The following is a 72,089-nucleotide window of genomic DNA, read 5'->3' as shown; positions in this document are numbered from 1 at the left end:
TTCTACTGCTTGTCTTCGTCCTTGCCAAATCCTACCTCGGCCAGTAAGATCGCCCGACTGAGCACGTTTGGAGCATTATGGGCAGGGTCCTCCAACCGTCTCGCGAATATGACAATTTAACATGCCCGTTGGACAGAATTTAGCACGATATCCCTCAGGAGGACACCCAACAACAGTATCAGTCAACGCCAAACTGAATAACAACATGTACGAGGTGCATTCAAGTTCTAAGGCCTCTGATTTTTTTTTCTAATTAACTACTCACCCGAAATCGATGAAACTGGCGTTACTTCTCGACGTAATCGCCCTGCAGACGTACTCATTTTTCACAACGCTGACGCCATGATTGCATGGCAGCGGCGAAGGCTTCTTTAGGAGTCTGTTTTGACCACTGGAAAATCGCTGAGGCAATAGCAGCACGGCTGGTGAATGTGTGGCCACGGAGAGTGTCTTTCATTGTTGGAAAAAGCCAAAAGTCACTAGGAGCCACGTCAGGTGAGTAGGGAGCATGAGGAATCGCTTCAAAGTTGTTATCACGAAGAAACTGTTGCGTAACGTTAGCTCGATGTGCGGATGCGTTGTCTTGATGAAACAGCACACGCGCAGCCCTTCCCGGACGTTTTTGTTGCAGTGCAGGAAGGAATTTGTTCTTCAAAACATTTTCGTATGATGCACCTGTTACCGTAGTGCCCTTTGGAACGCAATGGGTAAGGATTACGCCCTCGCTGTTACAGAACAGGGACACCATCATTTTTTCAGCACTGGCGGTTACCCGAAATTTTTTTGGTGGCGGTGAATCTGTGTGCTTCCATTGAGCTGACTGGCGCTTTGTTTCTGGATTGAAAAATGGCATCCACGTCTCATCCATTGTCACAACCAACGAAAAGAAAGTTGTGCGTCAATATTGCTTGGCAACATGCCACACGAGCAGCCATGTGGTCGTCCCTCAGCATTCGTGGCACCCACCTGGATGACACTTTTCGCATTTTCAGGTCGTCATGCAGGATTGTGTGCACAGGACCCACAGAAATGCCAACTCTGGAGGCGATCTGTTCAACAGTCATTAGGCGATCCCCCAAAACAATTCTCTCCACTTTCTCGATCATGTCGTCAGACCGGCTTGTGCGAGCCCGAGGTTGTTTCGGTTTGTTGTCACACGATGTTCTGCCTTCATTAAACTGTCGCACCCACAAATGCACTTTCGACACATCCATAACTCCATCACCACATGTCTCCTTCAACTGTCGATGAATTTCGATTGGTTTCACACAACGCAAATTCAGAAAACGAATGATTGCACGCTGTTCAAGTAAGGAAAACGTCGCCATTTTAAGTATTTAAAACAGTTCTCATTCTCGCCGCTGGCGGTAAAATTCCATCTGCCGTACGGTGCTGCCATCTCTGGGACGTATTGACAGTGAACGCGGCCTCATTTTAAAACAATGCGCATGTTTCTATCTCTTTCCATTCCGGAGAAAAAAAATCGGAGGCCTTAGAACTTGAATGCACCTCGTATAAGGCCCAAAGGTGGACCAACGCGATACTGAGTTGCCCAATTTGCGAAGCTCTTTCTCTTAAGTATTTCATCCAATCTCTCTGAAATCGTAATAATTTGTATGTTGTCTGTACATATCTACGACTTTCCGACCATGCGAATAATTCCTTCATGGTGCGGTTTTACTTCTTCTTTTTCTTTTTTTTTCTATAGAGTGTAATTATAGTATGTGACGTACCCATGATGTTCACCACTAAATTTGTAATCTGATCTATCGGGTTATTTCTTTTGCTATAGCCATTATTTTACATTTATTCTCATTTACAGGGTTACCATTCATTACACCAAGCACAACTTCTACCCCTTCTACCAATTCGTTATGGTCGTCCAAAGACGACACTTTTCTGTAAGTAAATCATCATCAGCGAATAATCTTAAAGTGCAGTTGATCGTATCTCATAAGCCGTTTGTGTGTACAGAAAACATTAAAAGTCTTATTACGCCTCCTTGGAGCCCACCCAATTTTGTCTATGTCTCTGTTGAACGTTCGCAGTTCAGTACAATGTATTGCGTTCGAATAGTCAAGTACTCCTCGTATCCCAATTACCTTGTACATGTTATTCCAAGTAATTCAAATTGGAGAATTTAAGCGTCTCTCTGCATATTACCACAAAAAATAGTGGCCAAGACCACAACCTATATTCCATAAACTGAACGTTACGAAGAAACCACAGAGAGAGGCTGGCGTTAGGGAAAAGCTGTTGCATCACTCGACGTGCCAGCTGCAAAGTACTAGCACAATGTTAGTGAATCGCTTATTTTCGATGCGTTAAAGTGCAGTGCTGTAGAAGTATATAGAAAATTAGGCGGAATGAGAAGAATTGCTGGAGTTCTCCGCAGAATCGTCGAGGAGACGAACGTCTGGAAAACACTTACAAGAATAAGATACATGATAATATGGCATGTTTTAAGGCATGAAGGATGACTTTCATAGTACCTGAGAGATATGAAGATGGTAAAAACCGTAGGAGAAGACGGAGATGGTAAGGTACAAGTTGTTGTTTTGAGAAATTGCAGAGTCAAGTTTCAATAAAATCACATAAATATTTCAAGTACAGCCATCTTGTGATTTTTTTTTTTTTTTTCTCAGCTAAGTCATCATCTTAAAATATTTCTAGAGGAACGACATATTTTTAATATCGTACATCCTATCCAAAATTTTATTCTTGGGAATACGTTAGTTTATTTATTTGCAAACTGACTGCACTGATCAGTTATCATTGACTTTTCACTGTTCACTTGCAGAGCGAGTTAACAAAACGTTACTGTGAAACCTCTCAAAAAATACAAACTTAAAAGGCCCGAATTGTTTCTGTTTACGATACTAATATTTCAATTATTTAGTTTTGAATTAATGAGGTATAACAATCTCAAAATGTAATCCATTACTGCCATTACAATGTCAAATTCACGTAAACAGTGGTAAGGTTCACAACGTTCTCTACTTTCTTTATCCGAGCACAATTATTCCCCGCATCCTCGTATTTCTACAAATCATCCCCGGAAGACATTTTCTGATACGAACACTGCAAACGTTACTTCTGCTGGCAGCCATGTTTTTGACACTTACTACTGTTCACAACCATACATCTAGCCAAAGTTGTCATTAGTGAGAGTTTGAAATTAGAGGTAGAGCTGTCATTTGTCTGTTTATCGTGGAACTGTCAACTAACATCAATAAAGTGGATCACGTTCCGTATTCTACGTGCAGTAATTCCGTTTCTCGTCGTACTGTTATAGGAAGAGGCTGCCACAGGCATGGGGTTAAGATACCAAGGAATATCGTCCTTGGTACTTTAGGAGGCGTAGATTGTAAAAAAATGGTCTGAGCACTATGGGACTTAACTTCTGAGGTCATCAGTCCCCTAGAACTTAGAACTACTTCAACCTAACTAACCTAAGGACATCACACACACCCATGCCCGAGGCAGGATTCGAACCTGCGACTGTAGCGGTCACGCGGTTCCAGACTGTAGCGCCTAGAACCGCTCTTCCACCCCGGCCGGCGCGAAGATGGTAAAAAGTGCAAGGAAAAACAGAGACTAGACTATATCTAACAATTAACTGACGACTTTAAGTGAAAATGCTGCTGTGGGCTAAAGAGTTTAGTACGGGAGAGAATTTAGTGAAGGGCCGCGTCCAACCAGTCAGAGGACTATGTGTAAACGACGAACCCTTCTGTCGTCTGACATCTGTCGCGACTATCTCTTCTCAGGATACATTTCACAAGTTTGGTCGTCTCGGTTGCTCTGTAGCACCCGAAAAGCGAAAAGAAACGTGTTTGGCTGGTGTAAGTCCGGCTGCACTACTGGTGCGCTGCTCCGGAATGGCAAAGCTCGCCTGAGGTGATTACCGCGGCCGCCGCGCCGGTACTCCTGTGTATTTCCCGCAGGCAGACCGCACTTGGGCTTCATGTTGCTCGGTCGCTCGACAGTAAGAATACTTAAATCAAGTACAGCTTTGTTAGTTCTCTCAGAGCTGGGGAACTTGATTAAAATACTTGGCTGTTCGCTCAGTAAAATATCGGCCTCTCCACTCCAATGAAGTGCGCTGGCGTTGTTCGCCACTCGAGCCGGTATCGGCGACTGCGCTCAAGTGAAATGCTACTTGCCGAGGTGTTCTCCGCGTTCGACCTCTCCGAGCGATATTGCCTGCAGGCGGGCCGCAAAGGCGGAAACCCATCTCTGGTACGACCCGCTGTGTGCCGCTGCTAATATTCTGCCCAAGAAGCGAAGTTGTGTGCGCCCGGAGGGAAAGTTAGGTTTAATCTCCATTACGTAGCGAAGGATATACGGCTTGCAGATTTTTTTCATTGTTTGTTCTATTTTTCTTTTTAGGATAGAGAAAATCCTCCACAGGCCCGACGACCTATGTTCTGATTTCAAAGGGGGAAGAATATTAACCCCATAAATTGCAGAGAATTCGTCATGGCAAATCGGGAAAACGGAATTTTTACATGGTATTAATAGATTGGCCCCAAGCCTTCCCCCGTCCCTCCCCCTCCCCCCACTCCCTCGATTTCAACAATGGATCTTCCTGACGTACGGTGTATTCCGAGCCTCAATGATGCAGATAACCGTACTGTGTGTTGTTACTGATATGTTTTTATGTTGTTGTTGTAAACTAAATTGGTTTCCTATTCTTAAACTTTCATGTGTGTCTGTATTGAATATGATCCTGAACAATGTAACTGATGTGAGTACTTAAACGATTTATAATAAAAAGAGTCGCCAAACGTCTGAAATTGCATAGCTGTATATCAATTAACTTTTAGCAAAAATAATTAGAAAACGTAAAACTGTACCCTATAAAAGCTGTCCTGTGAAATTCTGCATTTCGCACTGCAGTGAACAGTGCTACTATTCGTGATATCATATTGCGTGAGTTGCAGTTCAAAAACACAAAACTAATAGAATAAAAAGTCTACACAAAATTAAAAATAGAATTTTGAAAGAATATCTGCCCAAAATGCTTCTTCTATAAAATACCCTGTAAATTAATTAATGCAAATTGATTAAATAAAATTACAAACGTTAAATGACCCACGCTAGAATGTAATACTGCACTCTGAGTATACATAAGAAACGAGATCCGAATTAAATTTTACCTAACCTAGCAACGAAAACACTGTGCTGCTCGAAAGTGGGGAAAATAAAAATGTAGCGCAGCAGCAAACCAGCTAAAGAAAAGAAACCTTGCCCCAGTGCAATACAAGGAAAATACGCTTTACTTTGGATGACCGTGTTCCGTTCACTGCAATGTGGCGACACCCAGTTACAAAACAAAACTGGCATGAGCAGACGGTGGTAGAAACTGTACTTACTAAATGACTGAAGAGAAACTAGCATTCAAAAACTGTGTAGCGAATACTAACGATTACAGCCATCATTACAAAAAAATACTTCTTATAAAAAAATATTACTCTGTCATATAATACGTTACTCAAATGGTAAAGCAACGGTGGAACTATAACACTGAGTGCAAACCATGTGAGCAGATAATTTCGTTTAGTCGCGTCTGGACAATCAAAATAACTAACCCGAACCAACAACGCAAAAATTGTTAAGCATTTGTCTTTCTCAAACTCATGATAAATTACGTCCGAGCAAGCAATTCAGCGACAACATTACGTGAAAATCTTTACACTTTTCAAATTCGTCTTTACCAAATCATATTTACAAGAAGTAGCATCCTCTGCGTTCGCATGTCTGTGTTCTGCTGGTTATTTCCAGACCGCACAGCAGGGTAAGCCACGCCCGGCAACGAAAATGCTACTGACAACCAAAGATCTCATTACTTGTTCTTAGAACCTCTATGGCGTAACGTATTGACTATTCTAAGATTTCTGTTTGAAAAAATATCCCGTGTACAAATGTGAAGTATACACATCGAATAACAAGTGAGTTCATATCAGATTCACTGAATACCAAACACATAAGTTAGTAACCTTACAACGACTGGTTCTGTGGAGATCCCGGACTAACCTGCGGCTACTCAGTAGGTCACCAGAGTTTCCAGTAGTTGCAGGAGCAGCAGTCTGGGTAATTGACTGATCAAATGGTTCAAATGGCTCTGAGAACTATGGGACTTAACTTCTGAGGTCATCAGTCCCCTAGAACTTAGAACTACTTAAACCTAACTAACCTAAGGACATCAAACACATCCATGCCCGAGGCAGGATTCGAACCTGCGACCGTAGCGCCTAGAACCGCTCGGCCACCCCGGCCGGCTTGACTGATCTGGCCCTGTTACATCAGGTGGCGTGGCCTTGTTGTGCTGGTACCATGCTCGTACTACGAGCGGCTGAAAGAAAGGGGAAACTGAAGCCCTTATCCCCCCTCCCCCCGAATGCATACAGCTCTACTGATGGGTTAATGTCGATGGAATACTCTTGCGTAAAATACTTCGGAGGTGAAATAGTTCCCCATTCTGTTTACCACGCTGGGACTACTCAGCAGGATGTTGTCATCAGGAATAACGAAACTGGCATTCTGTGGATCGGAGCGCCGATCGTTAGATCCCTTACTCGGGTAGATCAAACAATTTAAAAATAGAGATGGAAAGGTTGAATTAGATGTACTGGGAATCAGTGGAGTGCGGTGCAGACAGGACAGGACTTCTAGGCAGATCAGTAGACGGTTATCAACACAGAATCAAATAGGGGTAACGGAGGAGTAGGTCTAAGGAAGAATCGTGGTAAGCTGCTATGAACAGCATACTAAACGCATTATAGACACAAAGCCGACACGTACCACAGTAATAGGAATTTATATGCCAATTAGCTCCACAGATAATGAAGATATTAAAACAATGTACTGTGAGGTAAAATCAAGGGAGAAGAAAATTTAATTATAATGGGGGATAAAATTCTATAGTAGGAAAAGCTGGAGAAGGAAAAATAGTAGCAGAACATGGCCAGGGAAACGGAATGACAGAGAAAGCCGACTCGTAGAATTTCGTAGAAAGTATACTTTAATCACAGATAACAATTGATTTAAGAATCATGGAAGAAGGTTGTCTACGTCGAAGAGACCTGGAGACACTGGAAGGTTTCAGATTGTTTAGTATAAAGGTGAGACAGAGATTCCTAAAGCAGATTTTACACTGGAAGACGTTTCCAGGGACAGATGTGGACTCTGATCGTAATTTTTTTCATTACGAACTGCATATTAAAACTAAATAACTTGGAAAAAAAGTAGACATTTAAGGAGATGGGCTGTGGATAAGCTAAAAGACCTAATCGTTTTTGAGAGTTTCATTGGGAGCATTAGGCAACGGTGGACTGCAACAGGAGAAAGAACTACAGTGGAGGACGAATGGGTAGCTCGGAGAGACGAAACAGTGAACGAGAATACAGATGTCTACAAATGAGATTAACAGGAAATGCAAAATGGCTAAGCAGGAATGGTTACAGTACAAATGCAAGGCTGTAGAAACTTGCTTGACTAGGGGAAAAGTAGATGCGACCTATAGAAAGTGTAGAAGTGTATCTGAACAGATAGTGAGTGCATCGAGCACTCTTAACGGTGGGCCTCCGCAGCCGACGACCCATGCAAGTGCCACTACATCTGAATTGCGACTGAAACGGGCACCTGGCCATCGGACTGGAGGCTGGTACAGTGACAGAGCGTTGCATGGTATGATAAACCCCGATACTTTATTCATCATGCTGATGGGAGGACGCTATTCCGTCGTCTTTCAGGTCTTGACACCTGCATTTCTGGACGGAGACAAACTGGCGGCTTCTCCATTATACTCTGGGGGACATTTACGTGGGCATCAAAGGTTCCAGTGGAGCTCTTGCAAGCCACCATGACGGCCAAGGAGTATCGTACACTGGTTGTAGACCACGTACACATCTTCATGACGATCATGTTTTTCGACGGCAGTGGCATTTTTCAGCAAGATAAATGCGCCATGTCACAAGCCCATGAGTGTGATGGAGTTGTTAGAGGAAGACAGTGGCGAGTTCCAGTTGATCTGCTGGCCCCCCAGCTCGCCAGATATGAACCCGACCGAACACATCTGGGATCTGATTGAACGCGGCTTCAGAGCTCATCACCCCCACGCTCGAACTTAACGGGAATTGGGTGACTCATGTGCGCACAAATGGTGCCAACTCCCTCCAACGACCCAGCAAGGACTCACTGCTTGCACGCCACGACGCGTCGCCGCTGTTATACGGGCCAAAGATGGACAGACCGGACTTTAGGTAGGTGGTCATTATGTTCCGTCTGCTCAGTGTACAAGACAGGCAAGATACCTTCAGACTTCACGAAGAATGTAATAATTCCAATTCCAAAAACGCCAGGTGCAGACAGATGTTAATGGCTGCAAAGTACTGACACGAATTATTCACAGAGGAGTAAAAAACACTGGTAGAAACCGAACACAGGCAAGTTCGGTTCGGCCTCCGGAGAAATGTAGAAACACGTCTTATTTTACACTATAACTATTGCTTCAAGACGTTATTTCGCCCATTTTCGGCTACTGTTTTGCATCCATCCGTAATGGCTACGAGGTCATGACCGTTAAATTCAATGTTGAAATGTAGGCTCAAGCACCTGTGCCAAATCACAAGCTTTAGAATTGACGCATATCAAAGGAGCACTCTTTCATCATCAGAATTATTGTAAATTGTAAATTTGTGGTAAGTTCTTATGGGACCAAACTGCTTAGGTCATCGGTCCCTAACCTTACACACTACTTAATCTAACTTAAATTAACTTACGCTAAGGACAACACACACACCCGTGCCCGAGGGAGGACTCGACCTCTGACGGGTGGAGCCGCTCAGAATCACTCTAAAAAGCCTTACACTTTCCTTATATCCATATCTTCCTAAAATATGCTTTATTATCATTCACCTCGTCAGTAAAATAAAATTAGTCGGCTTCTTCTGTACGTGAACGTAGATAATGAAACAGCAACAGATTGTCGCGTGTACGGAATACACTCGGAAACAAACACGCTTGTAGCGCGGCTGAGTACTTCGTTTGCATAATCAAGGAATCAAAGGTGCACTGGATGTGAATAGTATCACTGTAAAATATCTACTCACAGACTGTGACATTATAACACATCTACAAAAGTCTTAAACCAAGCTAGTTGGAATTATGGTGGAGGAGAATTTGCACTGGCTGTATTTAGCCGGCATGTGGAGGTGAGGTGGTGGCGTAAGATTTATGATCACCACATTTTGTGCCAATTTCCTGTATTAAATTCCAAACCTCTCAGCAGTGTCTCATGAAGTGAGGGCATGAGACAATTGATGGCAATCGGACCGCCGGATGATGATGTTAAGCTTGGCGGGCGGTCCCCTTGATGCAAAGAGTAGGCTATGCGAGGGTACCAGGCTTCACCCTCTTCCTTCCCTGCACCCTCTCCCTTCCCTACATCGTACACGCACTCATCACATCATTTACATTACACAGATACGCACTTGCACTTCGTAACAGGTCGAAGGAAGACACCGGTAAACCACTTCCAGTAGGACCTTGCCTGGACCGTCGAAGTTGGGTTCCTGCATATGCTCCCTTACGCTCATTCCCAGAGTATGGGACTACTTTTCACAAAAGATGTAAAAATGTTGTTTACCTCCTCTTCAATCTGTTTTTTCCGCTATTTATCGCATCCTCTAACTGTCCCGGTAGATCTAATTCCCAAACCCTATCCTCCGTAACCACCTAATCGGAAAATTACCCTGAACAATTAATCTAGGTATTGACTCATGAGAGTAACAACTTAGACCTGCTGATGTCAAAGAAGCTCACACTGCTCGACTCAGCGTGAGCAAGGAATCAGTGAGCATACTGTCGTTGAGTGTCATTGAATACTGCTGTAAATGGGGAAAGGTAGGAAGATATTTCCGTTTAACAAGAGCGACGAGAAACAGATTTAAGATTGTCTGACAGATCAACATAAAAATTTCGTCTCCAGCACTGACAATGTTGAGCGTCAATGGACAAAGTTCAAGAGCATTGAACAATACGCTTTAGACAGTTATATGGCAGCAATGTTGCGAGGGATGGAAAAGACGTGCTGCGGTTCGACAACCGTGTTAGAACGCTGCTTCGAACGCAAAAGAGGACTTCACTGCACATTTAAATGTAGCCAAAGCGTCATAGACAAGCAAAAACCAAACGAAGCTAAAATTGGCACAAGAAGAGCCATGCATGACCATTCAATGAATTAGACAACAAAGTTCTATCTACCGACGTAACAGGAAATCTTAAGAAGTTTCGGTCTTACGTTAAATCAGTAAACGGATCGATGACACTTGTCCACACAGTCTGTTATTGTAATGTCTTTGAAACTGAGGATGACACAGAAAAGGCCGAAATACTACACCTGTTTTTACCAAACTGTCTCACAGAAAAAGATACCTCTGTAATTCTTCCTTCATATTGTGAACGACAAAATCACAGATGTCGAAATAAGTGACCATAGGATGGAAAAGCAAATGAAATCGCTCAACAGAAGAAAGGCCAATGGAGCTGATGGGATACTAGTCCGCTTCATGGTAGAGTATGCAAAAGAACTTGCCCCTATTTTAGCAGCAATGTATCATAGGTCGCCGTAAGAGTGAAGGGTTTCTAATGACTGGAAAAAGCACAGGTCATCCCTCATTTAAGAAGGGTCGCCGAACAGACGCACATAACTATAGGCTTGTATGTCTGATGTCGGTTTTTTGCAGAATTTTGAAACATGTTTTGTGCTCGCGTATTATGATATCCCTGTAAACCAAAGATCGCATCAGAATATAACAATCGTGTGAAATTCAACTCGCTTTGTTCGCCCACGAGACCCCGAAAGCCTTAGACAACAGGCGCCCAGGTAGATGCTGTGTTCATTGACTTCCCGAAGGCGTTCGCTACAGTTCCCCAATGCAATCTAAGAAACAAAATACGAGCGTACGAAACACCAGACCAACTGTGTGATCGGACTGAAGAGTTTCTAGCGAACAGAACACAGCATGTCATTCTTAACGGAGAGAAGTCTTCGGACATAAAAGTAATTTCGGGAGTACTCCAGAGGGAGTGTTATAGAACCATTGCTTTTCAGTATATACTGTATAGAAATGACGTATTAGATAACATCGGAAGTTATATGAGGTTTTCCACGGATGATTCTGACGTATACAGAGAATCAGAGAATTCGCGACGCTAGAGAACTGTAGTGAAATGCAGGAAGACCCGAAGAAGATCGACGCTCCAACCACGCAGTGGCAACTGAACCTCAACATATACAAAGGTAATGATTGCGTATACATATACAGAAAGACCCTTTACTGTATAATTACAGAATTGCAGAACAGTCACTGGAAGCAGTTACTTCAATAAAACATCTAGGAGTACGCGTCCGGAGCGATTTGATGTGGAACGACCACATAAAATTAATTGCGAGTGACATTCACTGGAAGAATCTTCAGGTAATTTAGTACATCAACAAAGGAGGTAACTTAGAAAATAGCCGTTCGACTAATACTTGAATATTGTTCGTTAGTCTATCATCCGCAGTAGATAGGATTGATAGAGAAAACACAGAGGATCCACAAAAGAGCAGCAAGTTCCGTTACTGGTATATTATTTAGCAAGTGCGAAAGCATCACGGAGATGATCAATCAACTCCAGTGGAAGAGGTTGCTAGGGACGCGTTCTACTTCAAGGTGTGGTCTACTGTTTACGTTCTGGGCCCATACATTCCTAGAAGTCACCTAATGTATTGATTTCTCCTACGTACATATCACGAAAAGACCATGAAGATAGGAGAGATTTGAGTCCACACAGATGTTTATCGACAATTGTTCTTGCCGCGAAGCATTCGCGACCGGAACAGGAGAATGTGGAAGTGACACTGAGATGTAAAGTACGTTCCACCACGCGCCGTGAGTAAGGTGGCCTGCAGTACAGATGTAGATGTACCAGTGTGCGCAAAATTTTGTCTTCCTCAGTTCCCAACAAATAAAGCCAGTTTGATGAATGTGCGTGGGTACGGAAGACTTTTCGAAATTGTTAAGCCAAAAAGCATCTACTCACACTGCCTACACTATGTGATCAAAAGTATCCGGACATCCCCAAAAACGTACGTTTTTCATATTAGGTGCATTGTGCTGCCACCTACTGCGACGTACTCCACATCAGCGACCTCAGTAGTCATTATACATAGTGAGAGAGCAGAATGGGGCGCTCCGCAGAACTCAGAACGTGGTTAGGTGACTGGATGTCACTTGTGTCATACGCTGTACGCGAGATTTCCACACTCCTAAACATCCCTAGGTCCACTGTTTCCGACGTGATAGTGAAGTGGAAACGTGAAGGGGCACACAGCACAAATGCGTATAGGCCGACCTCGTCTGTTGACTCACAGAGACCGCCTACAGTTGAAGAGGGTCGTAATGTGTAATAGGTAGACACCTATCCAGACCATCATACAGGAATGCCAAAATGCATCAGGATCCACTGCAAGTGCTATGACAATTAGACGGGAAATGAGAAAACTTGGATTTCATGGTCGAGCGGCTGCTCATAAGTCAAACATCACGCCGGTAAATGCCAAACGACGCCTCGCTTGGTGTAATGACCGTAAACATTGGGCGATTGAACAGTGGAAAGATGTTTTATGGAGTGACTAATCACGGTACACAGTGTTGTGATCCGATAGCAGGGTGTGGGTATGCTGAATGCCCGGTGAACGTCATATGCCAGGGTGTGTAGTGCCAACAGTAAAATTCGGAGACGGTGGTGTTATGGTGTGATCGTGTTTTTCATGGAGGGAGCTTGCACCCCTTGTTGGTTTGCGTGGCACTATCACAGCACAGGCCTACATTGATGTTTTAAGCACCTTCTTGCTTCCCACTGTTGAAGAGCAATTCGGGGATGGCGGTTGCATCTTTCAACACGATCGAGCACCTATTCATAATGCACGGCCTGTGGCGGAGTTGTTACACGACAATAACATCCCGGTAATGGACTGGCCTGTACAGAGTCCTGAACTGAATCCTATAGAACATCTTTGGGATGTTTTGGAACGCCGTCTTCGTGCGAGGCCTCACCGACCGACATCGATACCTCTCCTCAGTGCAGCACTCCGTGAAGAATGGGTTGTCATTCCCCAAGAAACCTTCCAGCACCTGATTGAACGTATGCCTGCGAGAGTGGAAGCTGTCATCAAGGCTAAGGGTGGGCGAACTACGTACTGAATTCCAGCATTACCGATAGAGGGCGCCAGGAACTTGTAAGTCATTTTCAGCCAGGTTGTCGTACACTTTTGATCACACAGTGTAAGCTGACGGACCACATACGCCGACTTATTTTATTTTTAAGACTGGATGAATGATGTTGAAGCAGGTTTTAGGAAGACTTGATTACAAGGGAAATCACTAAGAATTTTTAATGTTTTCTTTATTTTTCTATTTTTATTACGTCTGTAAGATTCTTTCTGATGACGAAGGCTTTGCAACTCGTCAGTTCTAGTGTTACTGATATGAGAAAGTTGTTGGAGCTATATATGGTGATTCCGTGATGATGTTACAAACTTTCAGGGATAATGGAGAAGGGTAAATATATCAGTTCGAGTTACGGAATCCTAGTCCGGAAAGACCGAATGTAAAGGTGTAATCTAAAATCTAGCTAAGTTCCTCCTTGGGCCTCGCAGCGCTCGTAGTAAGTATCCCAACTTCCGAACCCTGATCATGTCTTACAAGGTTCCCGCTAAATACTCCTCAATACCCTGAGATAGTTTCCCTGTTGATGGACCAGTAACGGCGCACTTAACTTGATGTCAGAGACACCAAAACTCATAAATCTATGGTACAGTAATAATGAATCCCATTTACGCCACAAGTTTCGTAAACTGTACATTTATAGCAGTTGTTGAAAATGGCGTTCCCTAGCGTCAGTGCGGGCAGGGCACCGTCGCACAAAGCTCTGTTGTGCTCATTCTAATATCCGCAGCGTCGTTCGAACACTGTCGCAGACAGTGAGAACTCTTTCTGACAGATCCTCTTCAGTCTCGATAGGCGTCTCGTATGCAAGACTTTTCATATGGCCCCACAAAAAGAAATCAAGTGGGGTGAGATCATATGAACGTATGGGCCACGAAACAGGACTTCCTCTACCTATAGGCTTCTCAGTGAATATCTGATCCAGGTGTTCACGAACCCTCAGTCTAAAGTGAGGTACAGCTCCATCATGTTGGAACCACATCCGTTGACGACTACCACAAGTTGAATACGTCCAAGAACATGGATAGTATGTCTGTCATAAACACTGTGTACACTGGTCCACTGTCGGAGGCATCAGAACAGTTTTCTCTTATAACTTTGACTCAGTTATTTCTGAACCATGGACTCGTAGTTCAAATTGATACATTCACCCTTCTCCATCGTCCCTGAAAGCTTGTAACATCAACAAGGAATCACTCGGTATTTTGCCATTGACTCCACTAGTGTGTTGTACGCTCATGCGTCACGACGGTGCAATTTCGCGGCGCAGCGACTATTACGGGGGCGGCGCGTCGTCCTGGGACGGACGGCGAGCGACGGCCGCGCGCCGTGGCTCGGTCGCTGGCCCGGCCGGCTCTGTATGCACACGGGACAATATCTGCCGGGCCGGCGCGCCGGATGTGTCCACACGGCGCAATATTGCTACACTGACATACATAAATATTGGCGGGCGCAAATATTGACGGCGCAGCGCGCTGTTTGAGCAGCAATATCATTCCGCCATTAGCGCCGCTGCCGCCGCCGCCGCCGCCGCCGCCGCCGCCAACCCTTGCCCGCCCGCTGCCGGTCTGCGGGCCTCGCCATAATCCCCGCCCCAAAGCCGCTTCCGAGCCCGTGACGCAGACGCGGACGCACCCCTGCTTCCGGCCTGCCTGCGCCGCATTAAGTGCGTCCCGCATCAGCGCAGGCCGTGAAAGCCGCTCCTCTCGCGCTCTGCACTCGTCCTACCTACATCTGCGACTCACTGACTCAGCTCGCTACCAAAAGCTACCGTACTCTCTCGTTAATGATGTCAAAAAATGGCGTTTATTGCGCAGTACAGCGAAATACGAGTATAACAGTTCGAGCACTATTCTGCTACTGTGACATCACCATTTTCCAAAATACGCCCACTGGACGTCACGAGAGACGCGGATCCGTCAGTATACAAGGAGGCAGGAAATGGCTCAAAAGGTTCAAATGGCTCTGAGCACTATGGATCTTAATATCTGAGGTCATCAGGCCCCTAGAACTTAGAACTACTTAAACCTAACTAACCTAACGACATGACACACATCCATGCCTGTGGCAGGATTCGAACCTGCGACCGTAGCAGCAGCGCGGTTCCAGACTGAAGGGCCTAGAACCTCTCGGCCACACCGGCCGGCGACAGGAAATACTATGTGATCAGTAGAGGAGCAGTAACAGCAGAATGGGTCATTCAGGAAAGCTCATGACTTCGAACGCGGAGCAGTCATTACATGTCACCGGAATAACAAATTTATCAGCGACGTTTCAACCCTTCTAAAGCTGCACAAGTGGAATAATGGGGATATGATTGGGCAGCGGAAACGCGAAGGAACAACGACGGCTAAACCAAGATCAAGCAGATGTATTGTAATGACAAACAGGAACCGTCGGGCGCTTCAGTCTGGAACCGCGCGACCGCTACGGTCGCAGGTTCGAATCCTGCCTCGGACATGGATGTGTGTGATGTTCTTAGGTTAGTTAGGTTTAAGTAGTTCTAAGTCCTAGGGGACTGATGACCTCAGATGTTAAGTCCCATAGTGCTCAGAGCAATTTGAACCGTCGGGCAATGCGGAGGATAGTTAAAAAAAAATCGCCTGAAATCAGTAGAAGGAATCACCCGTGATTTGCAGTCTTGACTCCTGCTGGCACAATGACTGTGCCTTGGGAGCTAAAACGAATTGGATCCAATGAACGAGCAGCTCCTCATAAGCCATTCATTTCTGTAGTCAACACTAAAACACTAAGTGTATAGAGTGATGACACTGGACAATAAATTACTGGAAACGAGGAATTTGGGGTGACGAATTACTCTATACCCTGGCCGGCCGCTGTGGTCGAGTGGTTCTAGGCGCTTCAGTCAGGAATCACGCGGCTGCTATGGTCGCAGGTTCGAATCCTGCCTCGGGCATGGAAGTGTGTGATGTCCTTAAGTTAGTTAGGTTTAAGTATTTCTAAGTATAGGGGACTGATGACCACAGATGTTAAGTCCCATAGTGCTTAGCGTCATTTGAACCACCTATACCCTGTGTAACAGATGGAACGATTGAGTTTGGTGAGCGCCTGAAGAACCTTACCTGTCTTCGGGTGTATTCGTACAATAAAGGGTCTTTCTGTCTATGTGTACACAGTACCTAAGATTTGTTTATGCTGAGGGCCAATTCCCCCTCTCTAGTTCAAGCTTCGATTCTCTGCAGGTCTTCCTGAATTTCGCTACAATTTTCTAGCATTGCCACATCTCTGTATACAACAGCGTCATTCACAAAAAGTCTCGTGGAACTTTCGACGACATGTACTGAAACTGAAAATTAATGGTCCTGTATCACTCTCTTGGGGCACGCTCGCGTTTGTTTTTATGTCTGAACACTCTTTTCCGTTACGAATGACGTGCTGTGTTCTGTTTGCTAGAAACTCTTCAGTCCAGCCACACAGCTGATCTCACGTTCCGTACCCTCGTATCTAAGCCAGTGCGAAACTGTATCAAACGCCTTCAGAAAGTCAAGGAACGTGGCGTCTATAATATAATGCCTACGAATAGATCGAGTTGCATTTTACATGGTCGTTCTATGTAGAGCCGATTTCGATCTCCATAATCCGAGAGCATAAAACATGTTCCAAAATTCTACGATAAATCAACGTGAGATATTAGCCTATGGTTCTGCACGCCTGTTCGGTGACCCTTTTCGAACACGGAAATAACCGGTGCTTTTTTTCCAATTATTAGGAGCGCTTCACTCCTCCAGAGACTCACAGCACACTGCCACCAGAAGAGGGGTAAGTTCTTTCGCGTACTTTATCTTGAATCGAACTGCTATTCCGTCAGGTACACACGCCTTTCCTCTTTTGAGCAATTTATGTCGCTTTTCTATCCTATGGTTACTTATTTCGATATCTGTCATTCTGTCGTTCGTGCGACGATTTGAAGTAGGAATAACAGACGATCTTCTTCTGTGAAACACTTTTGGGAGAACACGTTTGGAACGTCGCCCTATTTTATTTCATCTTCCAGTTCAAAGACTTTATGGTAACATAATGTCTGGACAGATGTCTTCGATCCGTTTACTGATTTAAAATAAGACCAAAACTTCTTGCTAGGCTATTTTCTGTCACGTCGGTAGACAGAATTTCACTATCTAATTCACTGAACGATTGATTGATGCTTGGCCATGCTAATTTAGCCTTTCGTTTAGTTTTTATTTGTCTGTGAGACTTTGGCTACATTTGAATCTCCAGTGAAGTTTTCTTTTACTTTAGTTGGAGCTTTCTAATATGGTTGTCGAACCACAGTGGGTCTTTTCCATACGTCACATATTTACTGCTACATACCTCTCTAAAGCGCACTGTGCTTGAACTTTGTCCACTGACGCTCAACATTGTCAGTGTTGCAGATGAAATTTTTATGTTGAACTGTCAAGTAATCTTAAATCTGTTTCTTGACACTATTGCTAAACAGAAAAATCTTTCTACCTTCCTTTTCACTCCAATTTACAGCATCTTCAACAATGAAGTATGGAGAAATTGGTGCTACGGTATTAAGGTGTATTTCGTGGTTGGGCTGTGGTCCCCTTATTACGCTTACGAAACCGCTAAATCCGGAATGATATTAACACATTCTACAGGCTTGTGTATTGCGTACAGCACGGAAACAGTTCGGAGGCTATGTTTAGTTGAACCAGCACTACAAAAAATGGTTCAAATGGCTCTGAGCACTATGGGACTTAACATCTTAGGTCATCAGTCCCCTAGAACTTAAAACTACTTAAACCTAACCAACCTAAGGACATCACACACATCCATACCCGAGGCAGGAGTCGAACCTGCGACAGTAGCAGTCCCGCGGTTCCTGACTGCAGCGCCTAGAACCGCACAGCCACCGCGGCCAGCAACCAGCACTACAAAGCAGCACCTGTGAGGTAATGTCTTGTGGACAATAACATTCCTGAAACAGAGTAGACTGCCAATAGCCCCGACCTAAACCCGCTGGAACACCTTTAGAATGAGTTAGAACGTCGACACGTCTCCAAACCCAAGTGTCCAACACCACTACCTTCTCTGGTTTCGGCTGTTGAGGAAGAATGCCAGCCCTCCACAGACATTCATACACCTTACTGAAAGCGTAAGTTCTTCCTCGGTAGCTGAGTAGTCAGCGCGACAGAATGTCAATCCTAAGGGCCTGGGTTCGATTCCCGGCTGGATCGGAGATTATCTCCGCTCAGGGACTGGGTGTTGTGTTGTCCTAATCATCATCATTTCATCCCCATCGACGTGCAAGTCGCCTAAGTGGCGTCAAATCGAAAGACTTGCACCCGGCGAACGGTCTAACCGACGGGAGGCCCTAGGCACACGACATTACATTGAAAGTGTAAATGTAGGCTTCCGCGACCGTTGTTTCTGTCAATAAAAATTTTCTGTACTATTGACCGCATTTTATATTGGCAATGCGGCCAGCAGGACAGAAAATGTTATTCACACCTCGTTGAAAGTGTTCCCAGCAGAGTTCAAGCCAAGCAGGGGGTGAACACAGCCTTATTGATTTCTGCTTATAAACATCTGGATACTTTGGATCAGATAGTGTACTTTGGAGTTTCTCTAAATCGCTCTCTTTCATTCAAGAACGCCTGACCAATATTCAGGGAAAACTCAAAAAAAAAAAAAATGGTTCAAATGGCTTTGAGCACTATGGGACTTAACATCTGTGGTCATCAGTCCCCTAGAACTTAAAACTACTTAAACCTAACTAACCTAAGGACATCACACACATCCATGCCCGAGGCAGGATTCGAACCTGCGACCGTAGCAGTCACGCGGCTCCGGACTGAGCGCCTAGAAGCGCGAGACCACCGCGGCCGGCAGGGAAAACTCAGATCTACAAAAATTACAGTGTGAATCTGAATACCACCGACAAAACGTCAGAACTGGTTCTGGGACATTTTCTGAGTACTTTGATAAAAAGGGCACGTTGTCTTTGATGCCTCCTTATTTTGTAATTGTATAACTACGATTTATTCGAAATGTAAGGTGGCTATAATTTCGTACCTTATAAGGTCTCATCTACATACTTTTCCGTGATTTAAAACCGAAATTAGGCATCATTTGATAAGTTGTACATTTTATCTTGTCCACCCAAAATATCTCTGGAACAATAACAGCTATTGGAAAACGACTTTCACCGGTATCAATGTAGGGCTGGGGCCCATGAATGTGACTGCGTCACTGCAATTCACTTTGGAGGTGTGGCGGTGGGACTTGTAGTCCCGTACCACCCTCTCACGGTGATAGTACTACATGAGTCAGGCAGAAAAATTTTGCCTAACATGGGCAGGTGAAGGTGTGGCGGTGGGACTTACATATTTGGAAACATTCTAAAACGAAAGCATATGTGTTTTTTAACACAAACTTATGTTTTTTTTTTAAATGGACCTCCTGTATTTTTTCTTCAGCAATCCATAGCATGACAAAGCACATGCACAATGGCGTTGATTGCATCGCAATATTCCCATTACATCCCGAGATATTAAGACGCGAAGTTGACGCTTGAAACACCCGACATGCGCTGCTAGCGCACGTCCTGAGGCTCAGGCGTGAACCCCATGCTGCCCGTAATCGCGATGTGATTGACATGTGTAATCACACCTCCACACTTATCAAGAGGACCGAAACGAATAATACGGTCTGCTGTCATCAACTCTCATAAGCACATAATGGTTTCCTTCTTGCACGTTTTACGTATCTACGTACACAATATGAACCAGTACCGATCGGTGTACACCCGTCAGGTTGTCTTATTTATCCTGCACACCCAAAATAAGGTTTATCTAATGCATTGTATGACCCATTGTGTCTGTCACGCAGGGCCTGGCTCTAGCTAGTCAAGTGTCCAACGTAGTTCCCACTACTGCCACAGTTACCACTTCGCCTTGTTTATGATTTGCAACCCATGCAAACTCCTGTACTCCACCACCCTCCGAGCATCCCATTTGTTGTTGCTTTGGCGTGCAGTACACCGCTTTCCAGTGTAGTCGTGCATCAGAGTAATCTAATGACGGCACGGAGGTAGTACACATTGTGAAGAAACGTTGTGTTGTGGGACTTATACTGTACAATATAATGTACACACATGAAGATATGGTAGAAATGCTGCTGATCTATGGAGAATGTACGTTGACGGGAAATACGTTATGAGATTGCTTGTTTGTTGATATTACTGTTAGCGAACATTATGATTATTAAGTTAATATGTCTGTTTTCTACCCTACTCTACATACCTGTACTGTACCCTGTTGTAGGTGGACGAAATGCTGTTCAGGCAGAACGACTGTACAGAAGACGATTCCCTGACAAGCCATCGCCTTCGTGCCGGATGTTTGGTCGTCTCACATCTCGTCTACGTGAAACGGGAAGCTTAAATCCAAGACCTCGACATCGTCCTAGAACACGCACAGATGAACGTGCTGAAGTTGCTGTGCTCGCTACCATAGCTGTGAATCCTCAAATCAGCACACGTCAAATTGAACGTCAAGTTGGTGTGTCGAAATCAAGTGCACAGCGTATTCTTAAACGTCATAAACGTCATAAGTTTCATCCTTACCATGTTCTTTTGCACCAGGATCTTCATGGAAATGACTTCCGCAATAGGGTAACATTTTGTCGGTGGGCTCAGCAAAAACTTCTGACTAATCCAAATTTTTTTGCAGATGTTCTCTTTACCGACGAGGCATCATTCTCCAACAAAGGAATTGTCAATATGAGTAATATGCATTATTGGTCCGCAGACAATCCAAAATGGCTCCGTCAGGTAGAGCATCAATGTCCGTAGAAGGTTAATGTTTGGTGTGGGATTATTGGAGATACCATTATCGGACCTTTCTTTATAAATGGCATTCAAAATGGCAGACAATACTTCAGATTTATACGACACAATCTTCCTGTTCTCTTGGACACCGTACCTCTGAACCGGAGAATGGTCATGTGGTATCAGCATGACGGATGCCCTGCATATAACGCGTTACGAGCACGACGTCTTCTGAACGGTAAGTTCCCTGATAGGTGGATTGGACGAGGTGGCACAGTTAGGTGGCCTGCCCGATCTTCGGACCTTACACCGCTGGATTATTTTCTTTGGGGAGCAGTGAAGGATGCTGTTTACCAACATGTACCAACAACACCAGAGGACATGAAGCAACGCATTATTGATGCTTGTACAGCCATCAAAGAGGAAACAGTAGCACGAAGTAGGGCATCCTTCATCCGCAGAGTGACCCTATGTATGCAAGCCAATGGGCATCACTTTCAGCATGAGATGTGAACGCTATGTTTAGTATGTAGTGCTGGTATCACAGTGGAAGTTTTTACAAAGGGCCATTTTACCCAGTGATGTTAAGAAACATTTGTTTGCAACAACTTGTCATTTAACGCATTAGATAAACATAACATTGATAATTATGGGATAATAAAACTAATTGGTTAAACATGTTTACATTCATCTTCTATGTCCTACCTGAACTTCCCAAATTAAAACATTTTTACCTAAACAACGGTAAAACTTTTAGTCCACTTGCTCGTTTCATTAAAACCATCAACATGAATTTTATTATTACGAGTGAATGATTAACTGTCACTTGCGCTAGATCTACAGTAAAGTAAAGTTTTAATGTTAAACGGCATTACCTTTTTAGTAACGGATTAACGATAAGCGAAGTTAACTTTGTGACTAACGTTGCGGTACACAGATATGTTACAGAACCGCATCACCCCTAGCCTATGCCGAAGAAAAAATATAGGAGGTCCATTTAAAAAAACATAAGTTTGTGTTAAAAAACACATATGCTTTCGTTTTAGAATGTTTCCAAATATGTACATTCATGGGCCCCAGCTCTACATTGATAACGGTGAAACTCGTTTTCCAATAGCTGTTATTGTTCCAGAGATATTTTGGGTAGACAAGATAGCTAGGACACCCTATATATATATATAGGCATTGTCACGTGCACCTTGTAAATAGCTGTTAATGCTTACTGCATGAAAGGTGATGGATTGTCTTTATTATCAAAATGGCGTAATGAATGATTGCCTATACTAGCAGAGGTTGGGACGCCAGTGGAAATGAAACGGCAGGCGTAACTCAGGCCCTGGGTGGAAAAGCCTGCACAGGTGTGTTCGTCTGCTTGACACAGGAAGTATCCCAAGACGGACAGTCGGCGCACCTGAATTCTGAAGCACAATACAGTGGCGGCCGGCCGGTTTGTAGCGGGGCCAGAAGGATAACCGAACAAACTTCGGAAATTCTGAAAATCTTGGCACCACAGAGAGGGACAATGAACCGTTACCTCGGAAATCACGCAGGATGGATTATTTCCGAGGATTTTTACTCTGAGAAACGTACCATTGTATGAATTCCTAATTAACGGGTATAGGTATTTCCTCGCAAACTTTCGGCGCTGGACGACAAAACTCCAAAATATGGTTGGTCGGCGTTCGGAATAATCTGTAGAGAGGGAGAATATTCCGTGGTTTCGAGAATACGATTCGCCTTCCGCAATTACGAGGGAGTGGAGCTGAGCTTTGCTGGGAAGCCAGCGGTGGAGAAAAAGAGGTCTTCCGTTTTGAGCACAGTGTTTGACAGTCGCTCAGTATCAGCTTTTGTTGGTACGCACGGACTTGCTGTCTTTACTCTCAGGAGAGTTTGTAGTTAGAACGGATAGGCACTGCACTGCTGCGAACTTATACGATTCTGGACGTCGCTTCCGGGTAGGGAGTCGTCGTTGAATACGCAGCGTTCAGTGATCGAGATCACTTCTTCTGTCTATACTCACGTTGAGACATTATCCGAATTTCGTCTTCTTGGCTGGGAGTTCGCGTTTCCTTTCTGTAGAACACAGAGAGGGAAATGGTTCAAATGGCTCTGAGCACTATGGGACTTAACTTCTGAGGTCATTAGTCCCCTAAAACTTAGAACTACTTAAACCTAACTAACCTAAGGACATCACACACATCCATGCCCGAGGCAGGATTCGAACCTGCGACCGCAGCGGTGGCGCGGTTCCAGACTGTAGCGCCTAGAACCGCTCGGCCACTCCGGCCGGCCACAGAGAGGAGAAGGCAGCTTTAGATTATACTAGTCAGAGGACCACCTTTTGCCGTCCTAGTGTTTGAAGGAGTTTTTATTTTGTGGCTAGAGTTCTTCCATCGTCGCAGACGTGTACGAGAACCATCACTCCGACGCACCTGACACAGTACATACGGTGATATAGCTAATTGCTTCGGCTTATTAGGCCCATAAAGCTAATCAGCTGTGATCACGTAAGTTTTATCTCCACTGAGGGTGCACACCGCTGTAGAGCATCTTTGAAAGTAGTGTCTTCTAGTGCTTGGGCAGTTGATCAGTAATATTAGTGTCCATTGGGTATTGATATAGAAACATTTGTAATATATAAAAGGGGTTTTAATCTTCAATAAATGTATAAGCAGCAACAACATTTATCATTTAGTAGTTACTAGTTCCCTTAATCATTCATTTATGTTTATGTTGCAGTTTATATGTGAAAGGGCAAGGAGGAGGAAATAATATCACCATTAAGAGATCCTAAGATGTGCTTCAGGGGGTAGTCAGACAAGGCCAAATCTTCATTTTTTGCGATCAGTATTTTCCGTTGCGCACATTCATTTTTACACCCGCTTGGATTAGCATCTTGGAATGTTATCCCCATTATCTACCTTTCGGTGTAAATATTTTCGGAACAGTAAAAAGAACTGTAGTATGGAATCACCAAAACGCTCGAGAGGAACACAAAAGTACTGTGATCTGGTTGTTGTCGCTGCGGGAACAACTCGGCAAAGTATCGATGTGCCGCTTTTTTATTGTTCAGTGAACTCACACACGAGGTGCACATCGGCCAACTCTTCGTCAGCGGACTTACCCATACCGTTCTGTACCACTGTTAATGTACAACGAACACTGCCGGAAATGTGCGGTACTTAATGCAAACCTAAGCGCATGTGAAAACAAGTATCATGTAAGAACAGACGAAGCTTATTTTCAGACGAGAAACACGTTGCACACCGTCGACGTTAGCACCGCTGCACAGATATTTTCAGTAAAATACATACACAAACATAAGGAACCAGAGATCACCCATCCGTTGTACCAAAATACTCGCGAAATACCCGTGAACAACACCCGAAACGCAGTAGGGCCTAGTGCAATTCGGGTTCACTCGGTTTAGAAACTGTGCGACTTGATCGGTATCCACTGCCCGCAATCTGAGAATCTGCTTGCTCGCCCTTGTCTGTTACTATGCTGAGTACTGTACTTCCTAGTAGTTAATTCCCATCCAGCTTAACGAGACAATGAGGGTTACCGGAACGTTCAAATCTGCTACGAGTTAGGTCGTTTCCCACACCTTGGGGCATCGTGTCTTATCATCTCCCTGACCACCTCCTCCCCCCCCCCCCCCCCAAAAAAAATGCCGAAATGCCAAGTGCCCTATGGGAGTGTAAAGTATTACTGAAGTAACTTTAACTTTCATATATCAATCTTTTATTATTCCTTCTTGTGTTTGAAATAACTTTCAGGTGATTTACCCAACTACTAACATTTATTAGGCTACACGAGCTTCTACGAATAAGTAGTATGCGTGTATATCTCAATAAGACTCAATATTCAGACAAACTAGCAGCTTTTCTGCACATTTCATTCCTACAAATTATTGATGAATTTCAATTTTACGTTCTCCGAGGTCCTCCTTCAGCATTCGTACGATGATGAAAGCGCCTTGACGTACCCGTTGTGACATAAAGGCGCCTGCTGGAGATCTCACCCCCACGCCGCCCAAGGAGTATCTCAAGCAGAATAACAACAAATCACAAATATATGTATCAATTCATATATATTAATGTATATGTAATATCTGTGCTAATACATAATTCCATATGCTTGTGGACCTATGCGCTATCACAGGATTAATAAACTGCACTATTATTCAATTATATTAGACTACAAGGGTACGGAATACTTCGCATTTCTGACTTAAAGTGAGAAAATTCCCGAATTTAATCAAGCAATTTTCAAGAGAATGCATAAAATAGCATTGGAATCAGTTGACGAAACTGATGAACTAAACACCATTAAAGATACTGCTTACAATAACGGCTAAGTTCATAATTAATAGTTGAGCTAAATAGAAAAACAAATTCCCACATAACCAACCCCAACCACAAAGACAAACCAACACTAAATAACGCCACATCACACCTAACACAAAAATTTATGAGCATGCCATATTTAGCAAATCCGTCATATAAAGTGGCAAACATTCTCCGAGGCACAAATGTCAGAATCAGTTCTTACACAAATAAAACGAAAGACAGGGAGAGTAGATTAGTTTTTAACATTCTGTTGACAATGAGGTCAGCCGGCCGCGGTGGTCGAGCGGTTCTAGGCGCTTCAGTGCGGAACCGCGCGACTGCTACGGTCGCAGGTTCGAATCCTGCCTCGGCCTTGGATGTGTGTGATGTCCTTAGGTTAGTTAGGTTTAAGTAGTTCTAAGTTCTAGGGGACTGATGACCTCAGATGTTAAGTCCCATAGTGCTCAGAGCCATTTGAACCATTTTGAACAAAGAGGTCATTAGAGGCACAGCTCGGATTAGGAAAGGATGGGGAAGGAAATCGGCTGTGCCCTTTGCCAGATGAACCATTCTGGCATTTGCTCAAAGCGATCTAGGGAAATCACGATGGCTGGACCGGGGTTTGAACCGTCGTCCTCCCGAACGCGAGTCCAGTGTGCTAACCACTGCGCCAGCCCGCTTGATAAAATAAAGGGGAAAGCCATGCATACTATTAAAAACAACAGCAAGCGATACAATCGTTCAGGAACATGCAGTTTTAATTGTAATTCATGTTCGAAGTTTTACATTGGCCAAGGAGAAGAAATTTGAACATACGTTTCCGGGAACACATGGACGCTCTTCCTTTGAAAAACTTCAGCAATTTCACATTTGTCCACCATGCTGTTGAAGACGAACATCAAGTGACAGACATAGCACACGAACTACAAATACTTCAGCTGACCAAGAAAGGAAAAAGAATGAAGTTACCTAAAGAAACTGAAATTTATTTCTCACAACTGTTACCCCCAAATGACACAGTTAACCAATAAAATGTATTCTCCGTAAATATCATTCCAGTTATGAGTAAATTATGATTCGTTGATTTGGGGGAGGGGACCAAACAGCGAGATCATCCGTCCCGTCGATTTAACGAAGGACGGGGAAGGAAGTCGGCCGAGCCCTTTCAACCTATCAAAGGAACCATCCCGGAATTTGCCTGGAGCGATTTAGGGAAATCACGAGTAAATTATATAATATTAATTCTTTTACATAAAATGTACTATATTACTTTTGTAATATTCTATGTAGTTTGCTTAACGAGTCGCTACTGCACTCAGTACACTCATGCTAAGCCATTCCAATTTTTTGGTCACACAGACTCTTAAAAGAGAAATAGTTAAATTATACACCCACGACTTCAGCAGTAATTTCAGAAACTGTAACCAAAATGTAGCTATGAGCATATACGTAATTTTCTAACGTATATAAGGTGCAAGTAGGCTGTTCATGTGTTTGTACGTTGGCAGCGCTCTGCATTAATATCACTGACAGCGCTATGCGCCTTCTGTAAGAGACTCTCTGTGGCTGGTCGGACTCGCAGTTGGGAGTGAATAGCCAGCAGTGATGGAAGTTGGAAGTTTATGGTTAGCAGTGATGGAGGTTAGATATTTGAAGTGTTAGCGCGAGCGGACGGTCTGGACGTGTCCATGTGGTTCAAATGGCTCTGTGCACTATGGGACTTAACATCTAACGTCATCAGTTCCCTAGGACTTAGAACTACTTAAACCTAACTAACCTAAGAACATCACACACTTCCACGCCCGAGGCAGGATTCGACTTGTGACCGTAGCGGTCGCGCGGTTCCGGAATGAAGCGCCTAGAACCGCTCGGTCACAGCGGCAGGCTGGACGTGTCCGTCATGGAAATTTAATATTATTGACAATTATATAATTTTTTTGGAACTGGTTGTCACGGATGACTACATTATTAAAGTAAAATTTGTTAAATACATTGTTTGCTCTGCAACAAAACCTTTGCTCTGTTAACCACATGCCTATTAGTAGTTAAAGCCTACAGTAGTTAGAATCTTTTTATTTAGTTGGCTGTATTGGTACTTGTTGTATTGCTGTAGTTCGTGTAATGAAGATTTTCTGTGAGATAAGTGACTTATGAAATGTATGGCTTATTGTTAGGATTTCTTCTAATTCAGGGCCATTCTTTTGAGTTAATTTTAAAGCAGTCACATCGCGTTATCCTCGAAAATTGTGGGTAATTAATGATTAGAAGTTTGAGTTGTGTTTGTCAGGACAAATTCTATAGGTCAGTGTTGAAATGTTAATATTAATAACAAGTAGAGAGACAATTCTTCAGTTTCACTCTGCAGTTTTAGATGGTTCAGTTGCATTAAGCAATTTCACTCTGCAGTTACAGAAGGGTCAGTTGCGCTCAGGAGTTTAAGTAAAAAGTTAGAAGTGTCAAGGGATGGATTCTAGGCGCTACAGTCTGGAACCGCGCCACCGCTACGGTCGCAGGTTCGAATCCTGACTCGGGCATGGGTGTGTGTGATGTCCTTAGGTTAGTTAGGTTAAAGTAGTTCTACGTTCTAGGGGACTGATGACCTCAGAAGTTAAGTCCCATTGTGCTCAGAGCCATTTGAACCTTTTTTTTTTTTTTTTTTTTTCCAAGGGATGTCAGTCTGCAACATGGCGGATAGTGCGCTGTTTTAGATCAAGATACAAATGAAAAAGTGTTTATGCCACAATTATAAATGCGAAAACCGGAACAACAGCAAGCATAGTAGAATGTCAGTACATCTAAAGAATAATATATCGTAAATATACAACTAGCAAATGTAGTAGTTAAACAAAATCGTTATTTGCACAGACCAACTGCAACATTCAAATTGGAGTTGCTCTTTTTAACGATGTACTAACTGAAGACTATCTATTAAGCGAAATGAAGATGGGTGAAAACCCGAATCGCATACTGGCATAAATAAAAATCTATAAAAAATTGGCTACTTGTTGTATTTCTTAAAATAACATAATCCACAGCTATGGAGTCTAACTAACTGTAAAATAGGTAAACTTCCGATGCATCAAGCCCGAATACCAAAAAATAGAGACAGATTTAAAGCTAGACAGCCACCTATCAGGGAAGCAGAAAAAAATCTTTCTATATAAGGACGACTCGTCAGAACGATGTCGCAACCGGAGGAATATGCCTGCAGAACATGATCTAGAAGGTTTATTTATAGAAGAAACTACCGCGCAACGTCTAGGTTGTACCGCCTGAGTTGGCGCAGTGGTTGGCACACTAGACTCACATTCGGGAGAAAGACGGTTCAAACCTGCGTCCGGCCATCCTGATTTAGGTTTCCCGTGATTTCCCTAAATCGCTTCAGGCAAATGCCAGGATGGTTCCTTTGAAGGGCACGACCGACTTCTTTTCCCATACTTCCCTAATCCGATGGGACCGATGACCTCGCTGTTTGGTACCGCCCCCGCCTCTCGCCCCCCCCTTCACCCCCCCCCCCCCCCACACACACACACGCAAAAAAAAACAATCAACCAACCTCTAGGTCGTATTAAACAAAATTCAAACTTATTACGGAAGATTCGCCGTTTTTCACAAATGGGGCTTTGTTCAAACCCTTTCATCTGCGGCATACGCCAACAAAATGTGAATCACATAGCGAGGGAGAGCCACTTAGGGCGTAGCCAGGGGAATGGGATGACTCATTACAATGCGCTACTGGTGGCGAGTCCAGTTTAAAAACTAGACATAAACTTATGAATATCTAAACTCTTCGTCATTTGTTTACAGTACTTTATGCGTTTACACGTTATTGTTTCATTTTGCATCGGCCATGTCTAAATATTAATTTCATATTTACACAGTTGTATTGCCACTTTGTCAAGTGTGTCGTACGACAAATAAGTAATGTGTTGTTCTTGAACTAACCTGAAGCATTTGCTGCACGAGTGAAGCCTCATTCACATACGTTGCTCTAAACGTTGTAGATAGTGTAACGCCCACAAGACCCAAAGATTATCAACGTCTCTATAATAGTGTGTTGGTACATCTTTGGAATGTAGTAAAGCAGTGATTCTGCATGACAATGATTCTACAAGTCATTGATAGATGGTTGCACAGAAACCACGTAATTCCCGTAATCACAGTACAGGAGTTTTCAGTACCGACTAGGCGCCCGATAGCGTTCTATATTTTTCCATTGGTTTGGAATCAGACGATTTTGTTGGCCATGAAGTCAATTTGTGCTCATTACCATGCTCTTCAAGCCACTGTAGCCCGATTCTAGCTGTTCGAAAGAGACATTTATCCTGCTGAAAGATGCCACTGGCGCTGGCGAAGGCATTAACCCTGAAGGGATGCAGTTGGTCCGCAAAAACCTTCACGTTGTCCACAGCTGCCATGGTGCCTTCGGTTACTGCCATAGGTCTCTCGGAAGCCCTAGCTAATTTCTCCTATACCGCCGCACTGGTCTCCGTCCGTGCATCTTTCGAGCAGCTGTTCGCCTAGCTCAACCTCGTACCAGAACACGACGAACAAGAAACGTGATTCATCCGACCCGGAGAGGCGTTTCCAAGGGTTTACGGCCCAACCCAATGATCCCGCGAGCACTTTAATCGTAACTGTCAATGTGGGAACACGTAGGAATAGTTCGTTGCGGAGCGGCGTTTTCAACAACGTGTGCTCCGAAACACTTCTGCCTGCACCAGTATTGTACTTGCCGTCAGATCTGCCACAAATCGCCGCCTTCAGTCTGATTAAAATTACTGGAGAGTGGATACCTCACACGTTGGAGCTGCTTTCTCCCAATTAGAGTGCTCAAAGTCACGCTCGGATGTTCACCGTTGCCAAACTGCCATAGCAATTGGTCAGAACACTTCCGATTCCTTGTCCGGCATTCTTTTTGCTGTGCCTGGATCCGCAATCATAGGTCTGGCACCATAATTTTGTATTTCATAATACATGCTAATCACACTACAAGCAACACAGACATAACGATACTAATGAAATACACACTTTTCATACTCAGTGCTAACTAAACACTACTGGATACTTCCATACAAGACACGCTTCAGCATCACATAAGCAGTTATCATAATCACAGAGATCAGCTTACGTTAGATAAGCTTCGCACGACATCACTTGAAACCGAGTTTTTGAAGGCTGCAGTTCATCTTTGCGAATGGGTAATTTTAGTCAAACATACAACTACTTCACTTGGAGTTCTCGTTTAGCGCGATAAAAAAAAAAAAAAACTCCTCCCGAACAGGCCATGAAGGCCCAACGGTATTGACCGGCCGCCGTGTCATCGTCAGCTCATAGGCGTCACTGGATGCGGATTTGGAGGGGCATGTGGTCAGCACACCACTCTCCCGGCCGTATGTCAGTTTTCGAGATCGGAAGTTTATCGCAATCGTTACCATATTAACTTGGTAAGCCGAAAGGCACAGGTTCGAATCTCGGCAACTAATTCGAAATTCTTTTATCTCTAAATCTAATCAAAAGAGTTTGATTATCATTTTAATTCAGTTAATTGGTTTAAATATAATTTTTTATTTCTAATTCTTTGCCATGTCATTTTCATCATCGTATTGAATTTTTATTTGCTCTTTTATTTCTTCCTATCATTCTTTTTTCGTCTGAAACCTGCCTTTGTCGTCTATAATCTGCAACCAACTGCCAACGAGGACTGCTTGTCTGTTGTGGTAATTCGGCAGCTCGTTTAGCTCAGTAGAAGATAATTTCAGGTAATGAGAATAGTTTACTTTTAGCGCTGAAACTGAACTTTTTCCGTCTTGAGTTTGCTCATGGAGGTTAGCTTTAATAGCCTGAACAGAAAGATCGTGATTTTAGTTCTGTCGCAGACTGTTGACACCGTTTCTCGGCTAAATTTCACATCACGAGATTGTGGTTAGCCTAGGATATGAGTGTAAATCCATGGCTACAGAAGGATCTCCTGGCGCCGTTCTGTCATTGGTCACTTAAAATCAGCTGTCAACGAGCATTTCTCATTTGCGACATACCGTCCGGCAGCCACTTCTAATATTACTCCGCGTTACACATTTACAGCACTTGTGAAGTGGCTTGCCGTGTTTATGTTTTACCTACAACCGAGCGGTAACCAGCGGCCGATGGGGCAACATGGTAACGGCAAGTACCAGAGTTCAACTATCAAGTAATTTTAAAAGGACTATAGTTAGCTTTATAGAGCGAGCAGGCATCCGACCTCTACTTTCTGTGGTGAGGCTTGGACGTCCAACATCTTGTGGGCTATTTGTGATTTCACCATCCTTCAATTACTTTCCGTAGATGCTCACGACAGCACCTCGCGAACACCCACCAACCGTCGCCGTTCCCGGTAGTTCGTTCTCAGGCGCTGGCCCTAACAATTTGCCGTTTGTTAAAGTCGCTTATGTCACTGAATTTCCCCATTTGTGATCCTAATCGGTCGTAGAGTCGCGTGCCTGCAGTGCCACAAGACAGATTCAATCTTGAGATAGGCAGTGGTCATAATGTTTTGGTTCATCAGAGTATAACGACAGCGCTGTGCAATTATCCACGATATATGACTCTACCAAAATGTCCTCTCCAACCATGTGATGCATAATACAGGTATAATGGCCTGTGGACCTATTTTGATACTGTTCTTTAAATTTCAATAATGCCGAATCAATTAATGTGAAGTGTTCATGTATCCTGATAGTATCCAGGATTAGTAACACAACCCGTACTCGCGTATTATGTAAACCGCTCAGCCTATGGAGAACCGTTATGTTGTATACAAGTACCTTTATGGGGTATTTTGGAAGGTCGGCGCCCTTATGTCTAAGCCATAGTTCGCTAATTATTGAATAACATAACAGTTACGTTGTAACTGCATGTGATCACAAACACAGAGGCCTTGAACAACAATTTCAATGGGAATGCACGCTTTCTTGACGAATTTCATTGATGAAATCATCTCTACTTACCAACTGAGAGGTGGCGTCGTCTTGTCGCAAAGTTTCGATCAGTTTCCTATATTTATCTTCAGGCAAAGTGTTGGTTTCAAGTCCAGTTCGTTTCTTCATAGTCGGTGGACGGCAGGCCCCTCTGTGTCAATGGGCCTACAGGTGGACCAATCGCGAGCCTCTGGAAGAGACTTCTCCACCATCGGTTAGAAGCAAGAGGGAGGGGCTTTAGTTCGGCTTTAGAAGTCTTTAATAACTGAAAATGCTATATTCTCTTTTCAATGTGAGGTACTGGGTGGGTTAAGCAAAAGGTTTCGAACGCTAGGCACTTTTTTTTTATTTAAATAGCTGATTGTATTGATCACAAAGTATTGCTCCAGAAGTTGGACCATTACGGAATATGAGGAGTAGCTCACAATTGGTTAACCTCCTACTTTGACAACAGACAGCAAAAGATATTTATTCAAAGTGTTGAGAATGGCTGTGATATGGGGTCTGAGTGGGGTCCGATCAACTGGGGGCGCCTCTGGAATAAGTGTTGGGGCCACTCTTGTTCCTTATTTATATAAATTATATGCCCTATAGTATTATGAGTAATTCTAAAATATTTCTGTTTGCTGATGACGCTAGCTCGGTAGTAAAGGATATGTGTGCAACACTGAATCGGTTTCAAATAGTGCAGTTCATGACGTAAGTTCATGACCTGTAGAAAATAAACTAAAGCTAAGTCGTAGTAAGACGCAGTTTTTACAGTTTCTAACACACAATTCAAAAAAACCCGACGTTTTAATTTAACAGAATAGGCATATGATTAGTGAAACTGAACAGTTCAAATTTCTAGGTGTTCAGATAGATAGTAAACTGTCATGGAAAGCCCACGTTCAGGATCGTGTTCAAAGACTTAATGACACATATATATATATATATATATATATATATATATATATATATATATATATATATTACTGTCGTTTCTTGTTAACAATATCAGCTTACTCCTAAGTATTAGCAGCTTTAACTCAGTTAATGCTCGGCAGAAATCCAATTTGCATTTGGATCGCACTTCCTTAACTCTTATGCAGAAAGGTGTGCAGTATACTGCTGCATCCATTTTCAGTAAGCAACCACGAGAATTCAAAAATCTTAGCAGTAATCCACGCACTTTCAAATCGAAACTGAGGAGTGTCCTCATGGGTCACTCCTTCTATTCTATTGAGGAGTTCCTTGAAAAATTAGCCTGATTCGTATGTTATATTGTTGACGGCATTTACTTAAACTTATGGCATGACTTTTTTGGGTTCATAAACATTTTATTTTATGCGTTTTTACTTTTATGTTGTAATTTCATGTATTGACACGTTCCTTGACCTTGGAGATTCGCTCCTCAATTTGGTCATACGGGACCAGACGTGTTAATAAATAAGTAAATAAACCACCTGCTCTTCAAATGGCTCTGAGCACTATGGGACTTAACATCTGTGGTCATCAGTCCCCTAGAACTTAGAACTAATTAAACCTAACTAACCTAAGGACATCACACACATCCATGCCCGTGGCAGGATTCGAACCTGCGACCGTAGGGGTCGCGCGGTTCCGGACTGAGTGCCTAGAAAACCACCTGCTCTCTCAGCCGCTTTCACATCAGAGCGTTTCTGATTTATTCTTGCTAATGCCGCACCCTAGTTGGGAAGATCATCGTGCTCTCTTATTTCGACTGCCTCACTGATGACCGAATCCCAGAATGTGTTGGTGCGATAGCACATTTGTCTATTCGAAAGCGATCATATACTCTTCGTCAAAGCTGTACTCTGCCACTGTAGACTTGTCGCTTTGGATTAAGCGAAATCTCCTCACGTGCTCCAACAGTGATGCGAGATGAATCGCTGCATTTGATCAATGTGCTGCCTGTCACACTCGGAACTGATGCTGCAGTGCCACATGACCGTAGCCCTAGCTGATCTTTGAGCGACCCTAGCATGTTCTTGATTTTAATCGTTGAGAGGAAAATGGTTTTTGTGCTATGCTTCTCCATCATACTGGCAATCTTTGCTAAGGGTGGCCCTGAGTACGGGGGGGAACGTCAAGCACTTGTTTTCTTCTTCTGGATCGTTTTCGTTCTTCTTCTTGCTCGGCTGGAAATTACGTCGTGTTTGTGTCTCCGAACAGCAGTTCTTGCGACAGGCTTCGCGCAGAAACTGTTAACTCGTTAGGCAGACTTTCCTTGTCGCATATAGTTCGCATCCTGTGTACCAGGATGGTGAGCACAGATTTGCGTTGCGCTGGATGGTGACAGCTGAACACAAATAGGAATAACCGAGACACCTTGTAAGACGTGCTCTCCAGCTGAGCAAAGAAAAGGGAGAAAACAATCCAAAAGAGTATACCGAGTGCCTAGCGTTCTTTCCGTACTCCGGACCGCCCACAGCCAACACTGCGGGTTACAGAAGCACAGCATAAAAACCATTTCCCGCTCAACTGTTAAGATTGAGAACGTCTTAGGGTCAATGAAAGACTAAGTAGGGCTACATGCAGCGATGCAGCCCACAATGCTGTTCAGAACATGTGAGGAGCATTCGCTTCGGCCAGATTGATAAGTCTGTAGCGACACAGTACAGCTTCGATGAAGGACACATCTTTTTTTTTTTTTTTTTTTTTTTGGATCCGGCATAGGTGTTGTGCCTCGACAACGCACACTGGGATTGAATCATTAAAGAGGCAGTGGAAATAAGAGTACACGACCATCTCCTCACCCAGGACGGCAGTTTCCAACTGAGTTCCTCATGGCATGTGGTGTTAGCAAAAATACTTCACGAACGCTCAAACGTGAAAGTGTCGGAGGCAGCGGATGGAATAGGCAGTCAGCACCAGGAATCAATGACGAACCTCCTCCCCTCCCCTTCTCTCGCCCCCCCCCCCCCCCTCCGAAGCGTGCCACCCGATCCCACTCCCACTGACGACGTCTCTTCTGGAGACGCGCGCAGCTGGCCCACCCATGGCCCTTCGACGTAGGGGTATACTGTCCAGTGGCTATAAATAAACGAACTGCACGTGAACCTCATAATTCGTCTTAAGACGTTAAGTAGGAAATTCGTCGAATCGTTCTGACAAGACGATGCAACCTCTCGACAAATGTTGAGATTCTGAAATCACTGTATTCACTCAAAGTCACTATTTGGGCTGCGGTAAGCAGAAGTCACTACTAGTGTGCGGTAAGCAGCACAGGCATTATTAGCCCTTTTTTAATGCAAAAAGCTATCACTAGTGAACGTTACGTTGCAAATATGGTACAGTCTGTCGCCACACAGCTAGCGTTGGAGGATCGACCAGGCACCGAATAGTTCATGCAAGATGGGGCCATGCCACATAGCACCGACAAGATGTTTCGCTTTTTTTTAGGAATGCTTCGGGCAAAGAGCCACACCGTTGGATTATTGCTAATTTATCGGCGCAGGGATGCATTGGCCTCCATATTCACCCGCCTTGATTCCTTGTGACTATTTTTTGTGGGGCACATTGACGGACACTGTCCACCAGAACCATCGCCCCTACGCTGAACGAGCTAAAATCTATGATCTGTGTCGCATCTGAGTCCATTCCTGTTGTGACATTACAGAATGAGATGGCAATTTTCAATGTACTGCGAGTGATGGATGTTTCGAAAAGATTGTGATATGATTGCAAAGACTGCTTACAGAGGACGAGTTTAATTATATAAGCTGATTCTGTACGACTGCACAGTGTACAGCGCTATTTGTTAGCTGCATTTCCAACCCACTGTATAACTTCCGTATAAAATTCTTATAACTTTCACAATAAATATACGTTTTGTTTCAATCGTGTATCAACCTTAGTTTTCGAGACATTTAATTCTGAAGTACGGAACTGCTTCGTTGGACACCCTGTAACCTTTTAGTTGCAATGGCGTTGGCCAGGCATAACAGCTTGCATATATACAGAGGGTGGACAAAAATGTGGAGACACAACAAACACAGCACGTTATCAGGCCTAATACGGTGCAGGAAAAGCGTTGGCATTCAAAACAGCTTCCATTCGTCTCGTAATGGATAAATACAAGTACTGCATGAGTTTCAAGGATATCTTGTATCATTCTTCCTGCAAAATATTGACAATTTCAGCTAACCATGATGGAGGTGCACAGCGATGAAGCACCTTTTTCTACAAAGCAGACCACAAAAGCGAAATAATATTGACATCCGATGACAGTAATGGCCCGGGGATATGCGACATTCATCCTCGTGCTCACAAAGGCAGTCCTGTGTGAACAGTGGTCCTGTTGTCTTCGAACACAGTGAAACGTCCCCTTAGAAAAATTATAAATGACTGTGCTTAAACTGACACACAATATTTTTAGCGCAACGCAATCTGACTTTCAAAAACCCCTACAAAAGAATGGCCCTGACTAACAATAACCTATACCTTTCATGAATCACTTACCTCACTAAAATCTTTGTTACTCAGACTACTGCAATACAGCGTGCGCCAATACTGCCAGCTGAATAAAAGATTCTAACTGCTGAAGGCACTAACTACTGAAGGCACTAACTACTGATAGGCATAGTTAGCAAATAAAAGATTTTGATAGAGGACAAACAATATATTTACCTTAATACTGTTCAAAATATATATATTAATTCATGACATCCAGTCTTACAAATTTACTCTCTCTGATGGACACACGTCCAGATCATCCGCTCTCAAAACTCCGTCATCTCTCTCCCCACATCCACCACTGTTGGCGGCTCACCTCCAACTGCGCAACGCTACGCGCTGTTAACAACCAACTGCCCAACACTACAATAGCAAATTCCAACAATGCAAATCAGCCACAGACTGCACACAGCACAGTCAATGATTTTCATATAGAGCGCTACATGGCGTTACCAATATAAAAACCTAAACAGCCTTCTTACAACAGCATCACCATTGGGGAACAAATGTCGTACTATAGGATGGGCTTGATCAGTCTAAACACTGACACGATCCTTGGCAGCAATGTGAGTTTGCAGAGTAACTAAGGAGCCCATGGAATACCACGATATATAGCTGCCCAAATCGTCACCAAACACCCACCAAGTTTCACTCTAGGACCGTAAACTTGGTTCAAAATGGCTCTGAGCACTATGGGACTTATCTGAGGTCATCAGTCCCCTAGACTTAGAACTACTTAAACCTAACTAATCTAAGGACATCACATACATCCATGCCCGAGGCAGGATTCGAACCTACGACCGTAGCAGCAGCGCGGTTCCGGATTGAAGCGCCTAGAACCGCTCGGCCCGTAAATTTGGCCAGGAGTTGGAAACAGTGCGTAACAAGGCTCATCCGACTAAATGCCTTTCATCCATTACTCCATACTCCAGGTTTTATGCTTCGGCACCACATTTTTCTGTTACGGACATTTGCGTCACTTATCTTTATGAATGGTGTTGGAATTCCAGCTCGCTCTGTAACTGCCAGATTGTGAAGCTCCCTTTGTGTTGTTCTGGTGCTGTGAGGATTCACGAGTGCGGCATTCAGATCTACGATGGCTTTTGCAGCTGTCGTCAAACCCTCTTCAGTGCCCGTTCGTAACGGCCACGCACCACACGGTCCGCCTTGTGACCTAGCTAGTTGACGATGTTTTTCCGCTTTCCCTGTATGCGGCCTCTTGAAACACGCAACACTTCAGCTACACTGGTTACGGAAGCACCCGCCATGCGAGCGCCAGCTATTAGCCCACGTTCGAATCCACTTAGCTCCGACATCGTGTCCTCAAAACTACACAGCACACTGTTCTGACCACATCTGACATTTGCACCGCGTTGAGGACATTGCATAGGTGGCGTTAATGGTCAAATACAACAGCGGAGCCTGCAGGCTTGGCCAGCATCTGCATTTACATTTAAGCATTTGTGGCGCGTTCCCATATTCCTGCCTAACCCCAGTTCTTGCCAGTGTCTGTTAGTGTTACTTTCCACTAATCACAGCGCAAAAGCGACGCCTCTACAGTGATAAATAAGAAAAGGAACGTCTTAACGTTGGTGCAGTGCGGAGAAATGAAGGTTGTGAAATCGTGAAATGTTATTTAAAACTGCTAGAAATCACAATTGAAAATAGCAGTTACCGAAAAGTAACATTAGCAGCAATCACTGTAATCGGAGGGCGGCAGTTTGGCCCACCCCTTATCGTTCTGTTACTGAGATTACGTGACGTTTCTGCAGCGTTGTCGGCTAGGGAAAGAGGAAGCAAGGATACGTTATAGTGAATCCTTTATGCACATGGTAGAGGTAGATACATACGAGATATTCTTCACTCGTGGTGGACAATAGTGGCAACAAATAGGTCACACCTCAGGAACAACCTGCAACAGCTTGCTCCATGAGATGGGCCATTAGGAAATAGTGTCGTGTATTGTAGTCACATTGCAGTAATACTGACGATAACACTCCTGCGGCTATACAGTCCCGTTGAATACGACCCTTATAAACGCACTTTCGCGCACCAACCACTATAGTAATCGGCCATGGTAGTGTAGAAGAAATCAAACTACCGTCCACTTGAAGAGAGCTGAGATAAACATAGGAAACTTTTATCCATTGTGGATGTGGAACAGTGCGATTGTAATATGAAAAAGTTTTCCGAAATCACAACCAGTCGCCTTTTTAAACAGATGTATTTGAGAAAACCATGATCAGTTTCGAGCTGCCTAGCATCTCATCATCAGATGGTACGTATACTCATTCAGTGCTTTTTTTGTTGTAGCTTTGTGAGGCTTGTTGTGTATCTCTGGCAAGATAGAAAACGACAGCAAATAAGCGCTACATGTGGTATAGTTTCACGAAATATTTACAAGATAAGTTCTAATTAAAGGTGTTACATATAACAGATTCTGCAGATTTGTTTATGTGTAACACTTTGGAAAACATTATTCATGTTTCCGAATTGCTTCCACACACTATAATTAACAGACTTTGCCACAAACACCAACTTCCACGTTTCATAAATTGTGAACAAATGAAAGAGTTATTAAACTATACGCTCAAAGATTTCCTTTTGAACCAAAGACGTTGATGGTCAACACTCACACTGATGGTGGTTGTATCTTATTTGCAGGGAATATAAATGCCAAATTAACTTAAATTAGTAAAAACTGAGCTAGCTGCAAATTAATATGTGCAATTTGCAAGGTGTATGAAACTAGCTTTTTAGATGATATTTCTGTTATAATTAAGAGTACAGCCTTTGATTTTTTTTAACAGCTACTTTCTGGCTTGATATATTTGCTGAACTGCGCACACGACATTTGAAAATAGTTGGTTGGTTAATTTAAAATTAATAAGTAATGTGGGCATTTGGTGTGGAGTGTTAACGGAGTGGGGGGGGGGGGGGATGAGAAGGAAGAGGGAAAGAGGAAGAGAGACTATTGAAGTGAGAGTGAGAAGGCGGCAGGGGGAGGGGGAGGGAGGTCGAGAGAGAGCGAGAGAGAGAGAGAGAGAGAGAGAGATGGTAGAGAGGGAAAAGTGGAAAAGTGTAGAGAGGGGAGGGGGGACGGGATTAAGAGCGCGCGCGTGCGTGCTTGCGCGCGCTTGTGTGTTTGCGTATGTGTGTGTGTGTGTGTGTGTGTGTGTGTGTGTGTGTGTGTGTTGTTTCTGAATGACAATTTATTTATTCAAGTTTAAAGAGTCTGTGAAATTTTGAAAGAGGAAGTTATTTGTCTATTCTGTCTGTTCACTTAAAATGGTGCAGGGTGATTTATGGCTGTGGGTGAAAATCTCTAATTGTCCAAGAAGGTCCATCTTTATTCCCTTGTCTACAGTGTGAAGGATATGGAGTTAGATTTTTACATCAGTAATGGAATGCTTATTTCCTGCGATATTGGTGGCAAACGTGGATCTGTTTAAGTTGCTTGGACAGAGTGCATCAGTGCAAACAGAAATAAGCTTTCAAACACAATACAAAGAGCACACTGACGCATTCCATCCAAGCAACTTCAATAGATCCATGTTTGCCACCCATCTCGCAGAAAATAAGCATTCCATTACGGATGTAGAAACCTGACTCCATATCCTTCGCAGTGTAGACAAAGGAATAAAGATGGACCTTCTTGAACAATTAGAGATTTTCACCCACAAACATAAATCACCCCACACCATTTCCAATGAACAGATAGAATTTGCAAATAACTCCTTCTTTCCGAATTTTACAGACTCTTTAATCTTGAATAACTAACTTGTCATTCAGAAACAAAATACACAACACATATACACACACACAGACAGACACACACACACTCACACACAAACACATACGCACATTGCACTCTCTCTGTCTCCCCTCCCTCCGGTGCCCTTTTCTCTCTCTACCATCACTCTCTCGCTTTTCCTCCTCCAACCCCCCTTCACTCTCACTCTAAGATCTGTCTCCCTGTCCCTTACTACTCCCTACCAAATAACCACATTACCTATTGATTTTAAGTTAACCTTAAACCTGTTAATCTCAAATTTCATATGCCCAATTCAACCAATATATCAAGCAAGAAAACAGCTGTTAAAAAATCTCAAAACCAGTACTCTTAATTGTACTAGAAATATCATCTAAAAAGCGACTTTCATAAACCAAGTAAATTTCACATATTAATTTGCATCGAGCTTAGTTTTTATTAATGTAAGGTAATTTAGTGTTTATATTTCCTGTAAGAAAGATACAATTTGACGAATATAAGTTAATTTGGCATTTATATTCCCTGTAAGTAAGATATAACCTTCTTCAATGTATTAAGCAAAAACGTCTTTGATTCAGCACGAAATCTTTCAGCGTGTAGTTTAATAACACTCTTTGGTTTGTTTACAATTTATGAAACGTGGAAGTTGGTGTTTGTGGCAAAGTCAAATATTATAGTGTGTGAAAGCAATTCGGAAACGTGAATAATGTTTTCCAAAGTGCTACACGTAAAAAAATCTGCATAATCTGTTAAATTTAAGTAACACCTTTAAGTAAAACTTACCTTGTAAATATTGCGTGAAACTGTACCGCATGTAGCGCTTATTTGCTGTCGTTTTCTATCTTGCCACAAATACAGAACAAGCTTCACAAAGCTACAACGAAAAAGCACTGAATGTATTTGGTTCAAATGGCTCTGAGCACTATGGGACTTAACTTCTGAGGTCAGCAGCCCCCTAGAACTTAGAACTACTTAAACCTAACTAACCGAAGGACATCACACACATCCATGCCCGAGGCAGAATTCGAACCTGCGATCGTAGCGGTCACGCGGTTCCAGGCTGTAGCGCCTAGAACCGCTCGGCCTCCCCGGCCGGCACTGAATGTATTTATGTACCATCTGATGAGCTGCCACGCAGTTCGAAACCGGTCACGGTTTACTGAAATACATCCATTTTAAAAGGCGACTGACTGTGGTAATTTCTGAAAACATAGGAAACATTACCAGAAGTCTGAATAGCCTTCTGAAATGACGGCAGCTCACATGAAGTACGAGTCTAACTCGTCTGGTGCCGGAGAACGAAACAGGAATCCCACACAGGAGAAAGCACATTCGTACCCGTACTTAATACCATCACTGAGTAAAAGTGAACGCCGAGCGGGACCCAATCGCCTGCCGGCCCATAACATTTGTACAGCGCGGCATTAAGTCGTCACGAGTTATTCGTTCCGGCGTTTCACGGCCACAAAAAGAGGACGGCCGGGGAGATTTTGGTGGCATTGTCTCGGCCGTAGGTGTGACAGCGCGAGTTGACGGCTTTTGGCGAGCCCGAGGTGGCCTTTTGTGGCGGGCGGCTCATTGAGCGGCGGACAGCCGGCTACCTGGTGCCAGTCTGCGCGGCTGACAGGTGCCAGCACGGCGGCGCGCCGTGTTGACAGCGGCGGCCGCTAATAGCGCGCTGGGTGGCCGCCGCCGCCACGGAATGCGTGACTGCGCACTACTCACTCGCAGCCGGCCCACACACCGGCAAACACCGCACTCCCAGCCGGGGTGACGTCCGCTCCCGTCCCGAAACGTACAGCTCGGTTTCAGGCCAATTTGCCCTCGCAGTCACGTTACGTCAAAACATTCTACAATGCATTTCTAATGGCAGCATTTACGCAGTCCGTCAACGATCCGTCAAGTCAGGTAGCGTCAAGTCACCGTTAAGGTTTCCCAGCAAAATAGTTTTGAGTTTGTCGTCGTGTCCAACATCGAACGTTGGCGTCGCCCTAACTCATGTTATACGCTACTGGCTATTAAAATTGCTACACCACGAAGATGACGTGCTACAGACGCGAAATTTAACCGGCAGGAACAAGATGCTGTGAGATGTAAATGATTAGCTTTTCAGAGCATTCACACAAGGTTGGCGTCGGTGGCGACACCTACAACATGCTGACATGAGGAAACTTTCCAACCAATTTCTCATACACTAACAGCAGTTGACCGGCGTTGTCTGGTGAAACGTTGTTGTGATGCCTCGTGTAAGGAGGAGGAATGGGTACCATCACGTTTCCGACTTTGATAAAGGTCCGATTGTAGCCTATCGCGATTGCGGTTTATCGTATCGCGACATTGCTGCTCGCGTTGGTCGACATTCAATGACTGTTAGCACAATATGGAATCGGTGGGTTCAGGAGGGTAATACGGAAAGCTGCACTGGATCCCAACGGCCTCGTATCACTAGCAGTCGAGATGACAGGCATCTGATCCGCATGGATGTAACGGATCGTGCAGGCGCGTCTCGATCCCTGAGCCAACAGATGGGGTCCGCAGCTCGTGGTCGTGCGGTAGCGTTCTCGCTTCCCACGCCCGGGTTCCCGGGTTCGATTCCCGGCGGGGTCAGGTATTTTCTCTGCCTCGTGATGACTGGGTGTTGTGTGATGTCCTTAGGTTAGTTAGGTTTACGTAGGTCTAAGTTCTAGGGGACTGATGACCATAGATGTTAAGTCCCATAGTGCTCAGAGCCATTTGAACCAACAGATGGGGACGTTTGCGAGACAACAACCAACTGCACGAACAGTTCGACGACGTTTGCAGCAGCACGGACTATCAGCTCGGAGGAGGAGGATATTGGTGTTTAACGTCCCGTCGACAACGAGGTCATTAGAGACGGAGCACAAGCTCGGATTAGGGAAGGATGGGGAAGTAAGTCGGCAGTGCCCTTTCAAAGGAACCATCCCGGCATTTGCCTGGAGTGAACTAGGGAAATCACGGAAAACCTAAATCAGGATGGCCGGATGCGGGATTGAACCGTCGTCCTCCCGAATACGAGTCCAGTGTGCTAACCACTGCGCCACCTCGCTCGGTGACTATCAGCTCGGAGACCATGGCTGCAGTTACCCTTGACGCTGCAACACAGAAAGGGGCGCCTGCGATGGTGTAGTCAACGACGAACCTGGGTGCACGAATGGCAAAACGTCATTTTTTCGGATGAATCAGGTTCTGTTTACGGCATCTTGATGGTCGCGTCGTGTTTGGCGACACGGCGGTGAACGCACACTGGAAGCGTGTATTCGTCATCGCCATACTGGCGTATCACCCGGCGTGATGGTATGGGGTGCCATTGGTTATGCGTCTCGGTCACCTCTTGTTCGCATTGGCGGCACTTTGAACAGTGCACGTTACATTTCAGATGTGTTTCGACTCGTGGCTCTACCCTTCATTCGATCCCTGCGAAACGCTACGACTTCGACATTTTTTGCATTGAATGTTCTACCATAAGCGAGGTCAGACATCTGAAAGCAATAATTATGTAGATTTTGTAATAACAGAATAGAGATGCCGCCTAAGCTGTGTGCAAAGAAGAACATCCTTTGATGAAAAATATTTCATTAAATAACAACTTTAAGTGCAAAAGGGAGCTGTAATGAAGAAGAAAAATAGAGTTTTGTATTACGTTATTAGTTACTTAAGGAAAAATACAAAATGAATAAAGTAAACAGGCTCCATTTATTCCTGATAAATATTGTTTTATTCAAGAAACTAGCATGAACACTTATTTTTGGCAATCGGTTACAACAGGGTTTGCTGTCATCTTTTGGTCTTCAAAAATGTTTTTCACTGAGACTTGCAACCTCATGCCAAGCTGTCTTATTAGTTGGTAAAATAAAAGGGTTGTCAGATATACGTATACAATCAAACAGCACCTTGTGCACATTGACATGGCCGTATACAAAGCGCTCACAGATTATTGTGAAGTTTTACAAAACACGATGCACAATGAAATTACAATAGCACATCTGTTTACGTTAGCTTGGACACATTCTATTCATTGACAAACTGCCTCAGTTGCTGTATGTACCATATAAGCCGTCTAAGGTGAATAGACATATCAAGCTACCGTAAACAGATGTGCTACTGTACGTTTCATTGTATATTGTTTTTTTAAGCCTTAATAATAATCTGTGAGCGCTACATATGCGGGCAGGGCAATTATGCACAAGGTGCTTTTGGTTTGTAAACGCTTTATTCCTGACAAACCCTTGTATAATGTGCTACATTTTACTAACTAATAGACAGATTGGCACGAGGTTCCAATTCACAATAAACACGTTTTGTAACAAACATTTTTGAAGTCCAGAAGATGACAGCAAAGCCTGTTGAAACCAGTTATCAGAAATAAAGTATTTATGCGAGCTTTGCTATAGAAGGTTTTTTACCAAGTGAGCCGTGCTCACTCCGAATTATGCGTTTCCTTGAACTTGGCTGTCTTTCTGTGTTTGGTTTCCCGCCGTTTTTGCGGTTATGCCGTGGTTCTTCCTCCTTCTACGTTTGGCAACAGTGATGTGTATCGACACTGCACCGTGTACCATCTTTGGTCTTGTGCATATAGTTTCCGGCTAGAGGGTCTGCGGGCAGTCGGTCGGTTGCTGCGGGCCAGGGAGGATATATCCGTACGGTGCAGTCGACTGGGTCTGCTGGCGGTCCCCGTGCAGTGTCAGAGCGTGTGTGAGCTGTCTGATCGCTACGAGCTTCGTGGCTCACCGAGCCAGGACGTCAAAGTTGAGTGGTGCCTTAAGTACCCAAGCCACATCAGTTGTTGTGTCGTTGGTTTCAGTGGTTCGCTGTCGGGGAGCTTTTCCTGTGAGCAACATCGAGTGTTTGTAGTGGTGAAATTGAGCCGCCGTGCAGTGGAATTAACTATATTGGTTCACTACAATTCAAATGCACCAGCGGAATTTTCTGCCTTGTGGCCGTTAGTGTTCTGGTTACCTGCGATGGCCACTGACGTAAATTCAGGCAGTGTTCGTTTCTGATGAAGTTAACTACAATACCTTATTTCAAATTCAAGTGTACCAGCGAAATTTTCTGCCTTGTGGCCTGGCCACTAACGTAATTTCAGGCAGCATCGTTTCCTCATATGATGCCGCTGTCCAACATAATGTGATGTTTTGACAGCTTAATACATATTTCATTGTGAATAATCACGTCTGTAATAGGTTTGTCTTCGAGTTTTTATGTACCGATTGGTGGCTAGCGAGTCGTTTGGTCGGTCAGTCCGTGACTGTCTCTTGGTCGGGCTACCGACAGATCAAGTGTAGTTCGGCCCACCACCTGTCTCACCTAAGTGAACGTTAATGTTTCGAGGGCAGGCCCGCCCCCCACTAGAGGCGTCTGAGTGTCGTTGTCTATACTGTCCTTTTCATGGGTGTTTAATGGTTTGTTGCTAATCTATTATAGCCAATGCTTTAAAAGAAATTTTTTATTGTTTTATGTAAATCAATTTATGTAAATCAATTGAGGTCCTTCACTAGCTTAAAACCTTATTCTTAAATTGAATTATTGTCGTTGCGTTGCTTTTTCGTTTAGTGTGCGTTTTGAATTTTTGGAAAATCAACTGTGGGCCTTCAGCCGCTTAAAGCCTTATTCTCAAAATTTCCCCTTAAGCGAAAACATTGCAGCCTTGTGCCTTAAAAGATTATGGGAATATATTTTAAAATTTTGAAATTTAATTGTGGCCTTCAGCCGTTTGTATTGCACCTTGTATATGTTTGTTCTATCCACTTTTGCCTTAAGGCTTTCCGCCTAGCTGTGATATATAATAATTTTATTTCCAATTTTAACTGCATGTCTTCAGTAACTTTAAATTTATTTTGTAGCTTTTTAAGATTTCTTGTTTGGAGGCCTTCAGCTGCGAAAGAATTGGATTTTGAAACTCGGAGCCGTAAAGGTTCGGCTACGTGCCGTTTTGGTTTAACGGTGTTACTAAATTACAATAAATTACATTTTGAAGGGAAACTGACAGAAACCTTGTTTGGCCCTTTCCACAGTCCTAATCACCTTTTCTGCCCAGCGGGCTTAGCGATCCTCTCACCAAGTAAAACAGATCGCTGCTTTTTATTTTTCAACATTGTTTCATTTTTTGTATATATTTTCGATAGCAAACAAGTCCATGTTTTGGAATGTTGTTTCACTTCTCGGCACTTTACCATATAAAACTGATAAAGTGATTAACAAAGTAAGTTATGAAGTTTGCTATGGCAATTAGTAAACATTGTTGTTGGTTTCTCAGTTCCGACACTATACTTCGACGTTTTGTTAAAAAAAATGGTTCAAATGGCTCTGAGCACTATGGGACTTAACTTCTGAGGTCATCAGTCCCCTAGAACTTAGAACTACTTAAACCTAACTAACCTAAGGACATCACACACATCCATGCCCGAGGCAGGATTCGAACCTGCGACCATAGCGGTCGCACGGTTCCAGACTGTAGCGCTTAGAACCGTTCGGCCACTCCGGTCGGCCGACTTTTTGTTCTCATAGTCTCCCTTCACCGTTCGGTACTGGGCTTAAGCGAATTGACGTGACGTGATGTGGCGTAACATCCAGTGTGAATACACCCGGAAGTGACGGTGACGTGACTTGACTGTCCGTTGACCTCTAGTGTGAATCGGCCTATAGAGTCCGTGCTTCGCGCCCCAGCTGATTAGGGCAAAAGAGATAAAGCCAGTTCCTTCGCTAGCACTTGCTCATGTGATGAGAAGATTGATCTAAACAGAAATTTCATCTCTAATGACAGACAGTGCATTGTTGCAGTGCTTAAAACAGTCAACAACGCTACTGCTCTCTGTTCTGTATAGTCGACTCTCGATCGTTTTGCAAGGGTCTCCAGATAAAGTTCGAGTAATTCAGACTTTGACTGATCAAGGTGGAAGACTTGATCAAGCGGTTGTAATTCCCAAGTGATATACGCAGCAAAGAAATGAAGTTTCGCATTACCGGCCGTATCTTTACAGCAGACCGTGCGCAGAATCGCTGCGGGGGGTAGGGGCATGGGGGGGATGGCCTTCGTGCACGGTTGCTATTTGAGCTACGAACATGGGGTAAATTTTTTTGGGATGTGTCCGAACCAGCGGCCATTTCTAAACCCATTCGAGAATCTGTGTTAGCATAGCTATGTTACAGTATATTAAGCAAGGTTTGAACGACGAGCCGGTAAATTATGCGAATCCATTAATTACTTTCTAAAAGATTTTAAGTGGGTTGAAATTAATGCTCAGATAAAGGAGCCATTTGCGTATGCACCGTTGATTTTACGTGCAAAAACAAGAAAAAACACGTTTTCCTGAGAGGTTTTTGAAGCGTGCCACTTCTGTGCTTTAATCTATAAATCAGTTCAGACTTTGCTCGAAGATAGATAAATGGATAAACTCAAAAAGAAATTTTTTAGCACGCAGAATTCATTGTTAGGTGAACTGAAGGCGCGGAAACGGTTTAAAGTGAATCAAATAAGTAAAAAACGCATTCTTACAGTAAATTGAAAACTCGCTTTAGAAAATCTAGTTTCATTCGGATTTTCCGTGCAAAAAACACGTTTTTGTGAGGGTTTTTCTAAGCGCGCCGGATTTTACGTGCAATTCAGATTTGTTCGAATCGGTTCAAATTTTGTATGAAGGTAGACAAATACATGTAATCAATGGCCGTCCTATTGCTTTGTGAAAGCTTTTTATCCATTGCCATTATATAAGCAACACTATTCGAAAGACATAACAAAACCTGTACCGGATCAGCTTCTTCCCGAGTCGGCTGCCAAGTTGTGGTGGTCTAATGTCAAAATTATGGTAGAGTAAAAGCTGCGAACCAGAATGAATGGCAAGTCGCACCTATGTGTCGCTGTGTGTATCAAACGCAGGCTTGAGTAGCGAAGTGTAAATACGCCGACTGCACTGTCTCACTCAGGTGTACGCTGTGGCGCACAATAGTCAAATGTCAGTTATCCGCAGAAGAAGTTTTTAATTACTTCCCGCACCTGGAATTTAAAAATAAACAAGAATAAAAAAATTCTCCTATTATAACACAGAAAGGAGAATGTCGTGGGCAGTGTTAGGGAGGTAAAACAAGGGAATTAGCTTTTTTGACTTTTATGGCTTCCAACCCAAAGAAAGCAGATGTTGAAAGATGTGAAAATTACCGAATTATCACTTTAATAAGTCACAGCTGCAAAATTCTAACGCGAATTCTTTACAGACGAATAGAAAAACTGGTAGAAGCCGACCTCTGGGAAGATCAGTTTGGATTCCGTAGAAATATTGGAACACGTGAGGCAATACTGACCCTACGACTTATCTTAGAAGAACGATTAAGGAAAGGCAAACCTATGTTTCTAGCATTTGTAGACTTAGAGAAAGCTTTATACAATGTTGACTGGAATACTCTCTTTCAAATTCTAAATGTGGCAGGGGTAAAATACAGGGAGCGAGAGGCTATTTACAATTTGTACAGAAACCAGATGACAGTTATAAGAGTCGAGGGACATGAAAGGGAAGCAGTGGTTGGGAAGTGAGTGAGACCGGGTTCTAGCCTCCCCCCGACGTTATTCAATTTGTATATTGAGCAAGCAGCAAAGGAAACAAAAGAAAATTTCGGGGTAGGTATTAAAATCCATGGAGAAAAACTTTGAGGTTCGCCGATGACATTGTAATTCTGTCAGACAACAAAGGACTTGGAAGAGCAGTTGAATGGAATGGACAGTGTCTTGAAAGGAGGATATAAAATGAACATCAACAAAAGCAAAACGAGGATAATGGAATGTAGTCGAATTAAAGCGGGTGATGCTAAAGGAATTAGATTAGGAAATGAGACGCTTAAAGTAGTAAATGAGTTTTGCTATTTGGGGAGCAAAATAACTGATGATGGTCAAAGTAGAGAGGATATAAAATGTAGCCTGGCAATGGCAAGGAAATAGTTTCTGAAGAAGAGAAATTTAACATCGAGTATAGATTTAAGTGTCAAGAAGTCGTTTCTGAAAGTATTTGTATAGAGTGTAGCCATGTATGGAAGTGAACTGTGGACGATAAATAGTTTGGACAGGAAGAGAATAGAAGCTTTCGAAATGTGGTGCTAAAGAAGACTGCTGAAGATTAGATGGATAGATCACATAACTAATGAGGAGTTATTGAACAGAATTGGGGAGAAGACGAGTTTGAGGCACAACTTGGCTAGAAGAAGGGATCGGTTGGTAGGAGATATTCTGAGGTATCGAGGTATCACCAATTTAGTACTGGAAGGCAGCGTGGAGGGTAAAAATCGTAGAGGGAGACCAAGAGATGAATACACTAAGCGGATTCAGACGATGCAGGTTACAGTAGCTACTGAGAGATGAAGAAGCTTGTACAGGATAGAGTAGCATGGAGGGCTGCATCAAACAAGTCTTAGGACTGAAGACCACAACAAAAACAATGGCAGTTTCAAAGACGCTTAAAACATCATTACATATATGCGATTTTTCATGAGTTAGCCCTGCATTCCCAGCGCAACGGGTTCTCTCAGCTCGAAGACGTTGCATTCCTGCATCTTGCAATTTAAGGCTCAAATTCCTGATTCTGCACCCAAAATTCTGGAGATTCGCTAGCCATATTAAACAATATATAGTATCAAAGGGCTGTAGTGCATTTATGTAATAGCTAAAAAAGTTTTTCGGAGGGAGAAAATTTCTGGGGGTGGATTTGTTCCTGGAGGAACGCAAAAAGAATTATTTGATTTCTGTATGAGTGGCGAACTCTTCAGTGCCGATAGAAACAGCGAATAGTTCAGCCTTTTCTTTAAGCCCATAACCTCAGACAGGAACGTTAGTCTTGTTCGCTACACTGCCTGAAGTATTTCAATGCCATTTCTTCTGTGCGCCGGAACTCGCCTTCCCGAGTCGGCTTGCTCCCTTCGTATAAGACGTTTTTAGCAATTCAATATTCTTCAGGATTTTCGCCCCAGTTACCGAAACGATTGACGAAACAATGCGGGTTGCCGGGTTAGTGATGTAGGTTTAAGTGTTTATGATGTTCACTATGTTCATTACAGTTCACAACGTTGGGAAAAACTATCCTGGATTATAACTTGCGTCCTCATTCGAGCATACATGAACGGGGAAACCAGGAAAAGCCGCATCGAGACTTTCATCATTGAGAACTGCAGTGTTTGCGTTAATGTATATTGATAGAACTAATTGTGTTTGGTGAATAACGTTCGATAAACTTTTCACTGTCCTAGTCTGTCAAGCTGCTGAGACAGGCATGTCTGGCATCATAACCATTGAACATTGAACTTTACATTCTTCTTAATATACAGTTGTCTTCTGTCGTCGTGTCGGTGATACGTGATGATGAGTTTGACAGGACACGCGGCCCAAAGTCTGAATCGAAGGAAGAAGCGTCCAGGATAGGCGTTGGATACAGGACGCAACCTTCCGTCGGGTTGGTACTGGAAGCAGCTATATGATGGGACATAGACCAATCATCGTAATAGGGTATTAGAATTTCGACATGAAATTTCTCTAAACTGTGGCCGAAGGAATGGATGAGATCTTATGTCAGCCATTCTCACGCGACGAATCCGCGGTCCTTAGAGATTCGGATTCACGTTTTCCCGCGCGAATCTTTTGAACTTTTAACGTAACTAATATGTAGCCTCTGGTTCGCATAAATTAGCGAAATCTTCAGGGTACAATGTTCTTCTGATTATCATGAGAACGGAAAATATCTTTAGTGACCGCTTCATTTAATAATTCTAACACATCACTCGTGGAAGTGTAATAATCTATTACGACACGACAGTTCATTGCATATCATGCAAATAGACGATCACAATCTATGAGACTGATGTAGTGTTCATGACGGATCACATTACATCACGTGGTAGCAGAACTTATCACAAAATTACAGTTTGATTTTTTTTGTTGAAACACCAGTTTCAAGATAAATTTCATTTTAATCATGGCCTAAAGTTCATACATATGATTACGTATCTTTGAAAGTCATTACACCGGAGATCACACCACTAACCTATTCTATAGGAACACTGTGTCCGAACGTCTTTAGAATACATATAGTCCAACAGTCATTACTGTGTACGCATGTCCTTCACTCTTTATTTTAAGTAAGTCAAAGTACACAAAATTCCAGTGGATACTTGCATGGATTGTGACTGTACCTTAGTAAGTAATTTTCATATCCATATCTACTGACTCATCTCATCTCACAAGAACGGGTATCCCCCCAGGGGATCCACAACTCTTTTGTGGATACGTGTGTAGCGAGCACGGGATCCCGAGCTAATGTGGCCTTCCTTCCTTTCCGGGCTGCATACCTTCCCTTTCCGTATCCTTCCCCATCCCCCATCTTCGCCCCCCCCCCCTCACCTCTGGCTCTTTCCTTCCCTTTCTCCCCCTCTGGGGAGTATGGTTTGTGCCTACGTCCGGAGACGGACGCTTGTAAATGTACCGCACTCTTCGCCTTCCTTGCTTGTATGTCTTCATCTTTCTTCGTCCTTCTCTATTCCTTACCTCTTCTCTTTACCTCTTCTCTTTACCCTTTTCTCCGCTGCGGCGTTTGAGACCTCTCTTCTTTCCTTTCCCTGTCTCTTTCTTCCTCCCTGTGCGTGTCTGAAGGCCGACCCACGCACTTCCATGCGTAGCCGGTGACGGGGTAACGCGTAATTCCCCGCCCCGGGTAGACAGGTAGGACACGTACGTACCCCCTGGTAAAGGCCAGGCCCAGGGAGGGGTGATTACCCGAGCTGATACCTTCCGAAAGTGCCGATTGGTCCCTCCGTCCGTTTGTCGGGAGGTGTGACCTGAGGTGTGAACAATCACCTAAGGCGGGTGTGCCCTCGGTGAGGGCCCCCACAAGGGAGGAGCGCGCCATCGGAGACGCCGGTAATCATGGGGGATTCTTCCGCAATGGTTTCCTCACCTTCCACTATGTCTGCTCACAAACGTAAGTTCACTGAGTCTCAGCCACAGACGGTTCTTCCATCGTTGCCACAGTTCCTTGTTGTTTCTCGGTCTGACGAAGGTCACGACTTTTCCACGGTCAACCCTTTCATTATTCAGAAAGGTGTCGACGCAATTGCGGGTCCTGTAAAGTCTTGTTCCAGATTACGGAATGGCACCCTGTTGTTAGAAACACACAGTGCCCTCCAGGCTCAAAAATTGCTGCGTACTTCTCTGCTCCACACCTTCCCTGTCCGGGTGGAACCGCACCGTACCTTAAATTCCTCGCGTGGAGTCGTTTATACGCGCTCCCTCGATGGATTGTCTGACGAAGAAATTCAGCACTATCTGTCTGACCAAGGCGTCACGGCTGTTCATCGGGTTATGAAAAGGGTTGACTCGAACATCATTCCAACCCGCACTGTCTTCTTGACATTTGACAAAGTTCAACTCCCATCAAAAATCAAAGCAGGCTATGAGATAATTTCCGTTCGCCCTTATGTCCCAAACCCTACGCGTTGCTATCGATGTCAGCGGTTCAACCACACCAGCCAGTCCTGTTCCAATCTGGCCAAATGTGTTACGTGTGGCAGGGATGCCCATGAGGGTGCTTGTCCACCTCCATCCCCTCGCTGCATCAACTGTATGGGTGACCACGCTGCTTCCTCTCGAGATTGCCCTGTTTTTAAGGACGAAAAGCTGATCCAGGAAATAAGAGTGAAGGAAAAGGTGTCGACCTTTGCTGCTCGAAAGTTACTCGCCAGTCGACAGCCCACCGTGCCTCAGAAAGGAAAATACAGCACTGTCCTTGCTTCTCCTCGGCCAACAAAGGAGGCGGCCACGCAGACTTGCGACCTCACATTTAGTACCACGGTCGTCAGATCGGCCAGCGCAAAGATCGCCCGTTCAACCTCACCTCTTTCGCCTGCCCACTCTATGGCTCACCCTTCGTCGGGTTCTGCTAAATCTCGAGCCCAAAAGTCAGAAGCCAAGTCTTCAAAAAAAGAGCATTCTCGTGAAGAGTTTTTACGTACTGCAACTTCACAACCATCGGTTCCTCAATCATCTAAACATACCTCCAAGAAGGCTACGAAGAAACACAGTTCCTCTCCTTCTCCGCCAAGGCGTGTCCCATCTACAGCACCACCTGGCGGAAATCGCCCTCGGCCATCTTCTGTGTCGCCGAGGCGCACTGTTGGTGGCCGGTCAACTGGCCGATCGTTGGTGGCAGGAGCTGCTCCTGACCAACCTATGGATCAGGATCTTCTGCCTTCGACTGAATGCCATTCCATGCTGTCGGTCGCAAGCTCTGAGCAGTCGTTGAGTTGACAGCACCCTTGGTCACGTTCCTCCATTTTCTGTTCACCCTATGTCCATTATCCACTGGAATATCCGCGGAATTCGCGCCAATCGGGAGGAATTGTCGATCCTCTTACGATCCTACTCGCCGGTCATCTTCTGTCTTCAGGAAACAAAGCTGCGTCCCTATGACCGCTTTGTTCTCCCTCATTTTCAGTCCGTCCGATATGACCTCCCCTCTGTTGAAGGCTCTCCAGCCCATGGAGGACTCATGATTCTGCTCCATGATACTCTCCATTATCACCCAATCCCCTTAAACACTTCCTTCCAAGCTGTCGCCGTCCGTCTTTCCCTTTCTGGATACACGTTCTCTCTTTGTACAGTATACATTCCATCGTCTACACCAATGACACGAGCTGATCTCCTTCATCTTCTTGATCAGCTTCCACCCCCCCCTATTTGCTGGTTGGGGACTTCAATGCCCACCACCCGCTTTGGGGATCTCCACATCCTTGTCCACGTGGCTCACTATTGCTAGACGTCTTCCACCAAGCGGATTTAGTCTGCCTCAACACTGGGGTCCCCACATTTTTGTCTGCCTCCACGGCAAATTTATCCCATTTGGACCTTGCGGTCGGTACTGTTCCGCTAGCTCGGCGCTTCGAATGGTTCGCCCTTGATGATACACACTCGAGTGACCACTTTCCATGTGTTCTTCGACTGCAGCCTCAACTGCCATATATGCGCTCGCGACGCTGGAAGTTTGCCCAAGCCGATTGGACACTTTTTTCGTCTCTAGCGACATTCGATGACCGTCGCTTTCCCAGCGTCGACGATGAGGTCACACATTTTACCGACGTTATTCTCACAGCTGCGGAACCTTCAATACCACGCACCTCCGAATTGCCCCGGCGCCCTCCAGTCCCTTGGTGGAACGAGGCATGCCGTGACGCAATACGTGAGCGGCGACGTGCTCTTCGCATTTTCCGTCACCATCCAACTTTGTCCAACTGTATCCGATATAAGCAGCTCCGTGCGCGATGCCGTCGCGTCATCCGCGATAGCAAGAAGGCAAGCTGGAAATTCTTTACTAGCTCATTTAACAACTTCACTCTCTCCTCGGAAGTTTGGAGTCGGCTTCGACGGTTCTCAGGGGCGCCTAGTTTCTCCCCGGTCTCTGGGCTCACTGTCGCGCATGATACCTTAGTGGACCCCGTCGCAATTTCTAACTCATTGGGTCAGCACTTTGCTGAGATTTCGAGCTCTTCAAATTACCCGCCGGCGTTTCTCCCGAAGAAACGTGCAGCGGAAGTGCGACATCTTGCTTTCTCCTCTCAAAATCGCGAAAGCTACAATACTGTTTTCTCCATGCGCGAACTCCAACATGCACTCTCTTCTTCTCGCTCCTGCGCCCCAGGACCGGATGGTATCCACGTCCAAATGTTGCTGCATTTATCAACCCATAGCCTGCGTTACCTCCTTCGCCTTTATAATCGAATTTGGACCGACAGTACCTTTCCCAGGCGATGGCGGGAAGCTATCGTCGTTCCCGTTCCGAAACCTGGAAAGGACAAACATCTCCCCTCTAGCTATCGCCCCATTTCTCTCACGAGTAGTGTCTGTAAGGTTTTGGAGCGTATGGTGAATTACCGTTTAGCTTGGTGGCTGGAGTCCCGCAGTCTTTTAACACCAGCCCAATGCGGATTCCGAAAGCATCGTTCTGCTGTTGACCATCTTGTTGCTCTCTCCACTTATATCATGAACAATTTTCTCCGGAAACGCCAAACGGTAGCAATATTTTTTGATCTGGAGAGAGCGTACGATACCTGTTGGAGGACAGGCATCCTCCGCACACTGTTCTCTTGGGGCTTTAGAGGCCGGCTGCCCCTTTTTCTTCGCGAATTTATGGCAGAGCGCACATTTAGGGTGCGGGTGAACACTACTCTCTCCCGTACTTTCTCCCAAGAAAACGGGGTACCCCAGGGCTCCGTGCTGAGTGTTGTACTGTTTGCCATCGCCATTAATCCAATTATGGATTGTCTCCTTCCTGATGTCTCGGGCTCCCTCTTTGTGGACGATTTTGCGATCTACTACAGCTCTCAACGGACCAGCCTTCTTGAAAGACGTCTTCAAGGATGTCTCGATCGCCTCCACTCGTGGAGCATCGAAACCGGCTTCCGTTTCTCACCCAGTAAGACCGTTTGTGTAAATTTTTGGCGACGTAAGGAGTTTCTTCCGCCCTCCTTACATCTAGGTCCTGTCAACCTTCCGTTTTCCGACGTCGCAAAATTCTTGGGTCTTATGTTTGACAGAAAACTGTGCTGGTCCTCCCACGTTTCCTATCTTTCGGCTCGCTGTCTGCGTTCCCTTAACACCCTCCGTGTCCTGAATGGTACCTCTTGGGGAGCGGACCGGGTGGTCCTTCTCCGCCTCTATCGCGCCTTAGTGCGCTCGAAATTGGATTATGGAAGCATAGTCTACTCCTCTGCTCGGCCGTCTATTCTTCGGCGTCTCGACTCTATCCACCACCGTGGATTACGTTTAGTGTCTGGAGCTTTTTACACCAGCCCTGTGGAAAGCCTTTATGCTGAGACTGCTGAACCTCCACTGTCCAATCGGCGGGCAGTCCTTCTGAGTCGTTATGCTAGCCATCTGTCTTCCATGCCTGCCAATCCAGCCTATAACCTTTTTTTCGACGCCTCCTTTGATGTCGAGTATGCAGGCCGCTCCTCCTCCCTCCTACCCCCGGGAGTCCGCTTCCGTCAACTGCTCCATTCTCTTTCCTTCCGCTTTTCTAAAACCTTCTTGACAACTTGGGGTACAGCACCGCCTTGGCTCCGTCCCCGGATCGACTTGCTCACAGACCTATGTCAATTTCCCAAGGATTGTACCCCTACACTTGTTTACCGTCGGGCATTTGCTGCTCTATGTGCACAAATGACGGAAGCCACATTTATTTACACCGATGGCTCGAAAACATCGTTAGGTGTAGGGAGTGCCTATATTGTTGGCGACACCCCAAATCACTTTCGGCTTCCCGACCAGTGTTCGGTTTATACTGCGGAGCTTTACGCTGTTCTCCAGGCTGTCCACTACATCCGCCGCCATCAGCGGATACAGTACGTAATCTGCTCAGATTCTCTCAGCTCTCTCCTCAGTCTCCAAGCTCTTTACCCTGTGCACCCTCTGGTCCACCGGATTCAGGACTGTCTGCGCTTGCTCCACCTGGGGGGCGTCTCAGTGGCGTTCCTCTGGCTCCCGGGACACGCTGGTATCTGTGGAAATGAGGCGGCCGATATAGCAGCCAAGGCTGCAGTCTCTCTTCCTCGGCCAGCTCTTCAGTCTCTTCCGTTTACCGATCTACGGAGCGGTTTATGTCGCCAAGTCACTCATTTATGGCATGCGCATTGGTCAACACTTCCCCACAATAAATTGCGGGAAGTGAAAGCCGTTCCTTGCGCTTGGACCTCTTCCTCCCGAACGCGTCGTCGGGAGGAGGTAATTTTAGCCCGACTCCGGATAGGGCACTGTCTTTTTAGTCATCGACATCTTTTAAGCGGTGATCCTCCCCCACTCTGTCCCCACTGCTCTCAGCTGTGGACGGTCAGACACCTTTTAATTGAATGCCCCTATTTTAATCCGTTACGCTCCCGTCTACAGCTATCGCCTGATCTATCGTCGATTTTAGCAGATGACACGCGCTCAGCTGACCGCGTTCTACAGTTTATTAGAGACAGTGAAATGACGTCAGTCATTTGAAGCTTTTTTTTGGGGGACAACCAACCCCTTTCTATAGTGGACTTTTAAGCATTCCTTCTGCCTTTAGTTTCTCAAATTTTCTGACTTTGTTTCCATTGCTGCTGATTTTAAATTTCGTTTTTTTCCTGTTTTCTACGTCACGGGCTGGGCGCTAATGACCATAGAAGTTTTGCGCCCTAAAACCACAAACAAAAAAAAAAAAAAAAAAAAAAAAAAACCTCACCTCTTTCGCCTGCCCACTCTATGGCTCACCCTTCGTCGGGTTCTGCTAAATCTCGAGCCCAAAAGTCAGAAGCCAAGTCTTCAAAAAAAGAGCATTCTCGTGAAGAGTTTTTACGTACTGCAACTTCACAACCATCGGTTCCTCAATCATCTAAACATACCTCCAAGAAGGCAACGAAGAAACACAGTTCCTCTCCTTCTCCGCCAAGGCGTGTCCCATCTACAGCACCACCTGGCGGAAATCGCCCTCGGCCATCTTCTGTGTCGCCGAGGCGCACTGTTGGTGGCCGGTCAACTGGCCGATCGTTGGTGGCAGGAGCTGCTCCTGACCAACCTATGGATCAGGATCTTCTGCCTTCGACTGAATGCCATTCCATGCTGTCGGTCGCAAGCTCTGAGCAGTCGTTGAGTTGACAGCACCCTTGGTCACGTTCCTCCATTTTCTGTTCACCCTATGTCCATTATCCACTGGAATATCCGCGGAATTCGCGCCAATCGGGAGGAATTGTCGATCCTCTTACGATCCTACTCGCCGGTCATCTTCTGTCTTCAGGAAACAAAGCTGCGTCCCCATGACCGCTTTGTTCTCCCTCATTTTCAGTCCGTCCGATATGACCTCCCCTCTGTTGAAGGCTCTCCAGCCCATGGAGGACTCATGATTCTGCTCCATGATACTCTCCATTATCACCCAATCCCCTTAAACACTTCCTTCCAAGCTGTCGCCATCCGTCTTTCCCTTTCTGGATACACGTTCTCTCTTTGTACAGTATACATTCCATCGTCTACACCAATGACACGAGCTGATCTCCTTCATCTTCTTGATCAGCTTCCACCCCCCCTATTTGCTGGTTGGGGACTTCAATGCCCACCACCCGCTTTGGGGATCTCCACATCCTTGTCCACGTGGCTCACTATTGCTAGACGTCTTCCACCAAGCGGATTTAGTCTGCCTCAACACTGGGGTCCCCACATTTTTGTCTGCCTCCACGGCAAATTTATCCCATTTGGACCTTGCGGTCGGTACTGTTCCGCTAGCTCGGCGCTTCGAATGGTTCGCCCTTGATGATACACACTCGAGTGACCACTTTCCATGTGTTCTTCGACTGCAGCCTCAACTGCCATATATGCGCTCGCGACGCTGGAAGTTTGCCCAAGCCGATTGGACACTTTTTTCGTCTCTAGCGACATTCGATGACCGTCGCTTTCCCAGCGTCGACGATGAGGTCACACATTTTACCGACGTTATTCTCACAGCTGCGGAACCTTCAATACCACGCACCTCCGAATTGCCCCGGCGCCCTCCAGTCCCTTGGTGGAACGAGGCATGCCGTGACGCAATACGTGAGCGGCGACGTGCTCTTCGCATTTTCCGTCACCATCCAACTTTGTCCAACTGTATCCGATATAAGCAGCTCCGTGCGCGATGCCGTCGCGTCATCCGCGATAGCAAGAAGGCAAGCTGGAAATTCTTTACTAGCTCATTTAACAACTTCACTCTCTCCTCGGAAGTTTGGAGTCGGCTTCGACGGTTCTCAGGGGCGCCTAGTTTCTCCCCGGTCTCTGGGCTCACTGTCGCGCATGATACCTTAGTGGACCCCGTCGCAATTTCTAACTCATTGGGTCAGCACTTTGCTGAGATTTCGAGCTCTTCAAATTACCCGCCGGCGTTTCTCCCGAAGAAACGTGCAGCGGAAGTGCGACATCTTGCTTTCTCCTCTCAAAATCGCGAAAGCTACAATACTGTTTTCTCTATGCCCGAACTCCAACATGCACTCTCTTCTTCTCGCTCCTCCGCCCCAGGACCGGATGGTATCCATGTCCAAATGTTGCTGCATTTATCAACCCATAGCCTGCGTTACCTCCTTCGCCTTTATAATCGAATTTGGACCGACAGTACCTTTCCCAGGCGATGGCGGGAAGCTATTGTCGTTCCCGTTCCGAAACCTGGAAAGGACAAACATCTCCCCTCTAGCTATCGCCCCATTTCTCTCACGAGTAGTGTCTGTAAGGTTTTGGAGCGTATGGTGAATTACCGTTTAGCTTGGTGGCTGGAGTCCCGCAGTCTTTTAACACCAGCCCAATGCGGATTCCGAAAGCATCGTTCTGCTGTTGACCATCTTGTTGCTCTCTCCACTTATATCATGAACAATTTTCTCCGGAAACGCCAAACGGTAGCAATATTTTTTGATCTGGAGAGAGCGTACGATACCTGTTGGAGGACAGGCATCCTCCGTACACTGTTCTCTTGGGGCTTTAGAGGCCGGCTGCCCCTTTTTCTTCGCGAATTTATGGCAGAGCGCACATTTAGGGTGCGGGTGAACACTACTCTCTCCCGTACTTTCTCCCAAGAAAACGGGGTACCCCAGGGCTCCGTGCTGAGTGTTGTACTGTTTGCCATCGCCATTAATCCAATTATGGATTGTCTCCTTCCTGATGTCTCGGGCTCCCTCTTTGTGGACGATTTTGCGATCTACTACAGCTCTCAACGGACCAGCCTTCTTGAAAGACGTCTTCAAGGATGTCTCGATCGCCTCCACTCGTGGAGCATCGAAACCGGCTTCCGTTTCTCACCCAGTAAGACCGTTTGTGTTAATTTTTGGCGACGTAAGGAGTTCCTTCCGCCCTCCTTACATCTAGGCCCTGTCAACCTTCCGTTTTCCGACGTCGCTAAATTCTTGGGTCTTATGTTTGACAGAAAACTGTGCTGGTCCTCCCACGTTTCCTATCTTTCGGCTCGCTGTCTGCGTTCCCTTAACACCCTCCGTGTCCTGAATGGTACCTCTTGGGGAGCGGACCGAGTGGTCCTTCTCCGCCTCTATCGCGCCTTAGTGCGCTCGAAATTGGATTATGGAAGCATAGTCTACTCCTCTGCTCGGCCGTCTATTCTTCGGCGACTCGACTCTATCCACCACCGTGGATTACGTTTAGTGTCTGGAGCTTTTTACACCAGCCCTGTGGAAAGCCTTTATGCTGAGACTGCTGAACCTCCGCTGTCCAATCGGCGGGCAGTCCTTCTGAGTCGTTATGCTAGCCATCTGTCTTCCATGCCTGCTAATCCAGCCCATAACCTTTTTTTCGACGCCTCCTTTGATGTCTGGTATTCAGGCCGCTCCTCCTCCCTACTACCCCCGGGAGTCCGCTTCCGTCAACTGCTCCATTCTCTTTCCTTCCGCTTTCCTAAAACCTTCTTGACAACTTGGGGTACAGCACCGCCTTGGCACCGTCCCCGGATCGACTTGCTCAGAGACCTATGTCAATTTCCCAAGGATGGTACCCCTACACTTGTTTACCGTCGGGCATTTGCTGCTCTATGTGCACAAATGACGGAAGCCACATTTATTTACACCGATGGCTCGAAAACATCGTTAGGTGTAGGGAGTGCCTATATTGTTGGCGACACCCCAAATCACTTTCGGCTTCCCGACCAGTGTTCGGTTTATACTGCGGAGCTTTACGCTGTTCTCCAGGCTGTCCACTACATCCGCCGCCATCAGCGGATACAGTACGTAATCTGCTCCGATTCTCTCAGCTCTCTCCTAAGTCTCCAAGCTCTTTACCCTGTGCACCCTCTGGTCCACCGGATTCAGGACTGTCTGCGCTTGCTCCACCTGGGGGGCGTCTCAGTGGCGTTCCTCTGGCTCCCGGGACACGCTGGTATCTGTGGAAATGAGGCGGCCGATATAGCGGCCAAGGCTGCAGTCTCTCTTCCTCGGCCAGCTCTTCAGTCTCTTCCGTTTACCGATCTACGGAGCGGTTTATGTCGCCAAGTCACTCATTTATGGCATGCGCATTGGTCAACACTTCCCCACAATAAATTGCGGGAAGTGAAAGCCCTTCCTTGCGCTTGGACCTCTTCCTCCCGAACGCGTCGTCGGGAGGAGGTAATTTTAGCTCGACTCCGGATAGGGCACTGTCTTTTTAGTCATCGACATCTTTTAAGCGGTGATCCTCCCCCACTCTGTCCCCACTGCTCTCAGCTGTGGACGGTCCGACACCTTTTAATTGAATGCCCCTATTTTAATCCGTTACGCTCCCGTCTACAGCTATCGCCTGATCTATCGTCGATTTTAGCAGATGACACGCGCTCAGCTGACCGCGTTCTACAGTTTATTAGTGACAGTGAAATGACGTCAGTAATTTGAAGCTTTTTTTTGGGGGACAACCAACCCCTTTCTATAGTGGACTTTTAAGCATTCCTTCTGCCTTTAGTTTCTCAAATTTTCTGACTTTGTTTCCATTGCTGCTGATTTTAAATTTCGTTTTTTTCCTGTTTTCTATGTCACGGGCTGGGCGCTAATGACCATAGAAGTTTTGCGCCCTAAAACCACAAACAAAAAAAAAAAAAAAAAAAAAGAACGGGTATCCTAATCGGGAAAAAATGACTAAAGGCTGACAAATGCCCAAAGGAGTCGAATGGACATCGCCCAGATATTAACAACAGATAGAAACAACTAAGATTAAAGCACGTGGAGGCGTGGTGGAGTATGTTTACTGTGTATGTAATGCAGTAACAGGTCACTTGCATTCCCTTCAGTGAAATAAAACCTAACGTAATACTACAAAAAATAACAAAATTACATAGTATATTTGCTGCAACAATATCACATACACGTAGTACTAATATGCACTTAATACAAATAACATATTATATTTAATGGCAAAATTATATTTCAACTAAAGGCATATCTCAGTTTTGTCTGTTAGTGATATAGGAATATAGTTGAGAACAAACGCAAAACCGACACTTATCACTAAATATTATAAGAAAATATTTCCCTCGCTGATTACATCAGTAGTTAGAATAGGGTAGGTTTAGATCATGATGAGGGTGCATCGCTTCAACTTGTTACTAGTGGGTAACATTAGACATACGCACTAGGATTCGGTTTGATATAATCGTATCTGGTCCTGAGTTTTTTGAGTGACTCTGTAGTGATGCCCTTTGTTCCCAATGGGTATAGTTGGGCCCTCTTCAACTGCTGGACACAGTACTTCTTCCTTTCTTATGCTTTTGCCTTGATCGAATCTAGTGCTCGACGAATCTTGGCATCCCAAGATTTTTCTGTACCCATCATCTTCGGTAAACAATTGATCCATTCACTGATTTCCCTTTAATGCAACAGATGTTCTGTTGGCGTAGCTTCAGTTATGAGTGAGTCAAATTATTCTACATTTCTTCAAATGGCTTTAAATAGTGAAAGGTGGCTACACTGAGTCACAGCGCCAGAGATCGCGCCAAAGAGTTTTATTCCGCTGCCTCCACTGGCAGTGCTTGTTCAGAAGTTGTGGTGGTTAGTCCTTTGCTGAGAGGATGTTGATAGCTGTATTATTTGAGGCCATGTCGTGTGCAGTTGTTTTGTTGGGCTAGACAGCACAAGTTGTTCGAATGGAGATGTTCTAATGATCGGAGTGTATTTTTCGTCAATATATATGAAGGTAAAAAACATTTTTTTAATTTTTTTTAATTTCCTAACAATGCCTCTTGGTCACAGGTTCAGTCAACAAAGCATCTGTCTTGTGTTCATGTATTAGATTGTAATTCGGGTTTCTATGTGCAATTATAGTATTTCAGTTTCTTTTTAATTACTTCAGTGTAAATGGTATTTAAAATATCTTGTCTTATTGAGGAAGAACCGTGCCAGATGTGTACGTTGAATCACACTTCCACACACAGAACAGTTACACTTGTGCTTTGTTGTTTTGTAGCTTTTATAGTTGCTGGGGACTTAATTAATTAATTGTGTTAACGGAAATTTCCTTTCGGTCTTTGTTGTTATTCTATGCAGTCAGATTGCGGAGTAATACCAGTCAGGGCCAACCGGTTACAAGACTGCGTAACCGGACATACAGCTACTAAAAATATTTGCATTCTATTTAATTAAGCCCACATGCACGTGGCGACCCTGCCAGGATCGTCCCTTGGAATTCTTTTGATAGTAAAAATAGCAGACAGTAGTATTGTTGTAGTAATTTGTAGTTTAGTAATTGTAGTCTATATTGCATGTGTAGATTTTGTAATTGAACATTTATAATTGTCTTGTCTTTCTTCCAATGGTATTTTTGCAGAATTTAATTTTTGATGTCTTGTATACAGGTTTGACAATTTTGTGCAATTGTGAAGGTTTTAATTGTTCATTAGGCGTGTTTGTTGGGAAGCATTTCGTGTGAATGGTATTGTTGGTGATAGTGTTATATTGTGTGTAATTTTCGTATAGTGACGAGTTTTGTATATTTTGTAAATGATTACGCGATCGATAAAAAAGGCAAAAATGATGAATAGTGAGAATGACGAAATTGGTAACATGGCGAACTCGCCAACACAGGAGAACAGTATGATGATTAATGAAGTAGAAAACAATTTAATAAGTCGGGAAAATAGTCCGGAACCAGTTCAAAATTTTTCACAATCAAAAAATTTTCAGAATACGAGATTAACGACAGAAGATTCTGGAATAGAGTCGAACACAGATAGCTTTACAGCTTTGACGGAAGTAGTTGATTTTGGGGGAAATGTTAGGGGCGAAAAGAATTTCGAACAAGTTAACATGGAGCAGTTGATGAGTGCAATATTAAATTTGGGATCACGGTTAGACTCACAAATAGGAACAATTAAAACAGATATGGGAACATTGGCAACACGGTTAGAAACTGATATGGGAACAATGGAAACACGGTTAGACTCACGAATAGGGACATGTTTTAAAAACATGAAAGATGAATTAAAGAAAGAAATTAGAGAAGTACAACCGATTTTGAATGCTCACAATAATAGATTAATTTCAATAGAAATCAGACAAAAGGAATAGGATAGAGAACAGGAAGAAAGAGATCGCGTGATAGTACAAAAATTTTCAGAGTTAAATTTACAACGTGCACACGATAAGGAAGAAATATTTGAAAGAATCGAGGAATCTGTACCAAATGACAGAATAAATAACCTTACACAACAGTACGAAAAGTTAATTACTAAATGTGTCAATACTGAAACCCGAGTCGCGACACTTACGGAAGACGTAAATAAACAGAAAGAAAAAATAGGTGACTTATCGGAAAGAGTTGAAGAGATTTCAGATAAATTGACAAGTCTTAGTTTAAATGGGGACAGAGATGCAGATGATACAGCTCCATTGCCATTTGCAGAAACCGAAGAGAACCAAAACATAAATAAACATGTTGAAAATCAGGGAAAATTTAATGAATGCGTTAAAAGGGAATTTGAGGCGTTACGAAAGCAAGTCGAACAAATTGAAAGCGAAATCGTAGGAAAAGACGGTAGAAGAAATTTGGAATCACCGATAGCAGCGGGTATTGAAGATAATAATTTATTTCATTTACGAGATCCAACAAGAGAGCGCGAGGCGCGCGAACTTGACAATAATAGACATTCGGACTGGGACAGACGCGGTAGGTCTTTGTCGCCATGAGGCGAAAACTTTGACTATAAACACTTTTTAACTGTTCGGAAGTCTAAGATCTTTCGCAATTCTAAGAATGACATACATCCAAGTTCATGGTTAGATCAATTTATGTACGCATTTCCACCAAATTGGCCACTAAGTCACAAACTGGAATTTGAGTGGATATTTAGAAAACGAACCAGCGACGCGGATGCGCGCACTTATTAGAGATTGTACTAATTTAAATGATTTTTATCATGCATTTCTATCGGCATATTGGTCCGAAAACACGCAAGACAGAGTCACAGTCTTATTATGCAGCGTAATTTTAAACAGTCTGAGTTCCGCACGCCAGCAGAATACTTTGAAGACATGATTCGAAAGAATCAGTTCCTTTCCAACCCTTATAGCCCGACTGAATTAATTCGAATTTGTTTAATTAAGCTGCCACAATCGATAAGACACATTGCTTTAGCCGGAAGATGTAAAAGTCCTCAGGGGATTCACTACGCTAGGTGAATATGTGCCGTAGCGTGCACAGGGCCCCGAGCTGTAGTAGTGCTATTTCCCTTTTAGTTTTCTGCACTGCTGCCTACTCTTTTACTATTCTTTGTATCTATCAGAACAGCTCTTCAGCTATCATTCTATCTAGAGTCGGTAAAGAATAACCGGATATGACTATTTTACCCAAAAGTGATTTCGGAAATTACCGTTTGTACTTACTATATTTTCAGCAGCATTCATTCGTAGTTTAAACGAAATTTTACCTGTTTATCTTCGTGACAATATTACTTCATATGTTGACGATATTCTTATTGCTAAATGTTCTTGGAGTGAGCACAATAAAATTTTGGATTCATTATTACGTATTTTTGCAAGAGTTGGCATTACAGTGAACTTAGAAAAATCTGAATTTGGTCGTTCTCCGGTGAAATTTCTTGGTCATATTATTTCGACAGAAGGTATTCTTCCTGATCCAGAGAAACTCGTAGTTTCCTTGGTGTCCGTAATTTTCTTAGACGCTTTGTTAGATTGGACAATTTGGCCAAACCTCGTTTATGTGAACTATCTGGAAATAATTGTAATTGGTGTTGGGATGAGGAAGCTCAGTCAGAATTTGAACAACTTCGTGATGCTTTAGTTGCTGCTCCACTTCTTTCACACCCGGATTTATCTAAAGATTTTTGTTTGGTGACGGACTCATCATACAAAGGCCTAGGTGCACACTTATTTCAAGAGATAGAAGAAAACGGCGATGTAATACAGAAGACTATTGCATTTGGAGGTCGTGTTCTCTCTAAATCAGAAAAGAATTATTCGATTACGGAACTTGAAGCCTTGGCTGTTGTATGGGTTTTCACAAAATTTCGCATATTTTTGTATGGCAGACATACTAAGGTTTACACCGATCATCGAGCTCTGGAATTTATGTCAACAAAATTAACACATGGAAGAGTGTCACGATGGGCGCTGTATCTACAGGAATTTGATTTTAGTATTGTTTACATACAGGGTTCTTCAAATATTATTGCTGATGCTTTATCACGTGCACCTTTGGGTTTAAAACAAAGTGCTGAGGAGGACTGCAAAGAAAACAATTATTGTTTGATGTACATTCAAGGTGTTGCGTTTGAAAATTTTATTTCGTCTTCACTCTAGGACATCGATAAGGAGCAAAATAAGGATCCAATCTGGAAGGACATTACAGAGAAGTGGAGGAGAAAGGAAAGCGTAGCGATTAGACAGTATTATTTAGTTCGCAATGATATTCTTTTTAAACGAAAATCGGTCGACAACTCTGTTTGATTAGTTTGTATTCCTGATGAGTGGGTTAATAAATTGATTTGGGATACACATTTCAGTTATGCACACTTTGGTCCCAGAAAATGCTTTCATAAATTACGAGAAAATTGCTACTTCAGTAATATGGAAAAACGTATTCGATCTGTTCTTGACAAATGCAAATTATGTCAAAAGGCTAAGCCGCCAACTATTTCTCACAGAGCACCGTTGTTTCCTATCATTCCAGCGAAATTAAAGGACATGGCTGCAGTCGATTTGTTCGGTCCAGTGGTTCGTTCTACTAATGGTTTTGCGTACATTTTGGTAGCAGTGGAATTGACATCAAAATATGTGTGTTTTACACCTTTACGCAAAGCAACAGCTCGTTCAGTATCTAATGCTTTCATCAACTATTTTCTTAAAGAAGTGGGTCATGTTGATAAGGTTATATCAGATAATGGACCACAGTTTCGCTCTAAAATTTGGCTTCGTACTCTACGGCGTCGTAAGATTAAACCAATTTTCATTTCACCCTCAATCTAATGCTTCAGAGAGATGGATGAAGGAAATCAATAAATTGTGTCGACTTTATTGTCATCAGAATCACAGAACATGGGATCAGTATCTTCATATGTTTCAAAACATTCTGAATGAACTCCCTAATGAATCAACTTCTTTACTGCCTATATTGATATTAAAAAACAAATCACCGGCAAATCGCATTTCTGAAATCGTTCCTTTTCCGCCTTCACGGAAACTGCGACATTCTGAAGTTGTCAACCTGGCTCTACAAAATATTGCGTCTACGGCTGCTAGAAGAGAGAAATCAGCTAAGCGTCCTGGTCGTTTAAAAACCTTGTCAGTTGGTCAAAAGGTGTTAATTAATTCTCACCGCTTGTCTCACAAAGGAAAAGGCTTGTGTCGCAAATTTTTTCTGCTTTATAACGGTCCGTATAGGGTTCGCAAAATCATTCATGATAACACTGTCGAAGTAGAAACTCTTAAATCTCGGCGCTCTAAGGGAATACATCATATATCGAACGTTAAAATTTTTGTGGAATGACATACTTTTGAGAAACTAACAGTTATACGTAAACACACGGAGAGTACAAGGATACCGCGCCGCGTTCTGACGGCGGCACATACTCAAAGCAACAGTCAAGTCTGCGCGCCGCACAAGGCAGTCGTTGACCGCAAACAATTACTTCCTACGTCACGCGTACCTACAGCTGATCGAGCGCTCAGTGCGAATGCACTGACAGCCATAAACAAATACACAGTCTAATTTCTCCGATGAAATTCAGTATAAAGCTATAGTGACTTGATAAATTATGTTATTAATGTTCAGTATTTTTCAGGATACGGTTGTATAAAATATTTAAGAACTTCAGGTAAATTCTGTGTGTGTCCGACGTTAAGAGGACTTGCTATCGAGAAAATTTCAGGAAGAAAGTAATTTCGAAGAAGAAAGTAATAAACTAAAAAGGTAACTATTAATTGAGTTTATGTTTCAGGTAACATATTTCCACTTAAGTACGTACTTTAGACGTAATTTGCTGCTCGCGATTACGTGATTCATACTTTGTGCTAAATTTCATGTTCTATGAATTTACTTGTGAAGCGACGTGCTTGCGTACATTAACTGATTTTGACAATGATTGATTAATGAACAGGGTTGTTATTTGTGTATATTATGCATTGCATGGCTGCTATGCTTTTTCACTGATGTCATATTTTTTTATTATGTGCCTGTTGTGCATATTTATTTAAATTATAATTGGCACCTGGTTAATTGTGCTGACTGTGGTTATGTATGTAAGTTATACTTTGTGATTTATCTGCTTACGCCTTCATGTTTACTTTTAAGATTATGTAAGATACATATTTGCTGCTTTGCGTATGGACTGCATATTTATACATCTCTGTTTGTCATAACTACTCTTTAATTTGGTATATAGAAATGCTGATATGCGGTGTACGAAGATGGCGTTTAGGTCACACTATGGTATTAATTATAGATTGTTTGCTTGGCAGAGCCTCGTTGTAGGGATTGTGCTGCATCCACTTATTGACATTCTGTTCTCCACTGGTGTATTTACTCGCTATTGCATGTTTTGCTTACTCTCAGTGCCTTATATTTTTAAGATAAGAAAATGAACTGCTATAATTCGACGAACGACATTAGTACAAGAAACTTCATAGAAGTCACATGAGCTGGAGGTTAAATTTATGCTAATAGGAAGGAAGCTAACGACATGACATACCAACACTAGGTTTAGACCATTGACAGTTATTACACTGCATTCTTCGTGAGCAATTGAAATAGCAAGTGACACTTGACACAAGAAATACTCCACATGTTTGCTTCAGTTTTGCCATGATTCTTAAAGTGGTGTACACGCTGTGAATTATTACTATCATTCACACTCCGTACTCGTACTTACTTACTGAAAGTTATTCAAACTAAAGGCTGTTAGAGGTCATGTAGGCATTTCTTTTATTTAATGATGGACAAGGTAACCAAAATGTATTTTATGATTCATAATGAGTAGAAGATTTGGGTTAGATGGATTACACAGAGGTTGTGTGTGGACACTGTATCTTTGGATTGTACGGGGTGAAGTTTTCACTAGAATTTTATCTGTACTTGTTCGATGAGACTGACTAGAGGAAAGAGTTGTTATGGAAGTGAAATGATATTGGCGATAAGGTTTATATGTGTCGACGTATTGAAGAGGTATTATTGAGGTATTGAGATTGTGTGAAGTTGATGATTATTGGAGTTTTGCTGAACAAGAGGTAAGGTAAATGATATTGATGATAAGGTTTATATGTATCGACGTAAGAGGTATTATTGAAGTATTAAGATTATGTGATGCTAATGATTATTGGAGTTTTGGTGGATAAGAGGTAAAGTGAGGAGCATTTTTTTGTTGTTGGTTTATATGGAACAAGGAGGATGAAGATGGCAGACTAGAACACTCAAGTAGAAGGAAGATTGTCTACACACACACTTTGTTAAATCACTAAGCAGTATATACTTTTTTTTGGAGAGAGGAAGCATTTGCATATCTTGGCACACTGACAGTTGTTCAGAAACGTACATTTTGATTTGGCTTGGCAAACATTGGTCTTGACATGATGACTATGACGTTGACTAACTATTATTGACTGTTGTACACTGCTGCCACTACTACTTGATACACATGTCGAACATCAAATCTTTGACAGAATTGCATTTACACAGTTAACACTATTCAATTACACAGTAGTACTTAATGTGGATGAAAGGTGAGTGAGTGTTTTGTGTGTTTTCCTTTCCTAATCCTAAATAATTGGTACCGACCTATCTCCTAAATATTATTTTACTTGTTTGTTGTGGCTTGCACTGACACCCATAAATATTATAGGTTTACTGATATTTGTGTATTTGTAATATTTAATATGACAATTATCTGATATCATTTGTGTGTTTATTATTATTTTTATGTTTAGTGTAAGAGCATTGTTGATTATTTTATAAAAGCAATTGTGTGTGCATTCAAACTGTTGTTTGTGCTTGCACCTGTCAACATTACTGGGTGCCACTGATGGAACTGCTTCTACTGACATAATGTCACTTGTTGGTGTCTGCACCTGTTCAACATTGCTGGATGCCACTGTTGGAGCTGTTTAAATACTGCTGATGAAATGTTATGAGACTGCTATTTGCACCTGTTGACCATTGCCGGGTGCTACTGTTGGAACTGTGAACTTCTCTGAGGAGTGCTACTTGTTTATTGAACTATTGAAAGGATTTTATGTGAATATTTGTATAAACTGATTTTTTTGTGTATTTACTGTTTATGAAATGTTATGAGACTCTTACCTACACCTATTCGTCATTGCTGGTGCCATTGATTGAATGATACTTGTGTAAACTATTATGTAAAATCACATGTATGCAAACATTTGTATTCCTTACTGTATTTTATATATTAGGTTATTGAAGGGTCAGTGCAAAGCCAAAATTTATCTAGTTATGTGATATTTACTTATTAATATTTTATTTTTGTCTGCATTTTTTTTTACGAATTTGGTGGTATTTTCACCACCAATGCTGGCAAAAATACCATCAAATTCTAGCCCGTGGAGGAAGGGCATATGAAAGGTGGCTACACTGAGTCACAGCGCCAGAGATCGCGCCAAAGAGTTTTATTCCGCCGCCTCCACTGGCAGTGCTTGTTCAGAAGTTGTGGTGGTTAGTGCTTTGCTGAGAGGATGTGGATAGCTGTATTATTTGAGGCCATGTCGTGTGCAGTTGTTTTGATGGGCTAGACAGCAGACGTTGTTCGAATGGAGATGTTCTGATGATCGGAGTGTATTTTTCGTCAATATATATGAAGGTAAAAAACATTTATTTTTTAAATTTCCTAACTAACAATGCCTCTTGGTCACAGGTTCAGTCAACAAAGCATCTGGCTTGTGTTCATGTATTAGACTGTAATTCGGGTTTCTATGTGCAATTATAGTATTTCAGTTTCTTTTTAATTACTTCAGTGTAAATGGTATTTTAAATATCTTGTCTTATTGAGGAAGAACCGTGCCAGATATGTACGTTGAATCACACTTCCACATACAGAACAGTTACACTTGTGCTTTGTTGTTTCGTAGCTTTTATAGTTGCTGGGGACTTAATTAATTAATTAATTAATTGTGTTAACGGAAATTTCCTTTCATTCTTTGTTGTTATTCTATGCAGTCAGATTGCGGAGTAATACTAGTCAGGGCCAACCGGTTACAAGACTGCGTAACCGGACATACAGCTACTAAAAATATTTGCATTCTATTTAATTAAGCCCCCATGCAATAGTCCATCCAAAATGTTTGTTTATGGTGACAATATGTGTGGATAAATCTGCTCAATTCACAAAACACCCTCCCTATAGATTGGCTTCCAGATGGAACTCGGAGATAAAAATTTGCCTAACCCCGTTGCTTCGTAAATAACTTCTGCGCCTGTAACCCATAAAGTTGGCAGTATTGCCTGACAATAACATTCATGGCTTGCCACCATGCGGAATGTAA

Source organism: Schistocerca serialis, chromosome 1 (genome assembly GCF_023864345.2).
Source record: "Schistocerca serialis cubense isolate TAMUIC-IGC-003099 chromosome 1, iqSchSeri2.2, whole genome shotgun sequence".
NCBI lineage: Eukaryota > Metazoa > Arthropoda > Insecta > Orthoptera > Acrididae > Schistocerca > Schistocerca serialis.
This window is presented reverse-complemented; position numbering follows the sequence as displayed.